The following is a 72,089-nucleotide window of genomic DNA, read 5'->3' as shown; positions in this document are numbered from 1 at the left end:
AGAATCGCATTAAATGGCCTAGCCTATCTTCGGCCGTCGTTTCATCTTTCGAGTTGTGACCCTCGTATCTCGCATTAAGGCGATCGAACGGTCCTCGCTCCTTTTCCTTTATTGTTACTCATTTTCAACGCATTTGGTAAGAACTTAGTTTCTGTTAGTGTTTTTATTGCTATCTCGTGCTTTTTTTAGAAAAATATCGGTCAATCAATTTAAACTAACTTCTACGTTCTAGGATCTGTTCTACGTTCTAGGACCTGGTCGTATCCAGGATATTAACTTTAAAAACTTAGTTCGCGTTAATTCTTTATTGATATCTCGTGCTTTTTAAGAAAAACATCGATTAATCGATTTGAATCAACCTAAGTTTTAGGACCTAGTTGTATCCAGGACATTAACTTTAAAAACTTATTTCGCGTTAATTCTTTATTGATATCTCGTGCTTTTTAAGAAAAACATCGATTAATCAATTTGAATCAACCTAAGTTTTAGGGCCTGGTTGTATCCAGGACATTAACTTTAAAAACTTAGTTCGCATTAATTCTTTATTGATATCTCGTGCTTTTTAAGAAAAACATCGATTAATCAATTTGAATCAACCTACGTTTTAAGACCTGGTTGTATCCAGGACATTAACTTTAAAAACTTAGTTCGCGTTAATTCTTTATTGATATCTCGTGCTTTTTAAGAAGAACATCGATTAATCAATTTGAATCAACCTAAGTTTTAGGACCTGGTTGTATCCAGGACATTAACTTTAAAAACTTAGTTTGCATTAATTCTTTATTGATATCTCATGCTTTTGAAGAAAAACATCGATTAATCGATTTGAATCAACCTAAGTTTTAGGACGTGGTTGTATCCAGGACATTAACTTTAAAAGCTTAGTTCGCGTTAATTCATTATTGATATCTCGTGCTTTTTAAGAAAAACATCGATTAATCAATTTGAATCAACTTCTAAATTTTAGGACCTGGTTGTATCCAGGACATATGCCCCCCAAGTAATCAGGAAAGGACTTTTCGTGGTTACTTGAAACGTGCCCCCCCCCCCTTTTTTTTTTAACATTAAATCCACAAACATATACGACAACGCGAAAAGACTATCTCTCATTATTTAATAAACAAAGGTGGCTTTTCTAATTAAGCCTTACAAAAGTATTACTGATAATATTTCTTCAGGTGTATCGCGTTCCAAGTCCGTGGGACCGCTTCTCCATTAAGCCGAGCTAACTTAAAGGTTCCTTCTTTCAAGACCTCTGTTATTTGATAGGGCTCTTCCCAGTTTGGTCCCAACACTCCGTCCTTGGGATCCTTACCGGCTAAGAAGACTCTTCTGAGTACCAGGTCGCTTGGCAGAACACACCGTAGAAGAGGTAAAGAGAGGCCATGCCGGTACAATATCCCGTCTATCACTATATACCTCGGAGCCTGGTAAAGTACCCTCCTTGCATCGTTTCGCTCCTCGGGTAACTTCCCTGCTGTGAGATACTCAAGTATGGGAGTCATCCAAGTCGGTCTGGTGTCGATCATCTCGACCTCCGCCTCAATTTCCTCTATGCTTGGTCTTTCCAAGAACTCTACTAGCACTAGCCCCAAAGTCTCTGCCTCCCTGGAGGTGGCGAGCTTTGCCAAGGCGGCAGCGTTGGCATTCTGCTCCCGAGGTATCTGCTCAATTAAGCCGTGCTCAAATGTGGATAGCTCTTTCTTTACCTTATCCAGGTAAGCAGCCATCTTGGTTCCCCGTGCTTGGTATTCTTCCAACACTTGGTTTACCATGAGCTGGGAATCGCTGTAACATTGGACGGAGCTGGCCCTCAGCTCCTGGGCCACCCTTAGCCCAGCCAATAAAGCTTCGTATTCGGCCTCGTTGTTGGACGCTTTGAATCCAAATCGTAACGCCGAGTGGAATCGATGTCCCTCTGGGGATATCAATATGATTCCAGCCCCGGAGCCGTTCTCGTTAGACGAGCCATCTACGAAGACTTTCCATGAGGCTTGAGTTGATTCTTCCACCGGGTCTTCTCGGAATCCTGTCCATTCTGCCACAAAATCAGCCAGGGCTTGGCTTTTTATAGCAGTTCGTGGCATGTACAGTATCTCAAATTGGCTGAGCTCGATAGCCCACTTCAACAAACGTCTCGATGCTTTAGGTTTCTACAAAACCTGCCTTAAAGGCTGATCGGTTATGACGTGTATTGAGTGGGACTGGAAATATAGTCTGAGCTTTCAGGAGGCCGTAATAAGGCAAAAGGCCATCTTTTCCATCAACGGGTATCGGGATTCAGCTCTGAGAAGCCTCTTGCTGATGTAATAGACTGGCTTTTGAGACTAGTCTTCTTCCCGGACCAGTACGGCGCTAGCCGCATCTTACGTGACAGCTAGGTAAAGGAAAAGAGGTTCTCCTGCTGTTGGTTTGGACAATACGGGCGGCTCGGCTAAATGTGCTTTCAGGTCGAGGAAGGCACGTTCGCATTCCTTAGTCCACTTGAATTTTTTATTTCCCCAAAGCAGGTTTTAGAATGGCAAACACTTGTCGATAGATTTGGAAATAAACCGATTAAGGGCTACCACCCTTCCTGTCAGACTTTGAATGTCTTTTCGCGACTGGGGTGGGGGCATCTCGAGTAGCGACCTGATCTTATCGGGGTTCGCCTCTATTCCACTGGTATTGACAATGAAACCCAGGAATTTTCCTGACGCAACCCCGAAAGTACACTTTTGGGGGTTTAGCCTCATGCCGTATTCTCTTAAAATCTTAAAGCATTCCTCCAGATCGGAGACATGGTTACCGACAGTTTTTGACTTTACCAACATGTCGTCAACATACACTTCCATATTTTTCCCGATCTGATTGGTAAACATCCTATTTACCAACCTGTGGTACATAGCTCCTGCATCTTTCAGCCCGAAAGGCATGACCTTGTAACAATAAATGTTAGTTGGGGTCATGAAGCTAGTGTGTTCCTGGTCTGCCGAATTCATGACGATCTAGTTATAGCCTGAGTACGCATCCATAAAAGACATGAGCTCGTGCCCCGCCGTGGCATCTACCAATTGGTCAATCCTTGGCAAAGGGAAGCAATCTTTGGGGCAGGCTTTGTTTAGATCGAAAAAGTCAATGCATGTCCACCATTTCCCATTGGGCTTTGGGACCAACACAAGATTGGCGACCCAGATCGGGAACTTTGCCTCGCAGATAAAGCCGCACTTTAAGAGCCGGACTACTTCCTCCTCTAGGGCCTCAACTCGGGTCGTTCCCAGGCGCCTTTGTTTCTGGAACTTTGCAGGCACGTTTTTATCCAAGTGGAGGGTGTGCATGATGACGCTCGGGTTGATCCCTACCATGTCTCCATGAGACCAGGCGAATACATCTAGATTTTCTTATAGAAACCTAATCAGCTCCGCCTTCCTTTCGCTACATAGGTTTTTCCCGAGCTTTACCACCTTCGAGGGGTCTTGTGGGTCGATATTCACCTCCTCAAGCTCTTCGATGGCCTGGAGCTCGGATCTATCCTCACCTATTCTGGGGTCAATATCATTATTTAAGATGATACTCTCCCCTCTGGCATTCTGAGCTTTTTCTATCTTAGGAATAGGCACAATTTCCTGAGATTCCTCACTCCCACCCTGGATGGTCATCGTCTGCTGCCCGGGTCTTGACTTTCCCTTCATGGAAATGCTATTGCATTCCCTAGCAGCGAGCTGATCACCTCAGACCGTGCATATCCACGTGGAAGAGGGGAATTTTAGTGCGAGGTGGCAGATGGAGGTTATAGCTTCAAATGCTATCAATGTAGGTCGGCCCAAAATAGCATTGTATGCGGCGGGATAATCGATGATCACAAACTCAAGGAGTTTTGAGACAGTCCGGGGTCCCTCTCGCAAGGTAATCACCAGCTCGATTGTTCCTATTGCTGCCGACCCTTCTCTGGAAAATCCATATAGCATCATGGAGGTGGCTTTCAACTCGGTGACAGATAAACCCATCTTTTCCAGCGTAGACCGGAATAGCAGGTTCACCGAACTCCCATTATCGACCAGTATCCTCCTAACTCTCCGGTTAGCGAGCTAGGCGGCTATGACCAAAGGGTCATTATGGGGGAACTGGACGTGACTAGCATCTTCCTCGGTGAATATGATTGGTAGCCTCTCCAGTCATTTCTGTTTGGGTAGATGTTGCTCTGGGACGAACTCCACTTCGTTATGAGCCTTCAACTCATTGACATATCTCTTCTGGGCACCCCTGCTCGTGCCGGCCAAATGGGGGCCTCCGGAGATCATGGATATCTCTCCTCCTATCACAGGAGGAGGGGCGTCCTGATTTATCCGGGGTCCAGGCTGACTTATCGGAGCTTCTGGAGCCGATTGACCGGCGGGAACTCTATTCCGCACATACTGAGCCAAGGGTCCGGCTCTGATGAGAGTCTCGATCTCATCCTTCAAATGCCTACAATCGTCAGTGTTGTGGCCAATGTCATTGTGAAATTGACAAAACTTGGAGGGGTCCCGATTGGCCTTCTGGTGCTTCAAAGGCTCCAGCTTCTTCTAGGGGAGGCGGGCAGAGTTTGCTAGGAAAATATTTTCCCTAGTGTTTGTGAGCTCGGTGTAAGTCACGTAGACTGGCTTAAATTTTTCCATGGGCTTGTTCTTCTTTGGGCCGTGCTGGCCGCCCTCGCTGCTCCATTTTCTCTTGCCTCCACCCAATTGGTTATTTTGTGTAACGGTTTGAGTCGTTTTCACATTCGTTCCCACTTCAGCGGGCTGGTCAGGGGCTTGGCTGGTTCCCGCGACCGACGCTCGCGCCTCCTCCAAGTTTATCCATCCCTGGGCCTTATTTAGGAATTCATCCACGGTGCTGACACCTTTTCTCTGTATCTCTTTCCAGAGTCCGCCTCCAATGAGGATCCCAGTCCTCAAGGCCATAAGCTTGGAACTATCGTCCGCGTCCCTGGCTCGAGCCGCGACATTTGCGAATCTGCTCAGGTAAGCTTTCAAAGGTTCCTCGGGCTGCTGCTTTACGTTTTCCAGGGTGTCATCTTTGACGTGGGCAGCCTAAGAAGCTCGGAATGCCCTTTTGAAGTCGGCAAAAAAGTTTTCCATGAGCTGATGGACTGCTTTTTATTCTGCTTGAACCATTGCCTGGCCGGCCTAGTCAAGGTGGAAGGAAATATCAAACACCTTAGCTCGGGACCGATGTTGTGGGCCATCATCAGGGTGTTGAACATACCCAAATGATCCGACGGGTCTCCGTCTCCATCGAACTTGGACAAGTGGGGCATACGAAAACTAGGTGGATACGCCGTGGCTGCTATGCTGGGGGCGAAGAGCTCAAGTTCGTCCCCCGAGTCGTACTCATTTTTTCCTTTTCCGATAAGAGCTTCTTCATCAGCTCCTCTATCTGAGCTAGACGTTCTAGGGTTTGGTCCTTACTTCCTTGGTTGTTCTGGGGCTGTTCAACAGCTCCAGTTCCATTGTAAGCTTTAGGCGGGTCATTGTCCCTCCTAGCTTGAGCTAGGTTAGGTGGGACATTCCCACTGTCACGTACTTTCGACAGACCCTCCCCTTGGTGAGCACGACTACCATTTCTAGCTGGATCTCCTCTCTGAGAATTGAGGCAATCTCGAAGGTCGGCCCTTGGGGTGGCCCAGGGGCTTTGAGCCGAACTCAAACGATGGCGCAGGTCTTCGGCGGACATGCCACTTCGATGACTCCCGGTCCAGTAACTCCCGTTTGAAAAACTCGGAGCTCACCGGTGAAGGTGAGGATCCGGGATTTCCCCATGTGCTCAGCTACGACGGGAAGGACCGGCGGAAGGAGGATCTCTCCTGATGTTCCCATGAGCCGGAATGTCTCGGACTGGACGGGGAGGAGATGGGTATCTTATTGGTGACGGGGGATGCCTAACTGGTGATGCGATCCTAGTCCCGTCTGGGCGGATTAAGCTAGGTCGTGGCCGCTCCACTCTACCATTCCCCGCGTCCCGCGCTCGGTAGTCTAACCGTGGTGCGGGACGGCTGGCCGGGACAAGCTGTCTTCGCGAGCCCTCCCTGGATCTCCTACGTGAGCTACCTCGGGCCCTTCTGGGTGCGCTTGAGGGTAGAATCGAGCTAAGAGTTGAGGTCCGGACTGATCAACTGAATTGCTGATCGGCCCTAGGAAATTCCTCAAACACAGCTTCCTGGTGGTGGTGTGACGTGGGAGTAGAACTCGGAGTCGAGGTTCTGACTGACCAGCTGGGCCTGGACTGATTATCCTGGCAGGACTTATGAGTCCCACTATGCCTCTTTCCGACGTTAGTGTCGGTTGTAAGAAGGGGTAACTGGGCCAAGACCTCTTCGATTTGCTTGTTTGCTTTTGACAGCTGACTTCTCAACTATGGGTTTTCCATCTCTATCGCCGTGTAGAAATCCGGGTTCGGATTTGGCGGCCGGGGGGCTGAACTTCCGGTGTCGCCCTGGCCCATTGGCTGCTTTCCCGGTCGCTGCTGAACCTCGGGGTTTTGTTCATCGGATATGGCGGCATGGTGGGCCTCCTGCCCACCACGTTGATCTGCTTCATTACCATGCCTCGAACGAGTAACCACCATGCTCAGGTTTCTGCAATAGCACCAATCTAAATCCTCTCAATGAAAGCACCAAACTATTGACGCGGTTCTTCGCCAACAGATAATTATACGAATAAACGGGATGGATTAGTATGTAAATATTTATATTCCAAACTGGCAAAATTAGTATGGTGGGAAGGTTATCACTCCTTTCCTTTTAGGTGGTTCGAAGGTTAAAATCCCTCTAGTCCACCAGTCTATATTATTGATATCTCTTGATTATTCATTACAGAGTGTTTCTTTACAATCAAAATGCCAACCCCTTGCAACGCCCAGGGTCTCCATATTTATAGGGAGAGGATATCTGGGTGTTGGTAAAGGGGGTCATCCCGTGACCTTCTTACCCATCATGTCACATGTGTGACACTTGTGATTAATTCTTAAAACCTGACAATGAAGTGTTGTCTAATCAATAGGAAAGGGGGATAATGGGCCGCATTGCCCAACCCAGTCGTGGGGTGCCTAAACACGCACGTTTATGCTGCGTGTCCGAGAATTCAGGAATGGAGTAGACACGTGATGTCTGGTATGCGCATGTTTACATTGCGTGGTTGACTTCACAAATGGTCGGGGATGCCAGATCTATGCCACAGCTCGAGCTTGATGTAGCACCAGCTCGTGCTATCCATACTGCTGACCTGTTACCTTCGAGTATACTTGCTAGCTCTTTAATTAGCTCGGGCTAAAGAGGTGGAGACTTGTGACAGCAACTCCGGGTAGATGGTCTCCACGTGGCGGATTGAATTATGCCCTTTTCTAGCTCGCTAATAACTCGTGGATATTTATGGTGTACAAACATCATATGCTCATTGTCCCAACCAAAACCACTTAAAGACAACATTCAGTCAAGCAACAATACTTTCCCTTCAAAGTTTTAATACGAGATTCAATATGAGGTGAGGCCTTCAATCCAGCACGCCATAATTTTGTTTCTAACATAATCTCTATTTGTTGCAAATATCCATTTTTAAATCCACAATCAGCCCGCCATGTAGGATTTTGGCTTAACTCTAGAAGACAGTCGATCAAAGCATTGTCTTCCATTGGAGTCTAGTAATGTTTATTTTGACCTCTCCCTCTTTGACCTACATTAGAGTTAGAACTCATCCTGTACATTCATATAAAACTTCTCATGAGTATAAAAACAAAACTCAGAAGAATTAAGTACTCATAAATCAATATGAATGAAATTAAACTCAAACAACTTGGACAAAAAGTATGCACATTTCAAATTAATGTATATATGTCGTTAATACATCAAAATATGATCAAAGTGCTCAAATACAAACAGTAGAATAATAAATACAAAAAAAAATTATCCTAAACCTCTATTTGCTCGCCATGTATTCCACATTTCTTCTGCCAAATTTTGTCTCCATGTGGTCCAAGAATTTGAAGACTCAACACTATTTATATAATTATAATTTGTTGTAGTATGATTTTCTGGAAAATTATTCATCTCATTTTCCACTGGATCAATGTTCATCTCTTTTCGAATAAAATAGTGCAACATACAACAAACAGAAATTATACGTCGTTGTGTTTTCAAGTCATAAAAAGATGGACTTCTAAGAATTGCCCATCGCATTTTCAACAATCCAAAACAACGCTCAATTACATTCCTAGCACTTGTGTGTTTCATATTGAAGAACTCTTCCGGTGTGTTTGGAAGGTGTCCATCATCCTAATCATTAAGATGGTATCGTGTTCCTCGAAAAGGTGCAAGAAAACCTTGACCATTGGTGTATCCAGCATCAACTAAATAATAATAACCTACCACCAACATAAAATAAAATTTGTTATTCGATGGAAAACTACATTGTTAGTTTGAGATTAAACTTTTACAAGTTTGCTATAATTTATTATTTTACCATTAGGGACTTTTAACCCATTTCTCCTAGTCATGACATCTCTCAATACTCGTCCATCGTGTGTTGAACCTTCCCAACCTGGTAAGACATATATAAACTGCATGTCTTGTGAACAAACCCCCAAAACATTGGTTGCGATCTCTCATTTTCTTGTCCTATATCTTGGTTTATCAGCTTCGCGTACATGCACTCTTATATAGGTTCCATATAATGCTCCCAAACATTTCTACATCAAATTCATTCCACTTATTATAACAAATTTTAGTTAACAATCAACAACTAAATTTTGTAATCTATAATTCATACCTTAAACCACTTCCACCTTGGATCGATTGAGGTCTCTAATACTGGCTCAGGTGTTTTCCAAAATTCTTTTTGGCAGCGAATCATTGCTTTTAAACATTCATGAAAATATTTACTAACAGTATTTCCTGATCTCTTAAAACTAAAACCAACAACACGATTCTTATGGTGGTGTGCTAGAATATATAGAAACATTGCTACCATCTTCTCAATCGATACATTGCGTGTCCTTCTTAAATTTCCTCTTGTAGTGAGTATGCTACATAATTTTTGAAAAGTTTGTCTATCCATTCTTAATTGTGAAACACATTTGACATCACTTTCAGACACTAAATCATGTACGTTTTCTAATTGTCTATAGACTCTCACAATAGATAACAGATGATTGAGACGTTTTTTGTAACCTATCCATGCATAAGCACATGTAGTTGTACATACACTCAAAATAATTTGTAATAGTACAATCAAATTTTGTACTACAACAATAATCTTTTGTTTCCTTGTCAAACTTAATGAAGTCATTCGTCTAAAAAAAAACATAAATTAACAAAATATTTTGGTATAAAAAATAAATAGTCAAATTCTCTTTTCAAAATATAAAAATAGCAACCAATTAATTAACAACATACATATATATATATATATACTATGTATATATATATAAATAATTTGGTTATCAACATTCTTTTATCGTTTTCTTTTGTTTTGTTATTATTTGTTTTTGTTTTTTTAATTGACTTTTCTCTTTTCTTCTTGCCACTATATTGTACATAAATGAGTTAGACTTCTTGTATTAAAAAAAAACTATTGTGCCACTTTATTTTGTTGTAACATTTTGTAATAATTAATTAAATAATAACTTTTTTAAAAAATAAAATTTTATTTCTTTAATAAAAATATCTTACATAAATACTATTATTATAATACAATACATTTCACTAGAAGGCAAAAAAATGAATATATACATAAACCTTTAAGAAACACAAATCAAGAAACGATGTAAATTTTAAAAAATTTAAAATGAGTAATGATATTCTATTTTTTTCCCCAGTAACTCATATATAATTCCTCAATTATATAAAAAAAAACATATTAATATATTACATATATAGTTAATATATTATTGCTTAACAATTAATATTATTTAAAAAAAAAGTATTTTTTTCTTGGATTAATAAAAATATTTAAGCATCATTATATATATACTGGTTTTATGATTCGTGGCTCATTGATTTGAACGATTAGTTTTAAAAGATTAAAATTTAATATTAAAAATTAAATAAGTAATACTTAAATGTGAGAGATTGTTTAAAAATGTTTGTTTCAATGTTTCAAATTTGCCTATTATTCTACTACTTTCATTATTATTATTATTTTAAAAAAAGTGATATGTTTTTAGAGCGTTTTAAATATTTTTATTAATAAAAGTTAATTTTCTATTATACATTAATCATCTCACGTCAAATTTTTTATCTTTCTTTTTTTGGAAAACACGTTTGTTTATCCAAAAAACAACTGTTGATGACGTGGCAAGAATTTTCAACACATGGCAGAGATACTGCTGGCCTATCGACCAGAAATATTTCTACATGCGAATATCAAGTTTTATATACGACCATACTGGTCGTATACTCCGTTCATTTATGAAAAGATCTCTACAGTTGTAATGATATCTGATAATAACTCTTCATTATGACTTGAAGATCCATTTATTAAGGGAAGATATTATTATTCGATTCATGTAATCCTTCTTGAGCCTATAAATACACAAGAAATAGCTCAAGGAAGGGGATATTTTTCTCTTTTTCCGAATTATATTGCTATTATCCATCGTTTGTATTGTTTTCTTCTTCTAAGGTCTGTGAAACTCAGGAACCCTAGTTCTTTAATCACACCTTTGGAGCTCAATACCAATAATAGTATCAAATGGACGTAGGTTATTACCAATCACTGGGGCCGAACCACTATAATTCTCTGTGTTCTTTATTTTCCATTAGATCGTTTTCTCAAGCTCTATATTCTTTTTCTATCGTTCTCTAGACTCCGTGTCGTTGACCAAAACGAGGTTCAACATTCTGGTGCTCTCGTTGAGAGTTGAACTCAAGAAGATCTAATGGAAAGAACTACCAAGGAGACTGGACAGGCTGCTGGTGCACCATCCCAGCCTCCTCCCCCAAATGTGGCTGAAGACGAACCTCATTTGGAGTTTGATGAGGAGGAGTTGGACTCTGAGACCCTGAAGACAACACTGGGGGTGTTGCAAGATGAGTTGGCCAATATGAGGGCCAATCAAGAGAATGCTGCCGAGATAATGGCGTCGCAGCAAAGGGAGATAGAGTGTCAGCGCTAGGAGCTGAGCGATCGGCAGGCGGAGATGGACTGTCGGCAGAGGGATGCCATGGCAGCCCTCGAAGTAGCCATCCAGCTGGCTAGGAATCAGGCTTTGCTAGCCTCCCAGCCTGATTAACCCCCAAGCGGGCCACCTCAAAGGGGTCCCAATCCTAGCCCTCTGCTCAAGCCAATAAGCCCTCAGAGGCTGGAGCAGCCACCTATGCCTCAGGATGGAATCCCACCTAGGGATCCTGAGACGCAACCTCCGTCTCACGCTGGTTGAGGCAATGCCCCGTTCCCGAGGCAAAATAGGGCCAGGCAACAACCCCGCAGCCATAGACGCCCAGGGGGTGAAGAGCCGAATCCACTGAGTAGGGGCAGTGTCCTTCTGCCAACAGAAGGAACTCAAAGATAGGCTCTGCGGTCAGGGGCCCCCCACGGCATGACAATGCACGGGGACCCACCGACCAACGCAGACCTCCCCCTAACGCTCAGGAAATGCCAGCCCAAGGAGGCAACACAGGAAATAGTTGGTCGCATCATAGCCAGTCACGGTTTAGAGATGGCCACGGCTACAATGAGGCCAACTCAGGCAGAGGAAATGCTGGTCGGAGGAACGAAGAAAGAGGTGGAGGCAAGAGCCTCCCACCTAGAGAAGACCGACAAGCAGGACATAACGCTGGAGGGCAGCCCAGGAAAAATAACGTCTTTAGCCAGCTCGGAGCCAGCGAACAGTGACGAAGAGATGATGACTTGAGGGATGTACTCAACGACCGTCGAGAAAGACACGATGAGTACATTCCCCCGGCACCAGAGGCCCTAGCAATTCCGGAAGCCGTTCAGGCTCAAATTGATGCCCTGAAATAGGCTGTGCAGCAGCTAGTCGGGGGGCGGACATCGCACATCGAGTACGATCAAAGGAGAATCACCCCTTTCGTACAAAGGATTGCTGTGGTAAAAACCCCCAGCAAGTTCAAGATGCTGACTCTGCCAAATTTCAACGGGTATGGAGACTCGGTATCTCATGTTAACAAGTTTGAGATACAGATGGACATTCAGAAAGTCTCTGAAGATGCTCGCTGCAGGATCTTCCCAGCGACACTTTCTGATGCCGCCTAGGAGTGGTTCTTTAAGTTCCCTCTTGCAAGTATAGTATCCTGGGATATGTTCGTGAAGGAGTTTTACGGACAGTTCTACGTGGGTCATGTGCACCCCACCGAGGCAAACCAACTGGTTGAGATACGCTAGAAAGAGGGGGAGCCTTTAAAGGATTAAATTCAGCGCTTCATGCGAGTCGCAGCATAAGCCAAGACTGTGGGAGATGAAGGCAAGATGATGGCCCTAACCGCTGGGGTTAGGCGCCATTCTCCCCTATGGAGTAGCCTCAGGAAGCATGGGGTTAAAAGTACCCAGGAGTTTTTAGATAGAGCTGATCGGTACATCAAGCTCAAGGACGCGATTGCCAATGAAGGGAAATCACCAGCAAAGGACAAGAGGCCCAAGGAAGAACCCGCCAAAGCCGCCAACGGGTCTAAGCCCGATGGCAACGACAAAGGCAACGTGAATGGCAATGGTAAGAATGGTGGAAAGCGGGCGAGCAACGAACCCTCGACCTCCGAGAGTAAGCGCCCCAAAGGTAATCGGTATGAACTGAAATTCACCAAGAAATAGCGGGCGAGCAAGGAACCCTCGACCTCATGTAATCCTTCTTGAGCCTATAAATACACAAGAAATAGCTCAAGGAATGGGATCTTTTTCTCTTTTTCTGAATTATATTGCTATTATCCATCGTTTGTATTGTTTTCTTCTTCTAAGATCTGTGAAACTCAGGAACCCTAGTTCTTTAATCACACCTTTGGAGCTCAATACCAATAATAGTATCAAGTGGACGTAGGTTATTACCAATCACTAGGGCCGAACCACTATAATTCTCTGTGTTCTTTATTTTCCATCAGATCGTTTTCTTAAGCTTTATATTATTTTTCTGTCGTTTTCTAGACTTCATGTTGTTGACCAAAACGAGTGTCAACAACGTCAACTACATTTTTAGAACAAAAATAAAATGTAATAAGTGCAGTATATATAATAAATAAATATTTTAAAAAAATAAATACATACAAACACTAATTTGGTACAAAATAATAATAATAATAATAATAACTTAAATAACTAAAAGCTATTTAAATTAATAAATTATATTCCACCAAATATGAATAAAAAAATCTATCATATATATATATTATCAAATATGTTGGACCTATCAATAATATTCTTGCAAAGTTGTTGCTTATATGCAAACATTAAACACCACCTACCATGAATACGCTTAAGAAAAAAAAAAGAATCAATCATAAATATGTCAATCATTTCTCTAATAAAATAATTAAAAAAAATAATAATTTAACATTCTTTTGCAAAAAAAATCAAACTTAAAAATTAGTATAAATAATAATTTGAATGTTAGTTAAATATTAAGTATATATTTCCTAATTTTGATTTTCAATGAATATTTCTGTATCTACTTTATCAATATATTATTTATAAACTATTTTAATAATAATACGAATATAAATAACATGATCATTATATATATATATATATATATTAGTTCTAAAACTAACCTAACATGCCTACCAATTTTTTTTTTTTTTAAATTTATTCAAAACAAAACTCATTATTAGTTGAGATTTTATAGCATTCTAGTTATATATGCATCTTTATTTAAATTTTCAACAAAATATTTATCCTAAATAATAATAATAATCACAATAACATTAATAATGAAAATAATAACTTTTTAAATTCAAATTCTTAAATATCTGTTTGAATATCCATATGTCGATTTTTTTTTCTATTTTTTTTTTATATAAAAGAATGATGTAAATTAGTTTTGATTAAGATCATTTAAATTTACTTCTATCATGTATTGTTTTGGAAAGTTGATAATAAAAAAAGATTCATAAAATTTAATGTTCACTATCTATATATGTGTAAATAATTATATCTGGGTTAACATGTTGGGAATTGAAACTATCTATATATGTATCATAAACAAGATGCAAGAAGATTAATTACAACTAAAGTGAAAAACACAAACACAAATCTATACCATAACATAACATATCTTTAATTTAAAAGAATTAAAAATTAAAAAATATATATAATATGTTACCTGAAGGTGAAGTGCACATCTGGAATAACCACAATGGAAGTAAAATGTAGATTTGATTGTGTAAACAAAAGTCAAGAAGAAAAACAAGAAGAGAAAAAAAATGATGAAAGCACAATAACAATAATGAAGAAGAGAATAAGTCAGAAGAAAAACGATAAGAAGAGAAAAAAATGATGCTTACGTTAGATAAATTAGACTGATATTTATAGGGTAGAATTATCTATTAATTTTTAAATATAAAAAATAAAAAATAAAATATCAAAATAAGTTTTCAGTGTAATCTCATTCATTAAAGAGATGAGAGGAGAACCTTTCCCTTACTTTTCTCCTAAATTTATGTGGGTCCCACTAGTCTTTCCCATTCTTAAAATTTAGTAAACACTTGAATGAAAATAATTAACATTTAAGTGATTCCATACCCTCTAAGTAAACATGCCATAAGAAAGATGGAGAGATGAAGGGATGGATTAATTAAGAAAGATGGAGAAGAAGAAGAAGGAAGGAGAGTGACAATCCTTAGAATTGTTTGGTATAATAATAGAAAGGAAAGAAAGAAGTAAATTATTTTACAATTTAAAATAAATAACAATATCAAAAAAATTAGTCATTTTAATTGTTTAAGAATTTTTTTTTATCTTTTGTTCTACAATCCATCCATATATCAAAGGATTGATTTTTGTGGATCCAAAAGATTTGCAATCCTTAATTATTTCCATCCTACATATTCTTCTTTCTTACCAAACAAAAAAAAAAATGTAAGGATTAATAACATCATTCCACATCTCTTAATTCGTCCTTCCTCCAATCCACCATATCAAACATAGCATAAATGATAGTTGTCACCCAAGTTGACGATTATGCTCGAAATTTGGATATAACAATTTGGTATATTTAAGTCATTTCTTATTAAGATTTGTATTAGTCTATTGAGCTTTTCCAACCTACCAATCAATCATTAATAAAATTCTTAAAATATAAAACCTACAACGAAATCTAATTGGAGTAAACTCCCCCCCACCAATTATGCATACTGTATTAATGAATGATTATAAAATGTGCGGATCAGGATTTACTAGTAATGACAAAAAAAATTATATAACATAAGCCCGCCCAAAAACCAAATTCAAATACTTTCAAACCCCTTCGCTTCACACACCACTCGTAAACAACAAGCCAAAGAAGAATAATATAACACTCCTCCAACAAAGACAGAAAAGAAAGAGACGGTTATTACCCACGAATATTAAAAAACATAAACGAAATAAGTGGTCACGTGGGAGGAGCAGCAAGAGGGGCATTCACTTTCTCTCTCAGACCCACTCTTTAACAACTCTCTCTCTCTCAAACAAGTAAAGTAACTACTAACTACTCTACTCTGCCTCCTCCGCTCTTAACTAGAATCAAACCGACTATTTATTTATTTCATTAATTATAATTTATTTAATTTAAGAAACGGCAAAATAGCTTTCCTGGTCATTACCATCGTTGCCTATCTTTTCCTGGTCTCTCTCACAGTCACCCTCGTCGTCGCCGCCAAGCTCGTTCGAACCGGGAAACCTTCTCTCGTACCTCGCCAGCCACGTGGCGGCATTGTGGACTGCAGTATGGCGACCATGGAGAGCTTGATTGGACTCGTTAATCGTATTCAGAGGGCTTGTACTGTCCTCGGTGACCATGGCGGTGACTCTACTTTGCCAACTCTTTGGGAATCTCTTCCTTCTGTTGCCGTCGTTGGCGGCCAGGTCCGGAGCTTTATTATTATTATTAATTGAATTTAATATTTTGATGTTGTCGTTTGAGTTTGAGGTTTTGCATGCGCAGAGTTCTGGAAAATCGTCTGTTTTGGAGAGCATCGTTGGCCGTGATTTTCTTCCCAGAGGATCAGGTTTCCCGTTTCTTACTTACTTATGTGTTATATATATAATTATATGTTTGAAAAATTGTTCTAGCTTTGGGCGAAAAATAATAATAATATATTTCGAGTTATGTGCCATTTAATTTTTTTTTTGTCGGAATTTCAATATAAAAGAATTGAAGTGTAAAGTCAACTGTTTATCCCTGACTGTCATTTTAGGAGAAAAAGAAAAGGAGAGTCAGCAAAGTCAAACTACTTTTTCTCATCGTATTGGGTCTATTTCTATTATTTTTTCAATATCAAATAAACAAGAACACTCATTTTGGGGTGGGGGAGTGGCTAACTTAATAAATTCTGATGGGAATTTTTTTTGGCAACCAAATGCTACTTTATACTCATTCTGTTTCAGAAGCAGAGTGAAGAAAAAAGATGGGAAGAAATAATTTTGCTTGGTTTCTGGGAAAATACAAGGGAAATATAAAAAAGAGATGGGAAAGCGTTTAGAAGCTTAGCTTGCACAATTGGGCAGTTAGATTTGTATGATTTTTATATTAATAATTACAATATTTTTTTCTTCATTCAACTGTATAAGATAAGTTTTATTTTCTTGAGTTCTTATAATAAAAGGATTTACAGGAATTGTCACTAGGAGACCGTTAGTTTTGCAGCTGCACAAAGCAGAACAAGGTGTACAAGAGTATGCAGAGTTCCTTCATTTGCCAAAGAAAAGATTCACTGATTTTGGTATGTTCTTTCTATTTTCTTTTATTTTGCTTGGCTGTGTTGTGACATATGACTCAAATTTAATAACTAGAGTCTGTTAACCAAAGTTTATCTTTTATTATGTTAGTTTAACCATAGTTGTTATCACCAAATCTTAGATTTCTCTAGGTTTAAAGCCTATATAAGAATGCTTGGCCCTTGTAACTATAATACTCACTTTGTAAAGTCTCTCTAAAGTTTTAAAGGGATGTCTGAAACTTGTTTGAGTGGCAAGTGGTTCTTCCAATTGCGATTGCACTTAGGTGATTAGAATTTTTGTTGAGATAATCTTGATTACTATTGTGACAGTTTGCAAGTGTGTAGTGTAAAGACACCTGCCTTGGATGTAGGCTGCTCACCTTGAGTACACCCAACAAATATCTGTTGTTTCCTTATTGTATTGCGTTTTGTTGATTGGCTTGTGTGATCTAAGTAAAAATACAGCTGAGTTTGCAAAAATGTTCAATAATAATTTGCCTTGCTCTTTTTAATAAATAAAATGCAATTTCATTAATTTGTTTTCTTGCACAGCTATGGTTCGGAAGGAAATTCAGGATGAAACTGACAAAATGACAGGGAGGTCGAAACAGATTTCTTCAGTCCCCATTCAGCTCAGTATTTTCTCCCAAAATGGTAAAGCTGGATTTTGCTCCTGTCCAAGTACCTATTTTATTTGTTATTGCGTTTGATTTTTATTGTAATACATGTATATATGAGAACTGATTCATTGACATGCCTTTATAGGATGAAAATTTACATATTCAGAAGGAAAAAAAAACTTAGTTTTGATTTTTCAGAAGTGTGTTTCCATTACAAAGTGGCATTTTATTTTGGCTTAATAAACAAATATTATGATTTTACCATCCATTAGATTGTTATACCTTTTCTTGCTATTATTGGTTTTCCATAGCATCAGGCTATTTCCTTGCATTGCTTGTGCATTCAATTAGTCTAATCTTACTCTAATAGCTTAGACTAGTGAATAGTTTATTTGCTTTTTACATTGATATTCTTGTGGTTTATTTTTGAATTTTGATGTCAAAACTAGTAACGTGGGTATTCAATGTGGTTATCATTCTAAAGTTGCAAAATATATCTACATATTTTCATTTTGCTTGATGTGTGAATTGTTCTTATTGTTTCTATCCATTAACTGATAATCATGGTTTATCTTTTGGCAGTTGTCAATTTGACTTTGATTGATTTGCCTGGTTTAACAAAGGTTGCTGTAGGTATATTGGCCTCACTGTTGCTATTTTTTTCACCGGTGTTAATTAGATGTACATTTTGTGTTCATTTCCTTTGCAAAAAATTAAGCAAGAGATGTTTGTTATTTACAGAAGGACAACCTGAGAGTATTGTTGAAGACATAGAAAACATGGTTCGCTCCTACGTTGAGAAGGTAGTTTTTTTAGAAGATCTCTTACTCTTGTTGAGTTAAATTGGTGCTGCCAAGCATGTTGTTTTGCTGGTCTTCTTATCTTATTGAGCTGGACTGCAAGGATATCATGATCTTAAGTAAATTATATACTTAACTATTAATGTAAAATCAAGTATATTTCCTCAATCTAGTGAATTTTTATTGTAAAATCAAGCATATTTTCCCATTGCAATATGTCCCGTAATTTAATGGAATGTTCATTATTTATGTTTGCATATTTGCATTGTGTTTTATAAATGAACTTATGGATCTTGATTGCAGCCTAATTGTATCATTCTGGCCATAACTCCAGCCAATCAGGATATAGCAACATCTGATGCTATCAAGCTTGCTAGAGAAGTTGATCCCACAGGTAGCCTTCTCCACATATTCCTAATTTCCTACTTTATGGTTAAATTGTACCACCTTTGTATGGAGATAAGACATGAACATAGTTTCCTTTTCTTCTTGGTGGACTTAATTCTTATGTAGGTGACAGGACATTTGGTGTGTTGACAAAGCTTGACTTGATGGATAAAGGAACAAATGCTTTGGATGTAAGAAATTGTCTTGTTTTGATTTTCTTTTTCCTACTACTTTAATTTTTGCAAGATCAAAATTTAACATAAAGATAAAGTTAGACTGATTATTTGCAACGGGGCCAGAGGAATGTGTTTCAAAGCTTGGTATTTCATTTTGAAGTGGATATTATGCATTCAACAACCAACAGAATTTCAACACTAAAAGACAATCGCTGGGCCTTTCATTGTGTGTTCGCTATGCCAACACATTATTTTCTCTTATATTTTATTGTATTAATAGGTTCTTGAAGGAAAATCCTATCGTCTTCAACACCCTTGGGTTGGTATAGTGAACCGTTCACAATCCGATATAAATAAAAATGTGGAAATGATTGCTGCTCGGCATAGGGAGCGTGAATTTTTTGCCAGTAGTCCTGATTATGGACACTTGGCAAACAAAATGGGATCTGAATATCTTGCAAAACTTCTTTCAAAGGTTCAACTTGTTTTATTTGTTATTCTCATTTTACATTATTTAAAATCGAGTAGGTTCCCTAGTGTCATATAAATAGCAATCTTATTAATGTCATATGGTTGCAGCATTTAGAATCTGTTATTAAAGCTCGTCTCCCAGGAATTTTGTCTTTGATTAACAAAAGTATTGATGAAATTGAAAGAGAGATGGACTATCTTGGTCGGCCTGTTGCTGTAGATGCTGGGGTGAGGAACTCACAATTATCTATATGATTATTTTTTTTATAGGAATTTGAGTTTGAGACAATTACCTAAATTATGTGACATTGTTTTGCTTATGTTGATTAGGCACAGTTATATACTATCCTAGAGCTATGTCGTGCATTTGATCGGATATTTAAGGAGCATTTGGATGGAGGGTAATATTTCCTCACCTTTTTGGTTTTTCCATTTGGAACTTCATAAAGGAAAATTATATATATATACCTAAAGTCTCACACACTTCATAACTAGCAGATTGACTCCTAACTTGCAGCTGTTAGTTCATATTATATTCTGTCTTCTAATGTGATCATGCTTTAAAGATAACTCTATATTCTAGAGTTATCACACCTCCAAACTTATCTCATTGCTCGTTTCGAGTGATGACTCTAAAAATAAAAGAATATAACAAGGAAATCCAACTCAAGACAAGAAAAACACACAAAATGACTAAACACTACAAAAAACACACAAAAGAGAGAGGAAACGCTTAACTTAGAAATATGCTTAACAAGGGAAATGCTCTCCAAAATTTATTTAAGAAATGAAGAATGATGATGATGATGCCTCTTGCAAATGCTTTCAACCAAATTCTTCAAATGCTAATGATGTTATCAAACCAAGAATCAAGCATTTCTCCCTAAAGTGTGGACATAGCTCTTCCCAAACATTTCCAATTCTCTCCCAAAGTAAACTAGACCTTGATCCTAAAACCTAATAATTGCCTCCATAAGTCGACTTAATGATTCACTCTCCACTAATGTAGACAAACACTAAACCAAAGATCAAAATGACTTTATCAAACTTGTAATGTAAGGCTTAGGTGAGAGTGGAAGTCATTTTAGGTTCAATTCACCTTAAAAGCACTTTAATTTCCCCAAGACCAAGTAAGAACTCACAATCACATCCCCAAAAGATTACCCTACAAAAATCAATGATACTCTTGCCATTATTCTTTATTAAAAACAAAGAAAGAAAGAAACACAATACCAAAACTATATTTTACTGTTTTTTTTAGATTTTTTTTTTTGATAAGATGTTACACTCCCAAACTTAATTGCAAACTTTATTTGTACAATTTTTTTTTTCATTTCTAGGGGTGCACTATTTTCTTTACAAATACACTTTTTTTTCTCATATATATATATATATATATAAATGTAAATATAATAATAGCAAGAAGACAATAAGATGAGATCCACACTCCCCCAAAACTTAAGAAGAGATCCACACTCCCCCCAAAACTTAATAATCAACATTGTCCCCCATGTGGAAAACAAGGAAAGAAAAAATGTAACACTCACCAAAATACCACTCACAAAGGCACACTCCTCTCACCCTCTCTCATGATGCAACACTTAACATATATCCAAGAAAAACCAAGGTGCTCAAAGGGTATGGTGAATGGATGTGTGTATAATGTGGCTAGCATGTGGTAAAGAAAAAGGGATTCAATTAAGCACAATGGGGTAACTAGGGATAAAATGTATATAATGGTTGGCTCAAAAGGCTCAAATGGTCCAACAATAGCCTAAATCATGTCCTCGGTTTAGTGTTGTCTAGGATTTCGCCTCAAGGGAACCACTAAGCAATTCTAGAGACTTAAGTTCTCTAAAAAATCTAGCTAACTTTACGGGTTCAAGAATTATTGGTCAAGCTATGTACACAAAATTAGGATCCACACTATCATCAAGATTTTTCAAACTACATTAACACTTGAGTACTATTAGCCTAGAACACAAAACAAGAGGCGAGGTGATGGATATGTGACATGAATGCATTTTTTAAAGTTTTTTTATTTGTTTTAAATTGGTCATCATCGAGCCCCAAGTTAAGCACCACTAATAGCAAAACAAAATCCTCTCAAAGACAACAAAAGCAACAAAAAAAGATAATATCAAATTACACAAAGCAACAACACAACACAAAGTACAAACACAAAACGAAATGACTTAAATTAACCAATACAACCTAAATGACCAAAACAACACACCACCACTTTCAAAAGGAGATGAGATTGTATTGCACCTATTCTATGACCAAAGACAATTAAAATTGTGAACAAAAACAACACACAAAAAAAACATTAACATAGTCACAAATTAAGAAATCCATCCAAAACTTCAAACAAAAACTAATCACAGACACAAATTCACAAAACAAAACAAAATTAGAGAGTTGAGTTGAGAAATGCTCATTCAAGAAGATGGTGGCAGGATTGAGGGAATCGATGCTTGTCTCCTATTAGCTCTCGTCTTTGTAGCCGAGCCCAATGATGGTCACAATAACACTTGACAAAACAGGGAAGAATACCACAAGCAAACTCAGCAATGCTCAAACCAGAAAGTAGCCAAACAATCTCTGTATACTTGGAGTGAAGAGAGGAGGGTGCCATGGTGATGAAATAGGTGGTTGGGTCCTATTTCCATGGGTGCGACGGGTTAGTCCCAAAACTGGGGCAGCTTGGGTGCTCAGAACGGCACGGGATTGCAGAAGGATAAGGGTTGCACGGGGGTTGTGCGTGCTACGGGTTAGGAGCAGAGCGGAGGGCATTTAGTTTCTGGGCTTGGGTGGTGGTCGACGCTCGGGGTCTCGCCCGGGTTCGGGATGCTATGGGTTGGGGTAGGCGGCTGGGTTACTTGGGTTCATGGGGCACCGTGAGTTTGGGTGCTTGGGGATTTCTGGGTGTGCAAGATTCTGGGATGCGCGAGAGGGGCCAAGAATGCGAGGGTGCGGTGCAGGTGGGGTACAGTGACGGAGAAAGTGGTGAGGATGGTGGGTCAGGTGGTGGTGGAAGCTTGGGCGGCTAGGGAAGAAAGAGAGAAGGAAAGGGAAAGAGAAAGATTAGGGTCTTCAGGCCACTTTTGATTTTTTTTAAATTTCAGGCGATGTGTCCCCACTTACTGGGTGATACATTGCAAGTCTCTTTGCCCAAAACTACCAAAATGCCCTGAATATGTTGTGAACTTGGCCCAGATTGCTACAACATTACAACCCAGTATTTCAAATTTTCTTTTCTTAGCTCCCCACCTTTTTGTTCAGCTACCACACCTCCAAAACATTCCAAAACTCAATTTGTTCACTCCAAATCACTATCTTTCTGAACCTAACTCCTGCACCATAAAATGCAACACCAAAGACCAAGTGAAAGAAGAAAATCAAGAAAAATAAGTAAAACTAAAATCTATTTTTTTTTCATTCTTGAAATACAGTTAACAAAAATAAAAATATTGAATAAAGGAAATGCAATGAACATGACTAAATTAATGAAACAAAATTAAGAACAAAGTATAGAAACTTGGGTTGTCTCCCAAGAAGCGCTTGATTTAAAGTCGTCGACTTGACTTTGTTGAAAAGTGCTCATCAGAGAGCAACTTTCGCCAATAGAGAGTGGCATATGCCCTCACACATTTATCTTCATTGTGGACGCCCTCAAGCTTGGCGAGATGCGAAATGGAATGGCTCATGAACTCAACTCAACTTACTTTTGATGAATGTGCATGATGGATGCCAAGGAACCATGCCAATGGTGGTGGTTTCCAAAAAAGATCTTCATATGCATACTCTTCTATGACCATCAACTCTTTAAATTGGAGAGTAAAGACTTGATTATCTTGGAAATGCATTCTCTCTCTTTTCTTCTCTACTTTGGATTGAAGTGGGCTCCTTTTGCCTTTCAAAATTTTCCCAAAGCATCTCCAAATCTTCACCATTTCTCCAAATTCCTCGAGGATGTAGCTTGGCTTTGAATGAAGACATCATTTTTAGCCATAAACTCCATCATCAACGCCTCCAACGAACTTGAGTGATCAACTTGTTGAGGTTCTTCCATGATGAGGTCTTGAAAATCCTTCAATGTCTCCCTCAATGGTTTTCGAGTGCAATTTTCAAAAATAGGCTCCATATGGCTAAGATTATTCTCCCAAATTTGGTTGGATATTGGATAATTTAAACAACACCACTCGTTATATTCTGCCATGTCTTTCAACATCCAATAGGCTTCATTAATGGATATTTGGTAGAAATTGGTGGTATCATCTCCTCTTTCTACCCATTCTCTTGTGGTGGCATGCAACCCATTAAGAAAGACTTCAAGTAAACACTCTCTAGAGAAACTATGGTAAGGGAACCTCATGAACACATTTTTGTATCTCCACCATGCTCTATGTAAAGGCTCCAAGTCATGTTGAACAAAGTTAATGAGGACTTGCCGATAAGACATCTCAAGTATCTCGCAAAAGAACCAAACAAACAAAGTGTAAAATAGAACAAAGAAAAACAAAAATAAACAAATGAAAAATATGCAACTAAATTGAAAAGCAATTGATTTTAACAAACATCTCAAGTACCTCGCAAAAGAACCAAACAAACAAAGCGTAAAATAGAACAAGGAAAAACAAAAATAAACAAATGAAAAATAAACAACTAAATTGAAAAGCAATTGATTTTAACAAACATCTCAAGTACCTCGCAAAAGAACCAAACAAAGCAAGCGTAAAATAGAACAAGGAAAAACAAAAATAAACAAATGAAAAATAAGCAACTAAATTGAAAAGCAATTGATTTTAACAAAAAAAAAATTCACTGAATCAATCCCCGGCAACGACGCCAAAAACTTGTTGCGTAAATTTAAGCAATTAAAATTGTGCAAGTGTACATAGTCGGCAAACAAGTAATAAAGTGATAAATTGAGTATTGTTTCCACAGGGATTTAATTAGCAAATAATTATGCACAAATCAATTACCAAGTAATTTAATAGTGATGAAAAATAAATTGAAAATGCTTCAAAATAAACTAGGATGACAATCTAAAAGCAAGAAAAATTCAATTTGGTGAAATGGGCTTGAATTATTAAATTCATCTATGTCAATTGACTTGTATGTTTTGTTGCAGCAAAATCTTAGCAAAATTACCCAGAGTTACAAGAATTACAAATTAATTCATAGGACTTTTCCAAATCCTATGGTATTAATTCTTTCACCTAATTTAACATATTCCTATGTCAATCAAGTTTAAGAACTCATAATTTAAGCATCAATTCATAATGGTTACACAAGGTAAATAACACATTTCTATGTTATTCACAAACATAATCTAACAAGATTACTCACTTGTGTCATTCAAATCTATCAGTTATATTCAAAGTTCTCAACAAATATATAACTCAATATCTTACCATTATTGGCTAATCAACAACAAGAAATCATCAATAAGCACATTTGAATGAACAATGGGTAAATTGCTAAAATAAAATGCTAGAAAATTAGAATTAAAACATAGAGTTATTGATAATTCAAGCCTCAAAAGATTTAGTTCATGGCTGAATTCAAGAGCGCAAATCCAAAATCAAAACAGCCCATAACAAAATAAATCATAGTTTAGAAAATACAAGAAAAATAAAATAAAATATTAAGGAGAAGGGTAAGAGAATCAAGGCAAAAAGATGTTCCCAAAATGGTTATCCTCTCCTGAATCCTTCTCTTTCTTTTGCTTTTTCTTCTTATCCATTTTTCCTCTCTAATGGCTACTGGTTGTGTCCCTTGCAGCACGTGTTACAAAAGTGAGGATCATCATATATGATATTAGGGCTCTCATTTTCTTTCTTTTCCTTAAGCTCATGTGGGCCTTTTTCCCCCATTTGTTGTCTTTTTGCTAAACATGCACCAACACCATTAAAGACTCAAATCTCTTCATTTAATCTTCAACTAAAGTCAAGTTAATTAAAAAAAATAGATTTATACTACTGAGTTGGCAACTTCTCACATGACACAAAAAATGCTTGTTGCTTGGACAGAAGCATTGCTGCAGCAACCTGAGAATTCCTGCACAAAAAATTATCATATTAAATCACATTAGCTCATTTCCAATTCACTCAACTTCATCTAATTTATCATTTTCTTGCTTATTTTCCCTCATAAAACCAAAGCTAACTCCTAAACCCAAATAAAAGAAAATAACTCAATTCTAAAGTCAAAAACACAAATCACTCGTCTTTTTAATCAAATTATAAACTAAAAGTATTAAAGATAACTCTATATTCTAGAGTTATCAATTTGGAACTTCAAAAATGAAAATCATATATATATACCTAAAGTCTCACACACTTCATAACTAGCAGATTGACTCCTAACCTGCAGCTGTTAGTTCATATTATAATCCGTCTTCTAATGTGATCATGCTTTCATGATTAACTTTGCTTGGGAGATTTTAGGTTCTTGTTCTATTGTGTAGCTGCCAATATCATCAATTATTGAGCTATATATAGTCCATTTTTCTTATATATTCTTTTCTATCTCAGACGACCTGGTGGTGATTGTATTTATGGCGTATTTGACCATCAGCTCCCTTCTGCTTTGAGGAAGCTCCCTTTTGAACGTCATCTTTCGTTTCAAAATGTAAGGAAAGTGGTTTCTGAGGCAGATGGCTACCAACCTCATCTAGTTGCACCCGAGCAAGGTTATAGGCGCCTTATTGATAGTGCACTTAATTATTTCCGAGGCCCGGCTGAAGCCTCCGTAGATGCTGTAAGTATTGCTCTTTTTTTTTTCTGTGTGATTTATGAGGGCCAGAGTTGATTAATGATTATGATCAATGCCCATCAGTTTAAGATGTTAACATTGTAGAGGAAGCTCAATTATTTTGACTTTGGATCAATAGTTTTGTTTGATCATCGTGTGTCATGAAGAAGAGAAACTCAATAAAATACTGTTTGATATTCATTTGTTTCTTTTCTAGATTTCTGTACCATATAGTTGGCTAGATATATTAAAGAAAGGGTGCTCGTTACAGGAGTTAACTGTTGAAATCTCAAATGCTAGATTGAAGTAGTGATTTACCAAGACTTAGTTTTATGGTTATTGAAAGCATACTCTGACAGTATGACAAGTTACAGGTCTTTGCAACTTTAAATTTTGATATTTTTAACCAGCATTCTGGCACTGTAGGTTCACTTTGTTTTGAAGGAGCTTGTGAGGAGGTCGATTGGAGAAACTAAGGTTCATAATTTGTTTCCAATAGATTCATTTCATATTTCATAGCAGTTGTGGTTTAGTAACAAGTGAAAGCCGTAGGCTGACCTTTTTGTTAATGGAGCAGGAGCTAAAACGGTTTCCAACACTTCAAGCTGAATTAGCAGCGGCCGCAAATGAAGCACTGGAGAGGTTTCGGGAGGACAGCAAGAAGACAACTTTGCGATTGGTAGACATGGAGTCATCATATCTAACTGTGGAATTCTTCCGTAAACTTCCTCAGGAAATAGAGAAGGAGGGAAACCAAGTTGCCTCCTCTTCTGGAGACCGATATTCAGAGGGGCACTTCCGCAGGATTGGATCCAATGTTTCCTCCTATGTTGGGATGGTTTCAGAGACACTGAAGAATTCCATTCCGAAGGCTGTTGTTCATTGTCAAGTCAGAGAGGCTAAGCAGTCTCTACTTCATCACTTTTACGCTCAACTGGGCAGAAAAGAGGTATGCGGAAATTTTCCTATCACCTTTCGTCCTCACTCTTTATATACATATTATATGTATTTGCATTCTGTGAAAATAAATGGGGTGGTTATGGTAATGCTGGTACATTGTTTTATTTTCGAGTATCAATTGGTTATTGTCATGTACTTTTATAGGGTAAGGAACTTGCTCAACTGTTGGATGAAGATTCAACATTAATGGAAAGGAGGGTGCAATGTGCAAAGCGGCTTGAGTTGTACAAGTCTGCCAGGGACGAGATTGACTCGGTATCGTGGTCCAGATAAGGTGCAATCCAAGTGTAACCCAAGAAAGAAACTTGTGTATGTTAATAGCTAGTTGTAGGGTGTGGCGAACGTTCTAAAAATGGTTCCTTTTTTTTGCTATATTTTCGCTAATAGGGTTTATTCAATACCCAATTTTCTTAATTGCATGTAAATGATTTGAGATTTTACATATTAGTTCATTAATTTTCTTCATTCCATCTTCAGTTTATGATAGAATTGCTGATTAATCCATGTTAGAGAATAGAATCACACATGGAAAGTATGTGAGATCATCGTACCATTTATAAGAGCATGAGTTACTCCACTCATCACCAATTGATTTTGAGATGAAACCCCATACTTCTTACCATGCACCCTTTCATACTTTCTAAACTACTTTCTACCACATTCTATCATGGTATCAGAGCTAAAGAAAAACTCTAACGAGTATATATCTGATCTAAATCCAAAAACCGGTCCAAAAAGAGAGCCAAAAGAGTCTTTTGTGATTCGAGGATAGTGAGCCAAAAAAGAGCCAAAAGAGCCAACGAGCCACTTGCGATCGAGCCGTCCAAGATTGGTGAGCAAAAATAGTCACCATCTTGAGGGAGGATGTTAGAGAATAGAATCACACATGGAAAGTATGTGGGATCATCAAACCATTTAAAAGAGCATGGGTTACTCCACTCATCACCAATTGGTTTTGAAATGGAACCCCATATTTCTTACAATGTACCATTTTCTCCTTTCTAAACTACTTTCCACCACATTCTAATAATCCAGATGAAATGACAGATGACTAAAATTGTGAAGTTGTATTTCATGGTGGAAACAGTTTTATTTTTCATTATTATGATAAATGTAAACATATTACGTACCACTGGATTTTTTTTTTTGGGTGTGGGGATAAGCCTGTTTATTCCAGAAATTCTGTATATTATTGACAGATCTTGTGAAGTAGAACATGAATTCCTTGCATTGTAATTGGGTTCGAATATAGCATATAGCAAAGTCATTCGTTAAAGTACACATATTGGAGTTGAACTTCAAACAATATTGTGAATGACCCAGCTTGATATTAATGTGTTTTTATCCTAAAATATACATGCAAGTATTATAGATACAAACACACTATAAAGAAGGAAAGCATGCAATTAAAAGAACTACTCATGTCCATTTTGATTTTGATTGGGAGTAATGAAAACATGGGACGATATTTAATTTTAATAATAATAAAATAAAAATTTATTATTATTAATAATAAGAATATTATTATACAATGGAATGAGCTTTCTTTCCATTTTTGGAAAGAATAGCCATTTCCAACAAAATAATATAAAAGTCATTCCAATAAAATAGGGCAGTTAGCACCCTTTAGAACTACTAGAAACACAATTCTAATAAAACAGATTATAGTAATTAAATACATTTTATATGTAGCTAATCAAGCTACTTATAAATTTATCATTGATAAGAAGGAATAATGATATAATGTCTCAGGAGAAACAGCTATGATGGGGGAGGATCAAAAGGCTCCTCCAAAAAATTATTTAACTGAAAGTTCACCACATAATTTTTCTAATCAGTTTGCTGAGGTGAAAGATATTTCAAGCTGCATTAGTAGCATTACCTCCTTTCGTATCAAGCTCTTCGAGTACCTCCCACAATTTCGGATCAGTATAATCTTTTATAAGTAGGGTGGGCTTTGCTTCCATAAGTAAATGTTCTGGGTTTCTGATGGTTATACCAACAACAGGCATCCCAGCTGCCACGCCAGCTTTTATCCCCGACGCAGAATCCTAGCAAGTAGAAAAAATGGGACTATCAAGAAAAGTTGGAATAAACTTGAACTACCAAAAAAGGGTAGTTATCTGAAAACAAGACAGACCTCAAATATAAAAGTGTGATCCTTGGATGCCTTTAGTATTTCCAGGGCCTTCAAGTAAGGTTCTGGGTGTGGCTTGGCATGATCACATTCATTCCCAATGATTACAACATCAAAAAAATCTGAAAGCCCGAGACTAGTGAGCATGAGTTCAGCATTTGGTCTTGGAGCGTTTGTAACAGCGGCGCGTTTCAGACCACGATCTTCAACCCATTTCTTCACTTTTTCAAGACCATCCAGAGGCTTCAATTTTTCTGCTGCAAGTCTGTTTTATCATTAAGGACATTATTTCGTCGGAAGCATAAAAAAAACTCTATGTAGGTGAAAATGAAATTTACCGGCGAAACATGGCTTCTTTGTCATCTGTGAACTTTACACCACGTTCGAAATCATCAGGGAAGAGTAGCCTAGCAACATCATCATTATGTTTGCCAGCAATGTTCTCGATGTAGTAATCCTCAGTTATGGGAACTCCTCCGTTAAATCCTATCTGGTAACCACATCAGACTCTTGTTAATCACTGGTAATTGATGACTCACAATATAACATTACTCCGGGTGAAATTCATTTTGGTTCAGAGATTCAACTTCATTAAGCTTGTAAAAAATATTATCTGACCTCTTGAAGCATTACATAGAAAGCCTGATAGTGAAATGGATCTGAATCACACAGAGTTCCATCAACATCAAATAATACAGCTTCCAGTGGAGCTAATCCAGCGAGGACATTCTTGCTGGTTCAACAGAAAAAAGGGCCAGAGAGAGAATGAGCAAAAGTGCAAAATTTATTTCTGTCTAATGTAAACTTTATAGAATGAAAAGTTAAACAAATCAACGAAACTCATCTCAAATTTATGTTATTTTAAAAAATGGAGTTTGCATGTCATGCAAAATGGTAAAGGAGAAAGCTTTGATGGTCATGTTATAGTGCAAGTGTATAAGTATGTGATACAGGATCTATATCTCGGTGGGGGAAATTTGATAGACCCCCCTTAACATACGTCTATGCTAGGAGGCACAAGAGGGCACACGTGGAGAGGGCTGTAGGGGATACTACATTCTAATTCTGTTATGAGGGGTATGTTTGGGTAGTACCTAGGTGCACCACTTATCCTAGAGGCTATGTATAAATAAGAGGATTAATTTCATTTGTATTCAGGTAGATATTTTGGGAGTGAACTCTGTCTCTGTAGGAGGGTCCAGGCTCTCTAATTCCTGGTTATTACAGAAATACAACTCTATTTCCATTCCATTGGTTCTCTTGCTGTTTGTTTTCTTCATTTTGTTCCATTATCGATAGACAAGGTTCTATCAAAATTGTGATTTACATGGTCATTAATGTGAATCTGGTTTAGCAAGACACAAGACCTCACTTAGTAACGATTCTCAAAACACATTTAAGATTTCACATACTTGAGGCAAACCTTAATTTCATTAGTTCCATTCAGAGCCAATTTGAACTTCTAACGAAGTGAGATCTTATTTGTCATACATATCACAACAACAAGTTAATCGTTTTCCCCCAAAAATCAATTTCCTTACATTGGCCCCATATCATTATTAGCCATTAGCTATATATAAATGATAATATGTTTATATGATAGATATGGCATTGAGCATTGAACTCAATACAGCCATGAAGTTGTTCATCTTCTTTCAATGGTGGGACTGGGATGTCATTTAAAAGGTAAAATAAATTAAACATTCCGAATACCCAGATCAAAATTTTGATCAAATTTGGAAAAACAAAAAAATCATGATCCAAAAATGAAAAGAGAGAGAGAGAGAGAGAGAGAGAGAGAGAGAGAGAGAGAGAGAGAGAGAGAGTAGTTTTACCTGTTGTCAAGAGAGTTTTGAGGAGAAGAACCTGTCATTTTGAGTAGATGAGGAAATAGAAGACAAAAGGATCGGAACACTTATATATGAGCAAAAAGGAATCTACAGCGAATCACCCACAAGCAAGCAGCAGATGCTATTTTGCAAGGTGTATTTCCTTTTCTGGTTACGTCACTATCGTTATTTCGGTTTCTTTATTTATTTTTGTGATTGAAATTAATAAGATTAAAAATGAGAGGAGAGGAGATTCGTGACTCCACTTATATTTATGTCCTTTTCGAATTTGATTATGGATATTCTTTTTTTTTTTATATAGTAATTATTTGTTAACAGTGTTTTCGTAGATTATAATGTTGGTATCCTATGATTATAATAATATTTCTTTCCTGTATTTTGAAATTGTATTTATTTGATATTTTAAACTCAAATTTAATTATTAAAATTTTATATATTTAATTATTAAAATTTAATTACTTAATTACATATAGTTGATAACAGTTTGATCTTATTAATAAAATTTTATTTATCTAGGGTACTAAATATGTATGATTTTAAAATAGATGACACCATGTGAGCATTATTAAAAAAAGAATGTATCAAAATAATACTTTGAAAAAACACAGAGTACTAAATAAATAAATTCTCTATTTTTTATTGATAACATGGAATATTTACATCTATTATATGTTTTAGAATTTTATTTACAACTATAACGATCAAAACATTAATTACAAAAAATATCAAATAGTAAAGCAAGACAGACCCAGAAATTTTGCTCGATGGGGGCTTGGAATAAAAAAAAATGGAAAATTGTAGATAAAGTACCTAAACTTTGTATTTACTTGTGAATAAATACAATTTTTTTTTTCAGTGGTAAAAGTACCTAAACGTTACTTTTACCGTCGTTCCTTAGGTACAAACTATTAAATCTTATTTTTATTTAGTAAATTTGCTCTTAAAATACCTAAACTTTGTATTTACTTGTAGATAAATACCAAAACTTTATTTTTTTGGCAGTAAAAGTACCCAAACTTTAAAATAATTAAAAAAAATCATTTTTTTGTCATTTTGAAATCCTACAGTTGTTGACTGCATTTTTCGCTATCTACCTAAACTAAGAACTTGATATAAACTAAAAGAAAATAATACAGATGTTTTACGTGGTTCAGGCTATAAAAGATCTCTAGTCTACGAGTCTTTGATAGTAGTAAGTTAGAAGCTTGTTTGAGCAAGCTTCACTTGGGTCTAAGACAACGTATATATTGCTTTAAGTCTACAATGCTTTTTCTAGCAAAAAATTCTGAACCATTTACAAGGAGATACCCTAGCCCTATTTATAGAGGTCTGGGTCATTAACACCCTTAATGAACATTTAATACACGTTCCCCGATTATTTGGAGAGTAAACTGTTAATTAATTACACATAGATTCACTAACAAAGACCACGAGCCCAGGCGTATTGCACGGGGAACATATGCAGAAAGCTGCCCACCAATTTCATGGAGAATAGGGATCTAACCATGTCAGGATACGACGCATGTTCGCCCATGTCAGACGACATTGTGGGAAATGCCGATTGTTGAGAGTACGAACTCGACACCACTAATTGAGGCTCACCAAAAGTTGTCAGATGATCTGGTGGGCAATAGTTGCGGCGACTGACACCTGGCAGTAACTCTAGGTCCGAGGACAAGAATCCTAGCCTTGGGAGATTGGTGAAGGAAGAGAGCGATGATCATCTGAATGGTCTTCGAGGCGTGGCCTCACTCGGAGACATCCATTCCTTGGAGGTGGGTCACTGGACGTGGGCTCGCCTTGAGACATCTGCGCCTCGATGACATACCTCAGGGCGTGGCCTTACTTGGAGACATCCATTCCTTGGAAATGGGTCAACGGACGTGGCCTCACCTTGATACATCCGCGCCTCGAGGACAGACCTCGGGGCATGACCTCCCTTGGAGACATCCACGCCCAATCATATCATAGTACGAAACCTCATTAGCGCTCGAGGAGCTTAATTACTCCTCTAACGAATGTCACATGTCCTTTGGTGAAAACACATACAACAATAGTAATTTTAAAATATAAAAAAAACTAAATATATTAATTAATTTAAAAATAAAAATAACAAAAAATATTTTAATGAAAATAAGAAGAAGATAATTAAAAATAAATGAGATATTTGCGACAAAACCCCTTGTTTTTTTGCAAAATTTATGACAACCCCCCTAAACAAATTTTTTGTCAGCAAAACCCCCTTCCGTCAATGCTTTGTTGCAGTCAAACCCTTTATGCTGTTAAATGCCAACTAAGCCAATTAAATGCCACCTTGGGGACACATGGCCATATTCCACTAGACCACGTTTTAAATAAATAATTATTTATTTAATTAAAATCTAATTAATTAATTTTAAAAATATATTTTTATTAAAATAATTTTAAAACACATTTAAACTTCTTAAATTGTTTTAAGTAATTTAATTTATTAATTAACTTAATTTAATTTGTTAATTAAACTTAGTTTAACAAATTAAATAATAAAATCAATTTAAAAAGAGTTTTTTTTTTCAACTGCAGTCCTCATTCTTTACATTTTGTAACACTTAGATACCAAAAGTTGATTTTGTATCAGTTAGCTCCTCTATCTTTCAAAATCTTTTCATTTAGGTCCCTAAATGATATTTTTATTTCTTTTTTCTTTTAAAATACATAAAAAATACAAAAAAAAAGGTGAATCGATTTTAAAAAGTTTGGACTACTTAATTTATGACAATATCAAACATGACATTGAAAAAAAATTCATCATATTTTAAAAATATTTAATAGTTTTATAAATTAAATTAATTTTTCATTAAAAAAAAATTACCTACATTTTTTTAATATTAAAAACTGAATTATCTCGAGATTATCGATATTTGTCATGTACACATTTATTTTTATTTTGTAAAGTTCTTTTATAATGCAAAGTACAACTAATCATATATATGCACATAAATAGCTTTATATACACCATTCACTTATTGTTTTAAAAAAATGTATAAAAAAAATAAGCAAAGAAATATATTAATATTATCGAGATAATATAATTATTAATGTTAATATAAAAACGTAAATGTAGGTAAGAATATATTTTTTTAATGAAATATTAATTTAATTTATAAAAATATTAAATATTATTAAAAATGGCATGATTTTTTTCTTCAATATCATGTTTATTATTGTCATAAATTAAGTGTCCAATTTTTTTTAAGATTGATTCACCATTTGTTTTGTATTTTTTAATATATTATAAAAGAAAAAATAAATAAAAATAACATTTAGGGACCTAAGTGATACGATTTGAGAAGGTTGAGGACCTAATTGATACAAAATCAACTTTTGAGACATAAATGTTACAAAGTGTAAAGAATGAAGAATGCAGTTGAAAAAACTCATTTAAAAACTAAACTAAATCACACTTAACAAAACCTAAAATCAAATGTAGGGTTTTTCTTCTTCAACCAATCTATTCCCTTCATCATCCTCATAACCTCACGTCAAAACCTTGTTGGAAAAACAATCAGAGTGCGCAACAAAATGAGTGTGGTGGGCCCAGTGTATATAACACAAAATTTTTCCATCTCTCATATAAATAGTTTATATGTTCAAGAAAACATCCAGACAGAAACATTAATATACAATATTATTAATCATGCAACATATATATAAATATACACATATTTATATACATCATATACACATATACACAAATATTCAAGAACAAAAGTATTTACCTCTTGAAGCCTATTAAGTGTCATTGAGTCTTTTTGTATATATATCTCCTATCCAATGCTTTGAGTGCTCAAACCACGATCTTCTGGAGTGTTCTCTACACCTCAAGATGTATGTGGGCACATAGAGAACATAAGTTTGTAATTTAGGAATCACAAGTATATCTCAATACATGAGAACTTAGATTATGACCTGAGAAAAGTTAGAATAAAAGAAGAAGAAGAAGAAGAAAATAATCTTTGTCCGACAAAAATTCTGAAACTTTTTTGAATTCTCACTGACTTATATATTATTCTTCTTGTTATTCTATATTATATATATAGAGAGATTATGTATTACCTTATTATTCCTAATAATAATAGTAATATAATAATATCATAATGATGATAGCAATTGATTTTAGGTAAATATATTACCAAATTTGAAAATATCTATTTTCAAATTATTAATTAATTAAATAAATAAAATAAAAACAAGATAGATATATTATCTATATACTGCTACACGCATGGCACAGTCCCTGAACTGTGTCATGCATGATAGCAATATTCCCTTTTTAGGGATATTACATTTTTCCTTTATTTATTCATTAAATTAAAATCAATCATTCCACAAATTATGATATTATCTTTTTAAGGAAAACGATCACAACCATATTTCAAAATTTAAATTATGAATTCAAAATTGAAAATTCAAATTGATGATAATCATTATCGTCATCTTTTAAAATTCAATAAATCAAAAACTATTTTGACTTACCAATTTTATTTTCTCCCTCTCAAATAAAATAACTAATTTTAAAAATTAATTAATTAATTTATATATATTTCGAATTTATATATTTAAATTAATAAACATATTTTTGAAAATTTAATAATTAATTCGAAATTAATTATTCAACCTCAATTATTATATAATTGTATACTTGACCCGAAGAATAAAATTCTTCTCAAATTTCCAAATTGTAGTTTTACCCTTGTATCAACTCTTACCTTGATATGGTGTTGATAAAGCCACCTTGGGGACCTATGATCCTATAATATCAAGCTCCAATAAATATTAGATTATAAATCAAATATCTTTGATTAAATATTCATATTTATTAATCTCATTATTACTCCACTATAAATATGAGATTGAACTCTTGATAATTATAGACATATATTTACAGAGTACTTTATTAAAGAATAAAGTGTCCATTGATATAATCATTGTATACAACGTTAATCATCTATTAATGGTTCATAATTAAAAGGGAATAAATTTACAGTTTTACCCTTTTAACTATATCTTGTTCCTAGAGTACCATTGCCTTTACAAGTGAAGGTTGTGTCACAACAAGTTTGGGACGTGAGCACTCATAACCTTTTCAGTTCCAAAAGTCAACCCAATAGGGAACCATTATTCATTCTATAAGAAGGTATAGATTCCATATCTGTTAAACTATGTCCCCAGCCATATGTATCATTGAGTCCCCAAAACAATTGTTCTTAGCCTGATCATTCTAACAAACCTTAACGCATGAATCAAATGATCATATGACATATATAGGAGTTCATAGTAACCTCAAGATTAAGATCATCGTGTCTATGATCATCGTTTGATGTGTTTGATTAATACTATGAAACCGTATTTAAACAAGTATTAACAAATCACATCTGGTCCAGTTCTATACATCACTATATATAAAGTACCTTCACTAAAGTGTCCTACTACACTAGTGACCCGGATCTAGGTCACTTGTATTCATAATACTAGCGAACCATACTAGCAGTAATTAATCTAAAGATTCCATAACTTTATTTTACTGCGAACTGTTTTAAGTTTATTATCTTAATCTTGATCCTCTCATTCCAATATGAGATTAAGACCACATAGATAAACTTTGGAATCTTTTGATATTTACTTAATATTATTAGTATAATATCGGACATAGTACATATAATAATTCAGTTCAATTATTTATTTCATTTAAAATATTTGTCAACTAGAATTGCTTTAAGGACACTATTTCCAACAAGCCTTGGGTTTGAAACTTCTCATCCCATTACTATTACTATTCATCACTAATATGCTCCATCACGTCTCAAATGCTGGTTTGATTTTTATTTTTCACACTATAACAAAAAAAATTATTTTCCTTAGGTCCATTTCAAGATGTGAACAAAACCAAGATTTGAAGTAAATTTTGTTTTTTTGGTAAATCTTGCAAACCCAATTCACACTTTTGAAAAGGAAAACCCAGATAAAGCCTATATATTTGTTGCAAAATCTTGCAAACCCAGTTGATTGGAAGAGATCTGTTGAATTTATTTTGGTATAACTTCTATCGTTTTATCATCTCCCAAAGTCGATGGGGACTTGCCAGAGACATCTGAGTTGAAGTAGTGAAGATGGGTCACTGGGTTTTTCTCCTTCTTTGTCAGCAACCATGGTTATGTTTCAAGATGAGCACAAACCCAGAGATGAGAGCCTTGTCGTCACCTCAAGTGCCTCCGTCGTCACTCATCCCCAGCTCTGAGTCCACAACTCCATCAAAGCTCCATCAACGTCGTCCATAGCTCTGGTGTAAAGCTTCCATCCTCGATTGATCAAGCTTCTCTCTTTCTAGGTTGAAAAAGCAATTAGTCGAGCATTGAAGAAACAATCAACTTCTGTTTAATTTTTTTTATTTTATGTTTTTTAATTAACTAAGTAAGATATTTTAGTTTTAATTATATTTTAATGTTTTAAATTATTTTTTTGTTTTTTTTTCTTAAATTCATTAAAATTAATTTTAAAAAAATTGATTAATAATAAAATGTGTTGTAACGCCCTACTACCTTAAAGTCGTTACCATGTGTTTTATAAATGTGTCATTAGCTCGCTAATCGAGGTTTTAAGTTGAAAAATGTGATTAAATCAAAATAAAAACTCATTTGACAACAATAATCATGAACAATTTGGACATTCATTAAAATTATAAAAGTTATACATTTGGGATCCCAAAATACTGTTTTGAAAATGTATTACAACTAAAAAGGTAATGATACAGTCGACCTACGCGACAAAATCAGCCATCTACAGTAAATTCCTCAAACAACCCCGGGTGTGGCAGCCAGGTAGGCCGAACATGTACATGCTACTCTATGCTCTCAACCTCATGGTTGATTGACCTTTCCCTTGCCCTTACCTGCATCATAGAGCACTCGTGAGCCAAATCCCAGCAAGAAAACTCAACACATAACATATCACAATCAATCCAATAATGTACAGTTTAAATAGACAACATATTAAACATATAACGGCCTATGCCGACCCAAGTGTGCTTTACCAAGCCTTGGGTTCGCGGTCTTCACTGAGCGGGTAGATACAACACCCTTAGAGGGTCTCGCCCTAGCGTCCTGCACTCAGCGTGCTTAACGCCGATCCCGACCCTTGTCGTCCCCAGCCTTCTCCATCTTCGTTGTTCTTGGCCTTCGCCGTTCCCGGCCTTCTTCGTTTATTCACAATCATGCATACATAGCATAGCAAGTCATAACATTCACATAAAACACTTAAACAGAGATTATCGGGCCATGCCCTACTCTACGGGCACAAAAAATTTTCTTACCTATGTCTCGAGCTGACAGATTAACGCGATCCTGAGCACGATCCCTTAAACCCGAGCATTGACATAAAACCTAGTCACAATGCCATAATGATCATCAATCTCTAACCAATTAAGAACTTCATATTAAAATACTAGCCTTCGGGACCTCGAATCCCACTAAATCGAGTAGTAGGGTGCTTCTCGAGCCCTAAGATTTGGGTTCCCGAGCTTAAAACCCAACATAGACCATTTCCCTTAATTTGAGTCACAACCCACCCCTAGAGTCACGGTGCGCTGCATGTCAGAGAGCACAACTCTCTCATTTGGGGAACACGGGCTGCGACGTGTCACAAGCCGACTATTTGGGTACTCCAAGTAGATTGAACGTGCAACACTTGCGGACACTCCAAGCTAGCAAGTCAGCCTACAACACAGACCTGTGGGAAAACAAACTTAGTGGTTAGCCACAAACACATCTCGGACATGCAACAGGCAATAACGAAGTATGAGCAAGCACAAAGCAAGTCCTTCATTGGAACGCCCACACAACACAAAGCACACAACAAGGCAAGTGGCACGCGATGGCCCAACGAAGACGACAAACAAGTAACACATAGGCAATAAGGAAGCATATAAGGGCAAGTATGGATAAACATCATTTTATTAATATATAGCCTTGATAGGGCAAGGGAGTACACAACTTTGGCCCCTATTTGCTGGTGGCCATGGTGCTTCCCTAAGTCACCAGGTCACCTCCCCCTAAGGAGGTTTCTAGGGATACAAGGTCTTCCCAGTAACATATATGATTTTTTTTCTGGGAGACCTATGAATAATTACAAAATTGCCACTACCCTACTCCATGAGGTTGCTTGGTGCAAGACTTGACTAATGATCAAGCACCAATACATGCTCACTTACAAAATGGCCCCATGTGGGTGTGCCAAAGGGGCAGCACGCCACACTCTCCCCCACTCAATTCTTTGGCGTCCTCGATGAAGTAGCTTGTAGATCTTCAATCTTCTGCGTGAGCTTCTTCAAGTTTTCCGCCCTCTCCTAGCTTATCTCGTCATCTGCGAGCCCCTTCCATTTTACCAGATATTCCTTATGCTTTTTACGATCAGTGGTGACCGTCCTCTCCACCAGGATTTCTTCAGGTTGATGCTTACTCCTTGGCTGAATGATGACTCCACTTCTGGTTGACTAGTTATGCTCTGGATTTGCTGGATCTTCATGATACGACTTCAAGTTGCTGACGTGAAGGACCGGGTGTATCTTCATCCATGCTGGTAGGTCGACTTTGTAGGAAGTTAGGCCAACTTTTGAGATGATTGAGACCAGACCCTCGTACTTATGAATGAGTTTGATGTCTTTGTCCCCTCAGAATCTCAATTGTTCGGGCCTCAGCTTGATTAACACTAAGTCACCTACTTTAAACTCCAGTGGTCTGCGCTTCTGATTTGCCCACTTCTTCATTCTTTTTGATGTTTTTTCCAAATAAGCTTGGGAAATCTCTGTCGATTTCTTCAAGTCTTTTGTGAAGTGAAAGGCTCGTGGGTTCCGACCGTGGTATTCATCCACTGTGTGGGGGAAACAGTGGCTGCTGTCCATTAACAACTTTAAAAGGGCTCTTATTCAATGAAGAACTCTTTTGAGAGTTGAAGCAAAATTGAGCTACATCGAGTAGTTGTAGCCAGTTCTTCTGATTGGCATTGAAAAAGTGGCACAAGTACTTCTCCAACATCCCGTTGAATCTTTTTGTCTGCCCATTTGTCTGTGGATGGTAGCTCGAGGATATGTTCAGTTGTGACCCCAAGAGACTGAATAGTTCAGACCAAAAGTTTCGAGTGAATCTCCCATCTCGGTCACTAACAATATTCTGGGGCACTCCCCAATATTTGACAATATGCTTGAAGAATTGTTGTCCTGTCTCCTCTGTCGAACAGTACTTCGACATCGGGATGAATGTTGCGTACTTCTAGAATCTATCCACGACCACCAAGATCGCACTTAAATCCCATGTCTTCGGTAGAATGGTTATAGAGTAAAGCGACACACTCTCCCATGGTCGGCTTGGGACTCGCAACGACTCCAACAACCCAGGTGTCTTGTTCCTCTCGACCTTGTCTTGCTGACAGACGAGACAGGTCTTGGTGTACTCCACTACATCATCTTGCATCTGTGGCTAGTAGTATCTCTGCTTCAAAAGGGCATGCATCCTCTGCCACCCCTGGATGACCTGCCCACAAGGTGTCATGACACTCGCTTAGTAATGTCTTTCGCAAATCTCCATCTTTCAGAACATAGAAGCGGCCCCCTTTGGCCCACAGAAGATCATTCTCCACCCAGAACTGGCGAGTCTTGCCTTCTTTCACGAGCTTCAGGATGGTTCTGACAACTAGGTCTTTATCCAGGTTTTCTTTGATGCGCTCCTTGAGTGGAGTGTTTACCATGCTAGCCAACAAACTAGCCAAGATCTTTAGAGTTTCCAATTCTGCTTTGTGATTCAAGGCATTAGCTGCCTGGTTCAAGCATCCTGCTTTGTGCTCAAAATGGAAGTCGAATTTCGCCACGAACTCCTTCCATCAAGCTTGATTAGGGTTCAGTTTCTGTTGGGTAAGGAAATGACTAATCGCTACATTATCCGTCTTCACAACAAACTTCGACCCCAGTAAGTAATGTCTCCACACCCGCAAGCAATCGATAACCGCGAGGAGTTCCTTCTCCTGGGAAGTATACCGCCTCTCATCTTTGGACAACTTGCGACTCTCATATGCTACCGGGTGGTCTTCTTGTACCAGTACCCCTCCCAAAGCATAATTTGACGCATCCGTCTGTACTTTGAAGGGCTTGCTAACATCTGGCAAGGCAAGAACATGATCCTTCATCATGGCTTCCTTCAAATTGCTGAATGCTTCAATCCACGCCCAAATCACACCCTTTTTCAATAGCTCGGTCAAGGGTGTCGCTCTTCTTGAGTAGCCGTCCACAAATCGTCTATAGTAATTGGCTAGGCCCAGGAAAGAGCGTAGTTCTTTCATGTTTGTGGGGGCTTTCCACTCTTGGATTGCCCTCACCTTCTCCAGGTCCATACGAATTCGGCCACGTTCCACGATGTGGCCTAGGAACTTGATGCTCTATTGTGGAAACGAGCATTTCTCGCGCTTCACATATAGCTGGTTCTCTCTCAACTTCTGAAACACCTGAGCCAAGTGTTCTCGATGCTCTTCAATCGTGGCGCTATAAACCACGATATCATCTAAGTACACCACCACGAACTTATCTAGGTACTCATGGAATACCTGGTTCATCAGTGTGTAGAAAGTTGCAGGTGCATTCGTCAACCCAAACGACATTACTTGAAACTTAAATGCTCCATATGGAGTAATGCACGTGGTTCATCCCCATCTGCAATCCTCACTTGATAACATCCCGATCTCAGGTCCAACTTTGTGAAATACTTGGCTGCACTTAGCTGGTTGAACAAATCAGCGATTAGAGGGAAGGGGTAGGTGTTGCGAACTATCACCATGTTGAGAGCCCTATAATAGATGCACAGTCTCAAGCTCCCATCGTGTTTCTTCTGGAATAGCACAGGTGCGCCAAATGGCGCCTTTGACGGTCTGATGAAGCTTGCCTCCAATAACTCCTATAGTTGTTTTCTCAACTCTTCTAGCTCAGGGGGTGCCATTCTATAAGGCGATTTCGTTGGAGGTTTTGCTCTCGGCACCAAATCTATTTGGTGATCAATCCCCTTTCTTGGAGGCAAGGCTTTGGGGAGTTTATCTGGCATCACGTCCCCATACATCTTCAAGACCCTCGTAATTTCAAGTGGAACAATCTCTTCCACTGTTTCTTCGAACATAGTGGGTACCGCTACATAAGTGGGCTCCTGTTTCTTCACACCAGTCTTCAATTATAAAGCTGATAGAAGCTTCACACCAGGAGGTGGTATCACCTTTGCAGGCACCATTGAAGGAGTCTCTCCCATTATGAGAAAACTCCCAGTAGTAGGAATTGGGATGGCACCTTTCTCGGTTAGCAAGTCCATTCCTAAAACTACATCAAAGTCGTCCATATGGACCACCACTAAGTCAGTTTTCCCCTCCCACGTGTTGATCTTAACTTTTACGCCCTTAGCCACTCCAGTTGTGGCCAAGGCCTTTGAGTTGACCGCTTTCATGCAACCTACATCTTTCTCCAGTTTTTGTCCCAGTCGCTTGGCTTCGAGTTCTGAGATGAAGTTGTGGGTGGCGCCAGTATCAATCATCACGCTCTTGGCTGACTTGTCATTGATGGTGGCATCCATGAACATTAGCCCCTTCCCCAGTGTCTTCTTCCCTTTTTCGCCATGCTTCTTGAGAGCATTCAACAGACGGACAACACCCATGTGCACGTACTCTTCATCCTCCTTCTCCTTCGTGCTATTCTTCTTGACCAATAAGGGCATTCAACTTGCCTCTGTAAGGGAAAACTGTCGACTTATGTGGTCCTTTGCAGAGCCAATAAGCTAGCAGCTTCTTCCCTGCTACAACATTTGTACCGCTAGAAGAACTGGACTTTGATGTCCTTTTCTCTCCCCTAATCTTGCCCTGCCATGACTTCCCAGACCTCTTACTCCCAGTGCTACTTGATCTAATTGGAGGGGTAGCCCTCTTTAACAGGCTGCTCTCCGGAATGTAGTTTGTCAAGCGTTCAGAAGCAGCTTGAGTGGTAGCCAGGTCAGACACACACTGTCTCTGAAGTTCTTGTTTGGCCCACGGTTTCAATCCCTCAAGGAAGCAGAAGAGCCTGTCTACTTCGAACATGTCCTTTATATCGAGCATCAGTCCCGAAAACTTCTTCACATATTCTCGGACTGTCCCAACTTGTTTAAGCTCTCTCAACTGGCGTCGAGCCATGTAGGCGAAATTTTCTGGCAGAAATTGTGTCTTCAATTCTATCTTCAGGTCTCCCCATGATGTGATGGTGCATCTACCATTCTCAATGTAGTGACCTAAATTTGCTAACAAGGCTTGGGGCCTTGATTAGCATTCCTGGAGGGCAATAATTGTTATATTGTATTAATATGTGAATTTAATGAATGTGTGATTAGAAATGCATGTTTAGGTGAATTAAATATGCATGTGGGCCCCATTTGGTTGTTAGGGGCACATTTGTAAATTATAGCCCGTTGAGGGCATAAATGTAATATTTGTATATGTTGTGATTGATACCATGTGTGGGTGGTGATATAACTGTGATGCACATTCCGAGACGGTCCTAGGGAGCTATCTCGCTAGAAGTCACAACAAGGTTAAATACCCAGCTCAGGAGGAGCCTAGGGGTATTTTGGGAATATTATAACTTGAGTGTGGGAGTTATTGAGGAATGGTTAGTGGCACTTTGGTAACTTGGGTAACTATAGGTAACTCTTGAGAATAGTTGTTTTAAGTGGGAAAGTGGTATTCTTGAAAGAGATTAAGGAAAAGTCTAGGATGCCCCTGAGGATTAGCTAGAATCCAAGTTAGAAAGGAGGGTAATTGGGTCATTTGGCTTAGGAAGTAGATAAGCTTTGGCTGAGGGAAAAGCTTAGAACATTCTCACATATTGGCTTATGAAAGAATTGTGTTTTGGGAGCTCTAGAGAGAACTAGAAACCAGGAAGGAAGGAGGGAAGATCTCTGAAATTTTGTGGGATCAAGCCAAGGGAAAACTAGAGGATTGCTCTGCATATTGAGGTAAGGAATTCATCCCCGTCTGCTCTAAGTTTCCAAGCATGTTTTGAGAGTTTGAGAATGGAAGTTGAAAGCTAGATTTGTGGCTTGTTATTTTGAGAATTTAGCTTGGGAATCAAAGGAATTAAGCTTGGAGTTGGATTTGAAAGAAGCTCAGAGTCGAATTCCAATTTGAGGTAAGAATTTCGTGCATCTTTGAAGTTGATTGCTGGTGTGGTTTAAGATTTCTGAAGGGTGGTTTAAGTTTTGTAAGTTCTGGTTTAAGTTTTATGATGTTTTTAACCAATTTGTGAATCATGGGTTTGAATGTGTGTATGGGCTTGTTATTGATGTTTTTAGGTTGTCTTATGGTCTATTTGGGGTTTTTGATTGAATTTGGGACTTAGGTATGTCTTGGGGTTGATTTGGAAGAGTTTTGGCTCGGGAAAATGTTGGGGAAAAACCCAGATTTCTGGGTTCGCGTATGGGCACCGCGGCCCTGTTCTTCCATGCCGCGGCGCTAGGATGCATCAGAGGAAGGGCACCATTCTGGGCGCCGTGGCCCCTATGGGGGGTGTCGCGACGCTAGGCCAAATTCTGGGTAGGGGAAAAATGTGATTTTGGGGTTTTAGCTCAGGGGGCTCGGGGGATGCTTCCGCTACCTTGTGGGGGGAAACGGGAGGTCCCGAGAACACGAGATTGGTTCCGGGAGATGATTGTAAATTGGTTAGTAATGAGAGTGCTATGTATGTGTTGTGACTAGGTTTTCAGCGAGGCTCGGGTTAGAGGACCGTGCTCGAGATTTCGGTGCCCAAGAAGCTCCGTACACAGGTAAGAAAACTGTTGTACCCATAGAGCAGGGCGAGGCTCCATAGTTGTGTTGCAGGGCATGACCTTATAAGATTATGTGCAGGGCGTAGCCCTTTGATCGCATTTATACATGTTTAAGTTTTTGTTAAATTATGCTATGTATGCATATATGTGAATAATCGGCAAGAGCCGGGAACGGTGAAGGCCGAGAACGGCAAGGGCCAGAAACGGCGAAGGCCAAGAGCAGCAAGGGGCCGGGAGCAGCGTTTAGCACGCGGAGTGTGAGTTGCCAGGGTAAGACCCTAAAGGATACCTGGGATATCCTTACAGCGTGAACTGCGAACCCAGGGCCTGGTAAAGCGCCTGGGACGGCACGGCTGTATATGTTTAGCCTGTTGGCAGGTTCGCTATGTGTTGAGTGATTGGTATGCATATGTTATCTATTTGTGTGGAGTTTTCTTGCTGGGCTTCGGCTCATGGGTGCTCTGTGGTGCAGGTAAGGGCAAGGGGAAGATCAGCCAACCATGAGTACGGAGAGCGTGAGGCAACGCGTACATGTCTGGTCTGCCTGGCTGCCACAGCCAGGGGTATTTTTGGGAGATGCTTTGTACTGAATCCTATTTTTTCGTTTAGTCGACTTAAAACATATTTTGAGTTGTAAATATTTATAAACAGTATTTTCGGGATCCCCAATGTAAAACACTTATAATTTTCAGTTAATGTTTACTTTATCAAATTATGTGGCTTTAATACATTTTAGTTACACTTTTGAGTTAAATGCACATTTTAAACTCACTTAGTAACAACTCTAAGGTAGTAGGGTGTTACGACTTGCTATCAGAGCGAGCCAAGGTTTATGGTTCCTAGAGATTGACCGAACATGTACGCTCGCTGTCAGTGACAAGCTCGACTCAGGGTTTGTTGGTAATGATTGACTTATATGTTGAATATGTGTTTATATGCCTGTTTGCCTGCTTATTTCATATAGAGCATGCTGAATGAGTTAACATATGCATGATGCCAGGGCATGGCCCATTGAGTGTTATATGCAATTGGTATGCTATGTGGATTGTTGTTTGTGGTTGACTGATGTAGTTGGGAGGTGGTTTTGGATGTTGTTATCATGCCTGATGAGCGGCGTCGTTGATTGCAGGCATATTTGTTGAGATGCCTCGACAATCATCCAGACTCCGCGGCAGTCGGGCCGAGGATGATAACCAGGGTCAGGACCCTCCACCTGCCCCACAGAATTGGCAACAGATGTTTGCCGAAATGGAAGCAAGATTGCAACAAACAGAAGAAGAACTCCTACAGTTGAGGCAGCAGGCCCCTCCACAGGTCACTGGGTTTCCAATTCAACAGGTTGTGGCGCCAGTACCGATTCAGCCTGTGATGGAGAACAGGTGGGAACCCTTGTATGAAAGGTTCAAGAAGCAGCATCCTCTGACCTTCGAGGGTGGACCAGACCCACTGTGGGCAGAGCAGTGGATGAATATGGTTTCCTCTATCCTGGATTTCATGAGGGTTGAGGGGAACGAGAGGGTAGCCTGTGCCAGCTACATGTTTAGAGAAGATGCCCGCATCTGGTGGGATGTAGTGGTTTAGAGAAGGAATGTGGCGATTATGACTTGGGAAGAATTCAGGAACATCTTCAACGAAAAGTATTACAGTGTTGCAGTATGAGCTGCGAAGGTTGACGAGTTTATCAGCCTAACTCAGAATCGGTTGACCGTGATAGAGTATGCCCTGAAATTTGATCGATTGGCGAAGTTTGCGCCAGATTTAGTGCCGACATATGTGGCAAGAAGAGACAGGTTTGTACGAGGATTGAACGTTATGATCGCCCGTGATGTGAACGTTATGATCACCTTGGATCCAGAGATTACTACCTATGCTCAGGTTGTAGACAAGGCCCTAACAGCTGAGGGGGCCGAGGACTAGATTTGGAGAGAGAGCGCTGTTAGGCGCGATGCCAGGAGGACGGTGCCTCCTTTTTTTGGATCCAGTCGTGGTAGTGGCCCCAGTGAGCAGAAGGGGAAAGCCCCAGATTCCCTTGTTCCTCCTAGTTTGGATAGGAGGGCACATGGTGCTTTTAGTGGCTGTCATGGTGGAGGTGACAACTGGAGGAGCTTCCCAGTGTGTCCTCGGTGCAGACGACGACACCAGGGTGAATGCAGGATTAGGGCCTGTGTTTGTCTGTGGGAGTGCCAATCGTTTGAAGAAGGATTGCCCACAAGCCAGGAAGGAGGAGCCGAAGCAGGGTGACAGTCTCGCTCCTGCTAGGGTGTTTACTTTGACTCAGACTGAAACAGAGGCTAGCCCCTCAGTTGTGACAGGTTAGATTTCTAGTGCTGGTTCTTTGTATACTGCATTGATTGATTCAGGAGCTACCCATTCATTTGTGTCTGCTAGGGTGATAGATCAGCTGTGTAGACCTAGTGCTTTGTATGTTAGGGGTTTTCAGACTTTGTTGCCAACTGGGGAGCTGGTAGTCTCTAGGAGATGGATTAGAGCTTTACCAGTAGAGGTAGATGGAAGGGAATTGTCTGTTGATCTGATTAAGCTTGCGATGGATGACTTTGATATGATCCTAGGAATGGATTGGTTATTGAAGTATGGGGCGATGATTGACTGCAAGCACAGGATGGTGACTTTTGAACCTGAAGGGGAGGTACCCTTTGTATTTGTGGGGATGGTTAGTGGACCATGGGTACCTATGATTTCAGCACTGAAGGCTAGAGACCTGATGCAGGAAGGTTGCATGGGATTCCTAGCGAATGTTGTGGATACCTCCAAGGTTGTGTCGGTTGGATCGGGAGAGACCAGACTAGTGTGTGAGTTGCCAGATTTATTTCCAGCAGATCTATCAGGATTGCCGCCGCAGTGGGAGATTAAGTTCGTTATAGAGTTGGCACCAGGGGCGGAGCCAGTATCCAGGACAGCTTATAGAATGACTCCAGCAGAGTTGAAAGAGTTGAAGATTCAGTTACAGGAGTCACTGGACTTGGGGTTCATTAGACCGAGTTTCTCACCATGGGGTGCTCCAGTGTTGTTTGTCAAGAAGAAGGATGGATCCCTTAGGATGTGCATTGACTACAGGGAGCTGAACAAGTTGACCATTAAGAATAAGTATCCACTACCTAGGATTGATGATTTGTTTGGCCAGCTACAGGGAAGTATGGTGTTTTCCAAGATTGATCTCCGGTCAGGTTACCATCAGTTAAGGATCAAAGAGGAGGACATACCAAAGACCGCATTCCACATGAGGTATGAACACTATGAATTCTTGGTCATGTCCTTTGGATTAACCAATGCCCCAGTAGCTTTTATGGATATGATGAAGAGGGTATCCGGTGCCTGAAGAACAGGGCCGCGGTGCGAGCCCCAAAAACCTAGAATTCCATGCATTTTCACTACGTTTTCCTCAGCCTAACTTACAAATTATCAGTAAAATCAACCCCTACACTCAAAATTTAGCCTACAATTCGTATCACAGCAACATAACCAGCAAAACCACCCCAATTCTTAGCCCATAACCCATCAAAACTCAAAAAATCAAACCAAAGCTTACACCTAAGAAAAGCTTAAGAAGTTACAGCAAAACTTCACAATTCAATACCAGAATTCTTACCTCACTTTATGATTCTAGTCTGAGCTAAACCCCAATCACTTCAAGCCTCCAATTCTTCAATTCCCAGCCCCAAATTATGAGTTTCACCACCAAAATTTCCCAAAACTCTCCAAGCCACCAAGAGAGAGTGAGTAAACCGTGAGAGAGAGTGAGGGCTGAGAGGTTTATGTCTTTTGTTCTTTAGGTAATTCTAGAGTCTTGTTTTGGGCTTGCGTCTATCCTCAACTGCCTAAGTCCAATGTTATCACTTGCCTCAAAATGACCAAAACGCCCCTTAGACAAACACTTGCCCTTTAACGCCCCAAGGGAAATACCGTCATTTGCCACATCCTGCTAATTCTTCGAGCGTTCCTATAATTCCCAATTTAATCCCCAACACACTTAAACAATCACTAAATTTCTACCAGTTACCCGGTAGTCCTGAACACACACTATGTACCCATAATACCCCTAGGTTCACTCCGAGCCGGGTATTCGACCTCGTTGTGACTATTTCGCTATTCTGCTCCCTAGGGCCATATCAGATCGCACATCACAAATATATCACCACAATCTTGTAGTATCAAGCATAACATACATATAATTTACATTTATGCCCTCAACAGGCCAAATTACAATCGTGCCCCTACTAACCAAAATGGGCCCACATGCATATTCAATTCACCTAAGCATTCATTTCTAATCACATAATCATTTAATCCATGCACTAACATAATTAAATAAGTTATTGCGCTCCCGACATGCTAATCAAGGCACTAAGCCTTATTAGCAAATTTGGGACGTTACATGCGTGTCCTGATAACGTGCCCACATGTGTCCCTTAGGTGGCACTTAACTCACTTAATTGGCATTTAACAACAGATAGAGTTTGATTGCAACAAACCATTGGACTAATAGGGGTCTTTCCGCAAATATCCTAAAATAAAATCTATGTTAAATGTTCATTAATTCTTCAATAATTGGATTAATAAATGATAATGATGAATAACTTATATTTAAATGATAATAATAATAATAATAATAATAATAATAATAATAAATGAATAATGTTTATCTATTATTTAATAAATGGTATTGAAAAGAAATCATAGGAATATATATAAAAGATAAACATATTTTAATTTAAAAATTACTATAGTATTTTATAATGGTAAAAAAATGATTTAAAATTTTTTGGTACTTTTACCGTTAAAAAAAATAAAGTTTTGGTATTTTAGCCACAAATTTACTTAATAAAAATAAGATTTTACGGTTGGTACCTACGGAATGACAGTAAAAGTAACATTCAATTTTTTTTTTGGTATTTATCCCCAATTAAATACAAAGTTTAGGAACTTTATCTGCAATTTTTCCTAAAACAATATATACTAATTGGTATCAAGAACCATAAAATCTACAATTTCTTACTTCAAACAATTCTTTTAGTAAATTTATTTATTTTTGTGAGAGCTTAATTATTATAAAAAAATATTTGTGAGGGATTTTTTTTTTAATATTTTGGTGGATAATTATCAAATTAAACAATGATGTATAAATTTTTAAGGGCACCTTTGGTACACCATATTGTATTGTGTTGTATAAGATTGTATAGTACAATATTGCATAATATTAGTTTAATACAACACTATGTTTGGTATTCAATTGTATGGAAATGTTGTATTAGTTAATATTAAGTTTGATACCCAATTGTATTGTATTGTATTAATTAAAACTAAATAAAATAGATATTTTAAAATGATATCATTTGTGATACTACCCTGGCCCTGACCCAGACCCTGAAACCCGGCCCTGGTTGCGACCTCGGCCCCCAGCCCTGACTCCCGGCCCTCAGCCCAACTTCCGGCACCGACCCCCCGACCTCGAGCCTGACCCAGGCTGCTCCTAACCCTCGACCCCGACTCCAAGCCCCAACCCTTGACCCAAACCCAGTCGTAGACTCGACCTCGCCACCTTCCTCGACCCTAACCCCTACCCCTACCCCGGCTCCTGACCCCGACCCCGAACCCGACCTCAATCCTGAACCTGGCCTCGATCTTGAATCCGACCCCGACACCCAAACCTGACCCAGACCCCGAACCTGAACTCAACCCCGGGCCTCGACCCCCAATCTGAACCTCGGCCCCGACACCCGACCCTGAACCTTGGCCCCCAGCCCCAGCCCCGACCACGACCTTGAACCATAACCCTGACCCACAACCTTGTCCCCAAACCAGGGCCCTAACCCTGGCCCCAACCCTAGCCCGACCCCCAACCCTTACCTCTACCCTCGGCCACGACCTCGAACCGTGACTCTTACCCCCCACCTTCGGCTGCGAAGCCCGACCCTGACCTTGACCCTAGCGTGAACCTTGACCCCAACCCTCGACCTTAGCCTCAGACCCTGACCTCGACCCCCAAACCTCGACCCTCGACCCCGACCTCGACCACAACTCATACCTCACCACAATATAACCTAATTTAAAAAATATTACAATACGTGCTAACACATACCATTTCTTGTGTTTTTAATAATACAATTGCTATTGTATTAAAATTTGTGATTGTAATAATTAATATAATACAAAATTCAATCCAAACATAGTGTTCTACTTATTTAATACAATACAACCTTCTTATATGGCATGTCAAGCGTGCCCTAACTATTTTTTTTTAATGGTGCCTCAAACCCCCCTTGGACTCTTACTCGGTTTTCCATTGTCCACGAATATCCAGCCATGACTCAATAGCTAACCACTACTCCTCTGACCCCCATACATGAGTGCCCCAAAAAACTTGCCATCCAATGACCTTGACGCCAAAGTTTTGCTGCCACACAATGTCCTAGCTAATCGTACGTGTCGATCAAAGGTTGTACAACTGTGGTGTTTAACCTCAGTTTTCGGTGAGCTCCTGCCTCTCCAAGGCCAAAAGGGTGGTGCCAATAGAATGAATTCCTTAAGAGGAAAAAAATTCAACCATTCATTCCATCTAATTTGAAGATGTTCTTTAGCAAGTTTGTGAGTAAGTTTGCCATTTTAAAAGTATTTTCGAATGGATGTTTGGATTTAAGGGTGGTTCAACATGACCTACACTTTGAGAGAGTTGTTTTGGTGTATATCAAGACCATATTCCTCACCATTGTTGAAAAGGATGATTTGAATGGTCAAAATTGTTACTGGATTTGTGATGCATGAAAAGTAATTTTTTTAGTTTTTTAGTTTTGTTAACAAAAATAATACACTTCAAAAGCAACCAAAAAACATGCTATTATTTTCTATTTAAAAGTTACTAAATAGTTACCTAAACAAAACACTGTTATAAAATAAAATTCGTGAGTGTCTAAGATAGTTTATAAGGTAACCAAAAGATAATTTAAAAATATCATAATTAAAAAGTTACAAAAAGTAACTACAATAATATGTTACCAAATAATAACTACAGTTAAAAGCTACCAAATAGTAACTATAATAATAAACTTTCAAATAATAACAATATAACCTAAAATCAAGTTATATTTTATATAGTAATTAATATTCAATAGGTATCTTAAATAGTAAAAAAGGTAACTTAAATATTCTAGAATTAATGAAAATTTCGAACCTTAAAAAATACTTTGTTTTATATGTTGAGATGGTAGATGCTCATCATTGAGGGATTCACCCCCACAATTCGTGGAATGTGTTGTGGGAATGAATTGCTTTAATTTTGGGTTAATTTTTAAGTTTAATTTGTTTGTATTTTATTTATTTTTTAATAAAGTATTTTAGGGTTTAAGTTAACATTAGAGTTTTGTAGCGTCCCAAATTTTCTAATAAGGCTTAGGGCCCTGATTAGCGTACTGGGAGGGCAATAATTGAATTAATTATATTAATATGTGAATTTAATCACTATGCAATTAGAAATGCATGTTTTATGTGAATTAAATATGCATGTGGTACCCATTTCGTTACTAGGGGCTTATTTGTAATTTTAGCCCGTTGAGGGCATAATGTGTTAGTTGTGTTTATTGTGATTGATACCACGAATGAGTGGTGATATATTTGTAATGTGCGATCCGAGACGGTCCTAGGGAGCAGTTTAGCTAAATAGTCACAACGAGGTCGAACAACCAGCTCAGGAGGAGCCTAGGGGTATTTTCGGAACACAGTTGGTGTTCGGGATTTACTGGGTAACGGGTAATAATTTAGAAATTATTTGGACATGTCAGGATTGAACGGGGATGCATAGGAACACTTGAGGAATTAGCGGGACATGACAAATGACAAAATTGCCCTTGGTGGCACGAGGCTCCTTATGGCGCAAGCCCCTCTAGGCATGAGGTGCCCTTGGTGTGAAGCTCTTCCTGATGTGAGGCCCCTCCAAGCGTGAGACACCCTTGGCGCAAGGCTCCTTTTGGCGTGAGCCCCTTTAGGTGGGAGGTGCCCTCGGTGCAAAGCTCCTCCTGACGCGAGGCCCCTCTAAGCGTGAGGCGTGCCCCATGAGCGAGACACCCTTGGCGCGAGGCTCCTTCTAGCGTGAGCCCCTCTAGAAGCGAAGTACCCTTGGTGCGAAACTCCTTCTGATGTGAGGTCCCTCCAAGCGCAAGGTGCGCCCCATGAGCGAGATGCCCTTGGCGTGAGGCTCCTTCTGGCACGAGCCCCTCTAGGCACGAGGTGCCCTTGGTGCGAAGCTCCTCCTGATGCGAGGCCCCTCCAAGCGCGAGCCCCTCTAGGTGCGAGGTGCCTTCGGTGTGAAGCTCCTCCTTACACAAGGCGCCCTCCAAGCGCGAGGGGCCCTTGGCGCAAGGCTCCTTCTGACGCAAGCCCCTCTAGGTGTGAGGCGATCTGGTGTTCAGCGAGGCGGTGACTTCGTAAGGCGCAAGGGTGTGTGGCACCTAGGCGCGAGGGGTTCTAGTCTTCATCAAGGCAGAGGCCTCGTGAGCTGCATGGGAGCATGACTCCTAAGAGCTTGGCACTCGGGTCTCCAACCAAGCAAGGGTCTCGCGAGGCACATGGACGCGATGTCATTCCGCACTATTGGGCGATGAAGACCTTGCTATGCGAGATGGTTTCGCACGGAGAGACTCTCTCACAAGGTGAGGCTTGCCTCCTTTTCTTTGCGCTTCTTTCGTTGACATCCCGGAACCTTCATCGACCTTCCTTCCAAGGATAAGGCTTATATGAGGCTTAGGGGCACGTTAAACATTTAGACAGGAGTGTTTGGAAGCACTAGGCTATAGTTGGTCTCGCCATTCGAGGGCCCTCTCACTGTGCGAGGCCTCTCAACCTTCTTTTGTGTTTCCGTGACTTCATTTTTCATTTATGTCTGAAGGAGGCATTTATATAGATGTCCAATGAAGGAATGGAGCCCAATTGAGTTATAAAGTCGAGGGTAGCCTTGCCGAGGGAGGGTGCCCTTGCTATGCAAGATCCTCTTGCAAGGTGTGAGGTGTCTCGTTGCCTTGTTTTCCTTAGTCTAGGACTCTGACAAGCCATTCTTTTTCTTTTTCTTTTTTGTGAGGGACTTTCGCAAGTCCTCATGGTCAATAGTTTTATTTTGAAACGGTTCCCTTTGGGACCCCTCTACTGTGTGTGATTCGTGTCTGTTGGTGCACCTTGATTACTTATAAGGACATGTTGACCCTTTGGGTTCTCATTATCCTTTTATATATTTTCGCACGCGCGTTTTATTTTGGGCGAGAAGCGTCCTTCTCGTCATTATACATAGTACTATTTTTGCAAGTGTCTTCTTCGAGACCCTTTTTGGAAGCGTCTTCTTTGAGACCCTTTTCATAAGCGTCTTCTTTGAGACCCTTTTCGCAAGCGTCTTCTTTGTGACCCTTTTCGCAAGCGTCTTCTTTGAGACCCTTTTCGCAAGCGTCTTCTTTGAGACCCTTTCATAAGCGTCTTCTTTGAGACCCTTTTTTGTTTTTTTTTTGAGGTGATCTTTCCTCGTGTCGGGACCCTTGTAGGGAGATGGTCCTTGTGAAACCTTACGAACACCTATTTTCAAGGCCCTTTTTCCCTTGGTAAGGTGACTCCGTCGATCTAGACTTGGGGATCTCTTTGGATTCCCATTTTGTCTTCTACGACGTGGTCCCTTTACAGGATGGGTTTGTTCGTGAAGAGGTCACTTTTGACCTTTTTTTAGATTCTATAAGGGTAGATAGTCCTTATAGATTCAAATGCTATCTCATAAGGTTCACTGCTCTCACATAAATATATTATAAGTACTTTTATATATGTATGTCGTAAGGCTAGATGTCTGTTTCGCACTTGGCCAAGCACCTATTGAGGCTCATGAGGCAGGCGCCTACTTTGCACATGGCTAAGTGCCTGTAGAGGTTTGCGAGGCTGGACACCTAATTTGTGCAAGGTGAGATGCCTGTTGAGGCTCACAAGGCTAGGCACCTATTTTGCACATGGCTAGGTGCATGTTGAGGTCGGGTCCAATACCTTGTAAGTGGTTTGTCAGATTTTTCTAGCCAAGTACTTTGTTTTTCGTTCACTCCGATAAGCTTTAACAATTCCAGATCTCTGGAATCAGCTAGGCGACTCCTTTGGAAACTTATGGGGGACGATTATGATGATTTGATGAATCCTACTAGCTTCTTCTTTGAAGCCTTTTTGTAGTCCTCTTCCAATTTTCAACTTGATCAGCGACCCCACTATCACAACGTTCCCTTCTACACGAAATCCTCAGACGTATTGGTAGAAGGGTGATTGGAGGAAGGTGAGCTTTCCTCAACATGCAAGTTCTTATGGCCCTCTTCCACACGTAAATACTTCTGTACTCTTTCGAAGAAGTCATCTAAGTTTGTAACCTCTCTCTTGAGCATGTTACCCCATAACTTGCTTCCTGGATGAACTCCGGCTATAATAGCCATCTTGAGCTCCTTTTTAGTTGAACTTCCCAACTTGGTCGCTTCCATATTGAACCTATGGATATAGCTCTTTAGAATTTCATTCTCACCTTGTTTTATGTTAGTGAGGCTGGTAATTGGCATAACGTAATCATAGACTACACGGTGCTACTGAAGAAATTCGCCAGAGAATTGCTGCCACGACTTGATGGTTCCTGGCCTGAACCTCTTGAACCACTTGTACGCAACTCCTTTAAGTGTAACGACAAAGCAATGGCACTTTGCTCTGCTGTTAACCCCCCTTAACCTCATCAAGTTATTGAAGGAGTCTAAGTGATACTTTGGATCCATAGTGCCATCGTACGGAGCCATGCAAGGCTCTTTGAAGCTGGTGGGGAGTTGTAAATCCTGGATCTACCTTGCCAAGGGAGATTCATGGTCAAATTCTTCGTCATCTATGTGCCCCCCAGGCGCAGTGATAATTTTTCCTTGAGGGCTTTGCATTTCGGTGTCTAGTTCCTTCCTCTTTTTTCTTAAGGAGTCTTGCGGGTTCTCAGACTGAATCCTTGCTTTGGTTGTGTCCCTCGAGGGAGCTGCGGGGGGTGTAGATTTTACCCTAGGCCCCCTCTGGTTAAATTTCTCCCTCAAGTCAGGTGAGGCTTTTGTGGGGGTAATGTCCGCACCTCCCATAAGTGGGGTTCGCGCCAGGTTTCGCCACTGGTGTATATTATACCTTGCGTTCTGGGCGAGGGGTAATACAAGTGGAGAGTGGTGTTTTGTCACCATCCACGGGTATGATGGTTTCTCCTCATGCATGCTTTTTTCTCCTATGATGGGGAAGGGGTATGCTTGACCTTCCTTGCAACAGGTCGTTCAACACCTTCTGCATGCTCTCTATTGTGGCTTCCAGCCTTCTATTTTTTATGTGCAACTCGCGTATCTCATTCTCGTAAAAGTGAGTTCTGGAGCTGGAACTCACAGAGTGCACCCGCAAACTGTTATCAGGCCTGTGCAAAGTGGGGCATTGATCCCGCTAGCCAGAGCGTGGTGCAATTGGTTGTTGAGGAGGAGGGTGCGTACTCAGGACACCCACACGGGTCGTAGATGGTTCATGATGACCTCCCCTAGGTTGGACTGTCGGGAGTGTTGCCTCCTTCTCCTCTCTAGGGGTTGAATGTTCCACCGGCATATCTCCATTCTCTCGTGGTGGAGGGTCTCTTCTGGAGGCTTTTATTTGGCCTCCATCAAGGTGGATCTCAGCCTCCTGAGATTCCAGTAGGCGCTTTAAGAACCTTGGCATTTTTTGTCAAAATTGATGGAAGAACAACATCTTAATAGTCGTCCTTCCCACAAACGGCGCCAAACTGTTGACGGTGAGAACTCGTCAACTATGTTAGGTCAGAAAACTCAAAGTTTAGTAAGAGAATAACTAAATAAGAATTTAGATTAGACTTGAGGCAAGATAAATGCAGATCAACAATGGAGTAAAAACTCGTATATTGCTTAATAGCTTGAGTATATAATGAATTTTCCAACCCTCTTCAATGATGAATTGAGGTCCTATTTATAGGTGAGCTCTAATGGCTCGTGCTACATTATGGTCCCGAAGAGACAAGGAGCTACATAGCCAGGCTGCAGGTGGTAGTGGTGCTGGAGGAGTGGTGGTCGGATGTAGTATGTGTCAAGAGTCTGCAAAAGTACTCCTACCATGGCACCATGTCGTACCTCCACTACTTTTCGGGTATGAACCTCATAGGCGTGCTTGGACAATCCTTACTATGTACTATTCTTGTACTACCACTGCTTGTCAGGTATGAACCTCATAGGTGTGCTTGGGGAGTCCTTACTATGTACTATTCTTGTGCTACCATTGCTTTTCGGGTATGAACCTCATAGGTGTGCTTGGGGAGTTCTTATACGTTATTATAGATGACATGCTTCGTTGTCCCCACATCCTTTGACTTAATACTAAATCATTGTGAGGTCTTCTCTAACCTTCCTAGAATGCATGTTCAAGAGGTCTTTGACTCTGCATCTTGTTAGACCCACAGGGAAAGAGGTGCCTCGTTGGTGGTGCTTATCATAGGGAGGGAGATAAAGCCTTTTCAACGAGGCCTGCGATGTATGCTATAAGACATGATACCCCTGTATGTGGCGAGGGTCTCAATTCACTAGACTGTTGCCTCATGGTCCCCATGAGCGAGATACCCTTGGCGCGAGGCTCCTTCTAGCGCGAGCCCCTCTAGGTGCGAGGTGCCCTTGGTGCGAAGCTCCTACTGACGTGAGGCCCCTCCAAGTGCGAGGCACCCTTGATGTGCAAGACGCCCTTGGCACGAGCCCCTCTAGGCGTGAGGTGCCCTTGGTGTGAAGCTCCTCCTGACACGAGGCCCCTCCAAGCGCGAGGCGCGCTCCATGCGCGAGACGCCCTTGTTGCGAGGCTCCTTCGAGCGCGAGCCCCTCTAGGCACGAGGTGCCCTCAGTGCAAAGCTTCTCCTGACGCGAGACCCCTCCAAGTGCGAGGTGTGCCCCATGAGTGAGATGCCCTTTTCGCGAGGTTCCTTCTGATGTGAGCCCCTATAGGGGCGAGGTTCCCTTGGTGCAAAGCTCCTCCTGACGCGAGGCCCTTCCAAGTGTGAGGCGCGCGCCATGAGCGAGACGCCCTTGGCACGAGGCTCCTTCTGGCGCGAGCCCCTCTAGGCATGAGGTGCCCTTGGTGCGAAGCTGCTCCTGACGCGAGGCCCCTTCAAGCACGAGGCGCCCTTGGTGCGTGAGATGCCCTTGGCGCGAGGCTCCTTCTGGTGCGAGCCCCTCTAAGGGCGAGGTGCCCTTGGTGCGAAGCTCCTCCTGACGCAAGGCCCCTCCAAGCGCAAGGCGCCCTTGGTGCGCGAGACGCCCTTGGCGCGGGCCCTTCTAAGCATGAGGTGCCCTTGGTGCGAAGCTCCTCCTGACGCAAGGCACCCTCCAAGCGTGAGACACCCTTGGCGTGAGGCTCCTTCTAGCGCGAGCCTCTCTAGGGGCAAGGCATTCTGGTGTTCAGCGAGGCAGTGGCTTCTCGAGGCGCAAGGGTGCGTGGAACCTGGGTGTGAGAGGTTCTAGTCTTCAGTGAGGCAGAGGCCTCGTGAGCTGCATGGGAGCATGACTCCTAAGAGCTTGGCACTTGGGTCTTCAACCAGGCAAGGGTCTCGTGAGGCACATGGACGCCCAACTCATGGGTGCGAGGCGGGGGCCTCGCAAGGCCCAGGGGTGCGAGACACACAAGGGTGTCGTGAGCCTTCAAATCTTTAACAAGGAAGAGACCTGCGGGGAACTTAGGAGTGTTGGCTAGAATGTGGTCTCGTGAGACCTATAGGCCTGAGCCTGATAGCATGACTAAGTGACCCTTAGCCATGTATTTCAACCAGGGATCAGATATTTTTTCCTTGGTGGAGTTTTGGCATCCACAAGTTATTTGTCAAGATGGAAGCTAGACTTCATCGAATAAAAGAAGAGTTTTGACTGTTGAGGCAATAGCCCCATTCTCAGGGCATTGGGTTACAGGTTCCACCGGCTATGGCACCAATGCCAGCCCAGCCTGCTGTGGAAAATATGTGGGAACCTTTGTATGAGAGGTTCAAGAAGTAACATTCTCCCACCTTCGAGGGTGGCCTAGATCCACTGCGGTCAGAGCAGTGGATGAACATGATTTCTTCCATCCTAGATTTCATGAGGGTGGAAGGGAATGAGAGAGTAGCCTGCGCCAGCTACATGCTGAGAGCGGATGCCCGCATCTGGTGGGATGTTGTGTCTTAGAGAAGGAATATTGCATTCATGACCTGGGAAGAGTTCATAAATATATTCAATGAGAAGTATTACAATGTTGCAATCTGAGTTGCGAAGGTTGATGAGTTTACAAACCTGACTCAGAACTGGATGACGGTTACTGAGTATGCTTTAAGTTTGACCGGTTAGCAAAGTTCGCACCGGATTTGGTGCCTACCGACATGACACGAAGAGATCAGTTTGTGCAAGGATTGAATGTTATGATTACCCATGATGTCAAGATAACTTTGGATCTGAGAACTACCACCTATGCTCAGGTAGTAGATAAGGCCCTTATAGCTGAGGGGGTCGAGGATCAGATTTGGAGAGAGGGCGCTACTAGGCGTGATGCTTGGAGGACGGTGCCTCCTTTTGTTGGATTTAGCCAAGGTAGTGTCGCCAGTGAGTAGAAGAGAAAGGCCCCAGACTCTTTTGTTCCTCCTGGTTCGAATAGGGGGGCACGAGGTGCTTTTAGTGGCCATCAGGGTAGGGGAGACAACCGGAGGAGTTTCCCAGTGTGTCCTCAATGCAAATGACGACATCAGGGAGAGTACGGGATCAGGACCTGCTTTACTTATGGGAGCATCAGTCATTTGAAGAAGGACTGCCCACAATCCAAGAAGGAAAAGCCAAAACAGAGCGACCGTCTCACTCCTGCCAGAGTATTTACCTTGACCCAGACTGAGGCTGAGGTTAGCCCCTTAGTCGTGACAGGTCAGATTTCTAGTGCTGGTTCTTCTTTTACTGCATTGTTTGACTCAGGGGCTACTCACTCATTTGTATCTGCTAGAGTGATAGATCAGCTATGTAGGCCTTGTGATTTTTATGCTAAGGGATTTAAGACTTTGTTGCTGAATGGGGAACTGGTAGTCTCTTGGAGACGGGTTAGAGCATTGCCAGTAGAGATAGACAGTAGGAAGTTGTCTGTGGATCTGATTGAGCTAGCAATGGATGAATTTGATATGATCCTAGGGATGGATTGGTTATCGAAGTATGGGGCGAAGATTGACTGCAAGCACCATATGGAGACCTTTGAGCCGGAAGAGGAGGTACCCTTTATATTCGTGGGGACAGTGAGTGGACCGCAAGTACCTATGATTTCGACATTGAAGGCTAGAGACCTAATGCAAGAGGGTTGCATAGGATTCCTAGCAAATATTGTGGATACTTCTAGAGTTCTTTCGGTTGGACCGGATGAGACCAAACTGGTATGTGAGTTTCTTGATTTGTTCCCCACAGACTTTCCTGGGTTGCCACCACACCGAGAGATCGAGTTCGTCATTGAATTGGTGCTAGAGGCGGAGCCAGTATCTCAGACAACTTAAAGAATGGCTCGGGCAGAGTTGAAGGAATTGAAGATTCAGTTCCAGGAGTTACTGGAATTGTAATTCATCAGACCGAGTTTTTCGCTGTGGGGTGCTCCAGTGTTGTTCGTCAAGAAGAAGGATGGATCCTTAAGGATGTGTATTGACTATAGAGAGTTGAACAAGTACCCACTACCTAGGATCGAAGACTTGTTTGATCAGCTACAAGGGAAGACAACGTTCTCTAAGATTGACCTTCAGTCAGGCTACCACTGATTAAGTATTAAAGAGGAGGGCATACCAAAGATCGCTTTCTGCAAGAGGTATGGACACTATAAATTCCTAGTTATGTTCTTTGGATTAACCAACACCCCAGCAACCTTTATGGACTTGATGAATATGGTCTTCAAGGATTATCTGGACAAGTTTGTGATCGTATTCATTGATGACATATTGGTGTACTCCCATTCAGAGATAGAGCACGGGCAACATCTACGCTTGGTATTACAACGGTTGAGAGAGCATAGGTTATTTGCTAAGTTCAGCAAGTGTGAGTTTTGGCTACCCCAAGTAACATTTTAGGGTCATATTGTCAGTAAGGAGGGGATTCTAGTGGACCCAAGTAAGATTGAGGTGGTGAGAGATTGGCCTAGGCCGAGCAGTGTACTAGAGGTTAGGAGCTTTTTGGGATTGGTAGGGTACTATCGGTGATTCGTCGAGGGATTCTCCAAAATAGCCACACCATTGACTGAATTGGCTCGTAAGAAGACTAAGTATGTATGGACAGACAGGTGTGAGAACAATTTCAAGGAGTTGAAGCGGCGACTAATCACTGCTCCAGTATTGAGTTCGCCGTTAGACAATGAGAAGTTTGTAGTCTACTGTGATGCTTCTAGACAGGGTTTGGGGTGTGTACTGATGTAATCCTGAAAGGTAATAGCCTACACATCGAGACAATTGAAGGAGTATGAGTAGAGGTATCCCACACATGATCTAGAATTGGTAGCAGTGGTATTTGCACTAAAGGTTTGGAGACATTATTTATATAGCGAGAAGTGCGGAATATACACTGACCATAAGAGTTTGAAGTACTTCTTTACTTAGAAGGATCTGAGTATGCGCCAGAGGCATTGCCTGGAATTGGTAAAGGATTATGATTGTAATATACTATACCATCCTGGGAAGGCCAATGTGGTGGCTGACACATTGAGTTGGAAGGGCCCATGACAGTTGTTTAGTTTGAGGCAGATATCAGATAAGTTAGCTGAAGAGATGACTAGAGTAGGTATTGAGCTGGTAGTTGGATAGCTAGCCAACATCACTCTTCAGTCCACACTCCTTGAAAGGATCAAGGATGCACAGGGGGAGGATCCCCAGTTGAGAGAGCACAAAGAGGGTGTCTTAGCCGGAGCGGCTAAAGACTTTTCTATTTCGGAAATGGGATTAGGGAAGTACAAAGGTCAGATTTGCATTCCGATGGATTCCAGTATCTGGTGAGAGATCTTAAATGAGTCTCATACCACTCTCTATTCCTTACATCCGGGTACAGAAAATATGTACCAAGATCTGAGAACATTATATTGGTGGCCGGGAATGAAAAGGGATGTGGTGGATTATGTGACAAAGTGTTTGACTTGTTAGCAAGTAAATGCTGAACATCAGAGGCCAGTAGGGTTGCTGCAGCCTCTAGGGATCCTGGAATGGAAATGGGAAGATATCACCATGGAATTCATGGTTGGATTATCGAAGACCATGGGACAACATGATCCAGTGTGGGTGATTGTGGATAGGTACACATAGTCAGCCCACTTTTTGCCTGTTAAGACAACTTATACTGTGGAGCACTATGCTGGACTATATGTGAAGGAAATTGTTCGAATACATGGGGCTCCAAGGTTGATAGAATCTGATAGGGACCCCACATTCACCTCCAAGTTTTGGGAGAGCTTGCAGAAGGATATGGGTACACAGTTGCAGTTAAGTACTGCTTATCATCCTTAAATAGATGGACATTCTGAGAGGACAATTCAGATACTGGAAGATATGTTACGAGCCTGCATGCTGGATTTTTGGGGATCTTGGAGTAAGTATCTCCCTCTGATAGAGTTTTTTTACACTAACAATTATTAGGCAACTATCGGAGTGGCTCCGTATGAGATGTTATATGGGAGGAAGTGCAGATCACCCATCCATTGGGATGAGACGGGTGAGAGGAGGTATCTAGGTCCTGAGGTTGTTCAGAGGACCAATGAGGTGATTGAGAAGATTAGAGCTCGAATTCTCACCACCCAGAGTCGGAAGAAGAGTTACTCAGACTTGAGTCGTAGGAGCGTAGAGTTTCAGGTCGGGGACCATTTGTTTCTCAGAGTTTCTCCCTTGAGAGGGGTGAAACGGTTTGGAGTAAGAGGCAGGTTAAGCCCTAGGTTTATTGGCCCCTTTGAGATTTTGGAACGGGTTGGAGAGGTAGCTTACAGATTGGCGATGCCTCCAGCTCTATCAGGGGTTCACAATGTATTTCACCTATCCATGCTCCAGAAGTACGTGTCAGATTCTACGCATATGCTGAGTTATGAGAACTTGGAGCTGGATCAGGATTTATCATACGAAGAGAAGCCGATTCAGATTCTAGACTGAAAGGATAAAGTCTTGTGGAGCAAGACCATCGCCTTAGTGAAAGTGTTGTGGAGGAACAACAAAGTAGAAGAGGGGACTTGGGAACTTGAGACAAATATGCGGGATCAGTATCCCGAGTTATTCAGGCAATTTCGAGGACGGAATTTCTGTAAGGAGGGGATAGTTGTAGCGTCCCAAATTTGCTAATAAGGCTTAGGGCCTTGATTAGCGTGCTGGGAGGGAAATAATTGATTTAATTATATTAATATGTGAATTTAATGATTATGTGATTAGAAATGCATGTTTAGGTGAATTAAATATGCATGTGGGCCCTATCTGGTTACTAGGGGCATATTTGTAATTTTAGCTCATTGAAGGCATAACTGTGATATTTGTGTTTATTGTGATTGATACCACAAGTGAGTGGTGATATATTTGTGATGTGCGATCCGAGACAGTCCTAGGGAGCAGTTTTGCTAAATAGTCACAATGGGGTCGAACACCCGGCTCGGGAGGAGCCTAGGGGTATTTTGGGAACACAATTGGTGTTCAGGATTTACCGGGTGACATGTAATAATTTAACAATTATTTGGACATGTCGGGACTGAACATGGATGTATAGGAACACTCGAGGAATTAGCGGGACATGGAAAATGACAAAATTTCCCTTGGTGGCACTTGAGGATTAAGATAGACTTAAGGGGTAGTTTGGACTTTTTGGCTAGGGATATATTTACACACTCAGGAAACTGAGTGGCTTGAGAAAATACTGGAGTTAAGTAAAAGACAAAACAGAAAACCTCAGCTCTAAGTCTCTCACTCTACCTCTCGGCTCACTCCCACTCTCTTTGATGCTTGGATATTTTTGAAAAACTTGAGGATCCTAGGCTAAGGAAGTGAAGAATTGGAAGCTTGCTGTGCTAGGAAGTGGCTCAGGGTCGAATTTAGTACAGAGGTAAGCTTCTAAACTTAATCTTTCTGCTGAATTTTACTGTGAATTGAAGGTTGCATGAGAGTTAAACTCTAAGTTTGATTTTGAGTGTTGATGAGTGTATGGAGTTGTTTATGGATTTGTTGTGATGTTTAGGTTGAGTGAAAAGGGATTCTAGGCTTAATTATGAGTTTAAATGGTGTTTAGGGTATGAATTTGGGGTTTAGGCTGGAGTAAAAAAGCATAAAATAGCTAGAATTTATGGGTTTGGGGGCTCGGGCCACGACCCTGTTCTTCAGGCGCCGCAGTCCGCATGCTCGAAGAGGCTAGAGAAGCCTCTGGTTCACCCAGGCGCCGCTGCCGTTGAGGAGCGCATCGCGGCCTTTGTCCTCCAGGAGGGAGGGCCTCACCTTTGACCAAGTAGCGGGCCGTGACCCTATAGGGCATGTCGCGACCCTAAATAGAAACAAAATGGGAATTAAGGTTTTAAGCTTGGGAATTCAAAAGTTAAGGTTCAGGAAAGATCCTACTACCCGGATTAGTGGAATTCAAGGTCCTGGAGGCTAGATTAATATTATGAAGTTATTTATTGGTTTAGAACTTGATGGATGGTTATTATGAATGCATTGTGACTAGGTTTTCAATGAGGCTCGGGTTAGAGGAATGTGCTCGGGATCACGGTGTAATGCCCTGGATAACCAAGACGGTTACATTGTGTGTTTATAAATGTGCAGGACTTGCTAATCAAGTCGTTCAGTTGAAAATGTGACCCTAAAATCATAAACGAGTTAGGGTTAAGAGATTTTGGTCATAAATAGATAAACTTTCACTTAAATAAACATTGGTACACAGGATCCCAAAAGAATAGAGTTTAAAGGATATTTTACAAAATTTCAAAAGTTATATACAATCACAAGCCAATCTAATGGCAAAATATACATTTTAGGTTTTACTGTCCCTGTATTATCCCTCGGCCATGGCAGATGAGCAGCTGACTATGTACATCTCGCCCCCAGAGCTCTCCAACTCAAGATTGGTCCACCTTACTCTTGCCTTTACCTGCACCACGTAGCACCTGTGAGCCAAGGCCCAGCAAGAAAACCATAAAGCATAGCATAAACAATACAGACAATCAAATAATCCCTCAGGCAGTTAACTAGGTATTCAACATGTTATAACAGACACGTATTTAGTGATGGAAATCAACGAATCACAAGCCATTAATCTCAGTATTCAACAAGCCATAAACATCAACTTAGCAACAATAAACATATCATACTCATCATACAATACTCAGGGTCGACACCCTTAGACCGCACCCTCTATTTAACCCACTGACTCCGGCTCGCTTAGGCCGAGCTCAGTGATTGTTTAGCTAACCTCAGCTCTCAGTTGCCGAGTCGCGTCCTGTGCACAAGTATCAATTTTGACACTCTTAGGTCGTTTATTTCATGCTCACATGGCATATCATAATCAAACTGCATTGTATTCAAATATAGGGAACCATAGTCCCACCATAGCCACATAAACGGGTGCAGTTTTCTTACCTTTAATTTCGAGCGGAGAAAGTGAACTGGTTCCGAGCACAGTCCTTAGCCTCGAGCCTCGGTGATAAACCTAGTCACAAGGGCCATTGATTTCCCTTAACTTCCAAACAAAAAATAAAATACCTAGGAGACAGAAACTAGCCTCCGGGACCTCAATTTCTACTAAACCGAGTAGTAGAAATTGTCCCCAAGCACCTAGGTTTGAACCCCCAAGCCCTAACAATTATTAAAACACTTCCAAGGCCAAAATTCTTAGGCAGGTCGCGACTTGGCTTAGCAAGTCGTGACTTGCCCCAAGTCAGAGAGCAACTCAGGCCTGAAGGGCCACACGCGCCGTGGCGCCCCCTAGGCTGGGTCGTGGTGCGCCCTACGAACCCAGTGAAAACCTAGGTTTTCTCCTCCTTCTCCTAGCCAAGAACACCCAAGTTCTTCCCAGAATTTTTCCCCACTTATCCCTTCAATTCAACACCAATCAAGTTATGTATTCAAGATTAAACTACCAATCTAGACACCCCAAATTCTAAGCAATTTCACTTCAATTACCCCTCTCAATTCAACCAAAATTCAACACACAAAACACACTCAAAATCCTAGAATTGAACCTACTCTAAGCTTCAAAATACTTAGCTCAATTGTACATAATTAAACCAAGTTCATCTACTATTTATACTAAGAAAATCTAGCAAAACTTCAAAGCTGAAAACCACAATCCTTACCTCAATTATGACAGACTTTCTTCTCTATTTTCCAGCTCCAATTCCAGCTTGAATCCCCACTAGCTTTCTGTCTAAGACTCCAATTCCAAGCCTAAGCTTCTGCCCTTCCGTCTTCCTTAGCTCTCAAGTCTTAACCCCCTTCAATTAGCTTCAAAATTTAGTCACCAAGTGAGAAAGAGAGCAGCCGTGAGGGAGAAGGAAAAAAAATGAGCGGAGAGTTTCTTCCCTTGAATTTTCTACCACTTTCTATTATATTCCTATAAATATTAATATATCTCTAATAGCCAAAAAACCCATTTTCCCCTTCATATACAAATTAACCCTTTAATCCATTAATCAATCTAAGGGTATAATGGTCATTGCTCCCAATTCTCGCTAGTTCCTCGAGTGTTCCTAAAATCCACCAATTAATCCCATCGGCCAATTAATTACTGATTATTTTTCCCAATGTCTAATAATCCCCAATAATTTTTCTAAGTTCCCAAAAATACCCCTAGGCTCCCTCGAGTCAGGTATGAATCCCCGCCGTGACTATTTTGCTTATCCACCCACTTGGACCGTCTCGAGCCAAATGCTGCAAATATATCCACATAATAATTTGATCTCAACAATTAATCACATATAATCACATTTATGCCCTCAATGGGCCAAAATTACAAATATCCTCACGGGTGCTCTATGGAGCAGGTAAGGGCAAAGGAAATGTCGACCAACCATGAGTACGGAGAGCGTGGAGTGACAGGTACATGTTCGGCCTGCCTGGCTGCCATGGCCAGGGTTATTTTTGGGTAAATGTACTGTAATGGTTGTTTTGTCGCTTAGGTCGTGTGTATATTTTGAGTTGTAATACAATTTTCTAAACAATATTTTTTGGATCCCAACTGTATAACTTTCTATAATTTCAATGAATGTCCAAATTTTATAATTTTTGTCATTAAACGAGTTTAACTTCAGTTTAGTCACACTTGTAACCTAAAACCTCGATTAGTGAGGTAATGACATATTTTTTAACTCACATAGTAACGACTCTAAGGAAGTAGGACGTTACAAGTTTAATATATTTTTAAAATTTAGTTGAAATTTTAAGTTTTTTTAAGATTTTATTTCCATTTATTTAAAATTAATTTTTTTTTTAAATTGTAAATTAATAAAACAATAGTACTTTTTAATTTTTAATTGAATTTTAAGTATGTATAAAAATTTAATTTTTAAGATTCAAATTAATTTTATAAATAAAAAATAAATGACTTTGACCAATCAAAAGTTGTTATGTATGTATCTACCTAGAACTTAATGGTCAAGCACCTATGGTTGCCAAGAAAAAGAGTACGAAAATTTGACTATTGATGCATCAAATAAGGTACCATAACAAAAATACCCTACCCACTATATATGTAACGACCTAAATTCGCTAATAAGGCTTAAGGGCCTTGATTAGTGTGCCTGGAGGGCATAATGGGAATTATGTGTGATTTAAATGAGTAAAATGCATGATTATGTGAAAAGCATGTTTATATGGTTGAGTACATGTTATGCAATATGAGATATTGAATTGTCTGTTGATTGCTTATGCTCTGTTGTTGTGTTTTCTTGCTGGGCCTTGGCTCACGGGTGCTACGTGGTGCAGGTAAAGGCAAAGGCAAGTTGGACCAATCCTAAGATGGAGAGCTGCGGGGTTGAATGTACATAGCCAGTTGTTCGATCACCATGGCTGAGGAGTGGATCAGGACAGAGATTGCCTAATTGTCTGTTTTGCCTTAATATGGTTAGTACTGTATTTAACCCTCGAATCTTTTGTAAATGGTTTTAATTTTAATATTTTTGGGATCCCGTGTAAACAAGAAATGCTTATTTATAAGAAATGTGACTTTTAAGACCAAAATGTTTTAACCCTAGTTCAATTATAGTTTCAGTAACACATTTTTAATTAAATGACTTGTTTAGCAAGTCTTGCACTTTTATAAACACACAGTGTAATGGTCTTGGCTATCCAGGGCATTACAACTTGGTGTCAGAGCGTCCTAGGTTTATGGGTTCCTGAAGACTGGCTGGACATGTACATTCGCCACGAGAGATAAGCTCGACTCAGGGTTTGGTAATTGTGTACACATGACTATGTGCTTAAATGATTTGAGTGAGATATGATTGTTGATATCTGTTTGATGAATAGGGAGCATGAGATACTGATAGGGTCTGGCCCTTGACTATTGCATGATGTTATTGAGGCGTGCTTATCAGCACTGCTATGCATGTGGGTGAATATCTGGATAAATTGCTATATCTTGATTGCTTGTGAATGATCGGAGTTCCAGTGAAAGATCATGAAAGGATTATTACCCTGTCATCATAGTCTGATTGCCGAGTCGTTGATTGCAGATTGACTTGGATAATTATGCGTCCAAGAAAATCCACGCGACTAGTCGGCAGGTCTGGGACTCGAGATGATGAACAGGGCCAGACCCCTCCGCCAGTTCCTGAGAACTGGCAGTAGTTGATGGCAGATATGCAGGCTCGGCTTCAGAGCCAAGATGAACTGATTCGAATTCTACGGCAGCAGGCTCCATCTGGGAGTGTTACCCCTGTTGTGCCACTTATAATGGTATATGTTGTGTAGCTAGTTGAGGTTGGTAATAGATGGGAACCGTTGTATGAGCGATTCAGGAAGGAGCAGCTCCCAATCTTCGAGGGAGGACCAGATCCACTGAAGGCTGAGTAGTGGATGACCATGATTACTACCATTCTTGATTTCATGAGGGTAGAAGGACATGATAGAGTGGCCTGTGCCACTTATATGTTGAGGGAGGATGCCCGAATCTAGTGGGAGGTGGCATCACAGACCAAAGATGTTACTGCATTGACTTGGAAAGGATTCAAGGATCTATTCAGTCAGAAGTATTATAATGCTGCCACTAGGGTAGCGAAAGTAAATGAGTTCATGGGGCTGGTTCAGGGCAGTATGACAGTTACAGAATATGCCTTGAAGTTTGACAGACTTGCGAAGTTTGCACCAGATCTTGTGCCTACTGATGCAGCTAGACAGGACAGATTTATCAGAGGGCCTAATGCTATGTTAGCCCGAGATGTGAGAATTACCACAGTTCCTGGAGGGACAACTTATGCCCAGGATGTGGAGAAGGCTCTTACCACTGAGGAAGCGGAAAACAAGATTTGGAGAGAGAGTGCAGAGAGGCGGGAGGACCGCAGGGCGGTGCCTCCATATTCTGGTTCTGGTAGGGGCGGAGGCCCCAGTGATTTGAAGAGGAAGACTCCTGATGCTTCGATCGCTCCTGGTCTTGATAGGAGAGGTCGGGGTATTCAGGGAGGCGGTGATACATGGAGGACTTATCCTGAGTGCACGAGGTGCAAGAGGCGTCATCCAAGCGAGTGTCGGGCTAAGGCCTGCTATGTGTGCGGGGTGGTGGGACACCTCAAGAAAGACTGCCCGACAGTGAAGAAGGGTGAAGTAGGAAAAGTGGATAGCTTGAATCTAGCTCGAGTATTCACTTTGACTCAGGCAGAGGCCGAGGCTAGTCCCTTGGTAGTGACAGGTCCGCTCTCTAGTGCTGGCACTTCTTTTACTGTTTTGATAGACTCTGGTGCTACGCATTCGTTTGTATCTGATAAGGTGGTTGATAGATTGTGTAGACCTAGTGAGTATAGTACTTCAGGGTTTGGGACTATTTTGCCTACAGGAGAACTGGTAGTATCTAGAAGGTGGATTAGGGCACTGCCAGTGATAGTTGATGGAAGGGAGTTATCAGTAAAATTAATTGAGTTGCGTATGGAGGAATTTGATATGATTCTAGGTATGGATTGGTTGGTTAGATATGGAGCTACCATTGACTGCAGGAAGAAGATGGTAACTTTTGAGCCAGAGGGCGAGGATCCCTTTGTTTTTGTGGGAGCGGTGCATGGACCCCGCGTGCCTAGGATATCGGCGTTGAGAGCCAGAGACTTGTTACAGGGTGGATGTATAGGCTTTCTAGCTAGTATGGTGGATACCACCAGAGTTTCACCAGTAGGATCAGGGGAGACCAGATTGGTTTGCGAGTTCTTAGATGTGTTTCCTGAGGACTTGCCAGGGTTTCCGCTGCGTAGAGAGATTCAGTTTGTTATTGAGTTGGCGCCAGGGACAGAGCCAGTGTCGAGGGCACCATATAGGATGGCACCGGCGGAACTGAAAGAGTTGAAGATACAGTTGCAGGAGCTTCTGGATTTGGGGTTCATCAGGCCTAGTTACTCGCCATGGGGTGCTCCAGTTTTGTTTGTGAAGAAGAAGGACGGGACCTTGAGAATGTGCATAGACTACAGGGAATTGAACAAGTTGACTATTAAGAATAAGTATCCCTTACCAAGGATTGATGACTTGTTCGACCAGCTGCAGGGTAAGACGGTGTTCTCAAAGATTGATCTTCGATCTGGTTATCACCAACTGAGGATCAAGGATGTGGACATACCGAAGACGGCCTTCCGAACGCGGTATGGGCACTATGAGTTTCTGGTCATGTCGTTTGGTTTGACCAACGCCCCAGCAGCCTTTATGGATCTAATGAATAGGGTGTTCAAGGATTTTCTGGATCATTTTGTTATTGTCTTCATCGACGACATCTTGGTGTATTCCAGTTCAGAGACAGAGCACGAGCTTCATCTTCGACAGGTGCTTCAGAGCTTGAGGGAGCATCAGTTGTATGCTAAGTTTAAGAAATGTGAATTTTGGTTACCAGAAGTGACATTCCTCGGACATATCGTGGGTGCAGATGGGATTAAGGTGGATCCATCTAAGGTGGAGGCAGTCAGGGATTGGCTGAGGCCAAGGAACGCCTCGGAGGTGCAGAGTTTTCTTGGTTTGGCGAGTTACTACAGACGGTTTGTAGAGGGCTTCTCAAAGATAGCAGCACCGATGACATAATTAACACGGAAGAATCTGAAGTTTATCTGGTCAGACAAGTACGAAGACAGTTTTCAAGAGCTGAAGCGGCAGCTTATTACATCGCCAGTGTTGAGTCTTCCTTCGGGGGATGGGAAGTTTGTTGTGTACTGCGATGCATCAAGGTTAGGCTTAGGTTGTTTGCTGATGCAGAATGAGAAGGTTATAGCTTATGCATCATGACAGCTAAAGGAATATGAGCAGCGGTATCCTACCCATGATTTGGAGCTAGCAGCGGTGGTATTCGCATTGAAGATTTGGTGACATTATCTGTATGGGGAGAAGTGAGAGGTATACACTGACCACAAGAGTCTGAAGTATTTCTTTACATAGAAGGACCTGAACATGAGACAGAGGCGTTGGCTGGAGTTTGTAAAGGACTATGATTGAGATATTCTTTACCATCCGGGGAAAGCCAATGTGGTGGCAGATGCATTGAGCCGGAGAGGCCTAGGTCAGTTATATAGTTCCATTCAGATCTCAAGAAAGTTAGCTAATGAGATGGTTAGAGCAGGGATAGAGTTGGTGGTAGGCCGGTTGGCCAATATTACTCTGCAGTCGACTCTGCTACAACGGATCAGAGAAGGACAGTTGGCAGATGCTCAGTTACAGAGGATTAGGGAGGATGTCTTAGCGGGAGTAGCTAAGGACTATTCTGTTTCTGAGGTTTGGTTACTTCGGTATCAAGGACGGGTATGTGTTCCAGCTGATGAGGGGATCAGACGAGAGATATTAGATGAGTCTCATACGACGCCGTACTCGCTTCATTCGGGTACCACGAAGATGTACCAAGATCTACGGACGTGGCCCGGGATGAAGAGGGATGTGGTGGAGTACGTTGCCAGATGCTTAACCTGTCAGCAGGTGAAAGCTGAGCATCAGCGACCAGCAGGGTTGCTTCAGCCTTTGGGTATTCCTGAGTGGAAATGGGAGG

General features: G+C 40.3%; 2 protein-coding genes across 3 annotated transcripts; one reads left to right on the top strand and one right to left on the bottom strand.

Moving 5' to 3' along the window:
- The first annotated feature begins 15,578 nt into the window (after positions 1 to 15,578).
- Positions 15,579 to 27,517, top strand: LOC133777994 (phragmoplastin DRP1E-like). Its single transcript, XM_062217793.1, has 15 exons — positions 15,579 to 16,022; positions 16,102 to 16,165; positions 16,772 to 16,879; positions 17,429 to 17,530; positions 18,079 to 18,129; positions 18,238 to 18,299; positions 18,600 to 18,690; positions 18,810 to 18,874; positions 19,140 to 19,334; positions 19,439 to 19,558; positions 19,661 to 19,731; positions 25,873 to 26,098; positions 26,519 to 26,569; positions 26,670 to 27,041; positions 27,197 to 27,517. The coding sequence occupies exons 1-15, from the start codon at positions 15,885 to 15,887 to the stop codon at positions 27,323 to 27,325; spliced, it is 1,845 nt and encodes a 614-aa protein (XP_062073777.1). The 5' UTR covers positions 15,579 to 15,884; the 3' UTR covers positions 27,326 to 27,517.
- On the bottom strand, positions 24,838 to 31,185 carry LOC133777995 (haloacid dehalogenase-like hydrolase domain-containing protein Sgpp). Of its 2 annotated transcripts, none has more exons than XM_062217794.1 (7): positions 31,025 to 31,185; positions 29,808 to 29,922; positions 29,528 to 29,679; positions 29,193 to 29,454; positions 28,935 to 29,103; positions 25,338 to 25,396; positions 24,838 to 25,226 (listed from the first exon to the last, which is right to left on the bottom strand). In XM_062217794.1, the coding sequence occupies exons 1-7, from the start codon at positions 31,060 to 31,062 to the stop codon at positions 25,092 to 25,094; spliced, it is 930 nt and encodes a 309-aa protein (XP_062073778.1). In that variant the 5' UTR covers positions 31,063 to 31,185; the 3' UTR covers positions 24,838 to 25,091. The 2 variants fall into 2 exon arrangements, with proteins under 2 accessions (XP_062073778.1, XP_062073779.1); XM_062217795.1 differs by having other exon boundaries at positions 25,338 to 25,386; positions 31,025 to 31,182.
- Positions 31,186 to 72,089: the final 40,904 nt, after the last annotated feature.

Source organism: Humulus lupulus, chromosome 5 (assembly GCF_963169125.1).
Source record: "Humulus lupulus chromosome 5, drHumLupu1.1, whole genome shotgun sequence".
NCBI classification, from domain to species: domain Eukaryota; kingdom Viridiplantae; phylum Streptophyta; class Magnoliopsida; order Rosales; family Cannabaceae; genus Humulus; species Humulus lupulus.
This window is presented reverse-complemented; position numbering and strand designations above follow the sequence as displayed.

What these genes read in the sequence shown, in the direction of transcription:
- LOC133777994 (XM_062217793.1), top strand. Translation starts at nt 15,885, where the DNA reads ATGGCGACCATGGAGAGCTTGATTGGACTCGTTAATCGTATTCAGAGG. An exon ending in TTTTCTTCCCAGAGGATCAG is followed by an intron (nt 16,166 to 16,771) that starts GTTTCCCGTTTC and finishes AAGGATTTACAG; the next exon opens with GAATTGTCACTAGGAGACCG. An exon ending in TTTAACAAAGGTTGCTGTAG is followed by an intron (nt 18,130 to 18,237) that starts GTATATTGGCCT and finishes TGTTATTTACAG; the next exon opens with AAGGACAACCTGAGAGTATT.
- LOC133777995 (XM_062217794.1), bottom strand. Translation starts at nt 31,062, where the DNA reads ATGACAGGTTCTTCTCCTCAAAACTCTCTTGACAACAG. An exon ending in AAAGAAGCCATGTTTCGCCG is followed by an intron (nt 29,455 to 29,527) that starts GTAAATTTCATT and finishes ATGATAAAACAG; the next exon opens with ACTTGCAGCAGAAAAATTGA. An exon ending in AGAGCTTGATACGAAAGGAG is followed by an intron (nt 25,397 to 28,934) that starts GTAATGCTACTA and finishes TTTTTTGTGCAG; the next exon opens with GAATTCTCAGGTTGCTGCAG.